This window comes from Henckelia pumila, chromosome 1 (assembly GCF_033568475.1).
Source record: "Henckelia pumila isolate YLH828 chromosome 1, ASM3356847v2, whole genome shotgun sequence".
Taxonomy (NCBI): Eukaryota; Viridiplantae; Streptophyta; class Magnoliopsida; order Lamiales; family Gesneriaceae; genus Henckelia; species Henckelia pumila.
The window spans coordinates 140560689-140632777 of NC_133120.1; the positions used below are offsets into that span (position 1 = coordinate 140560689).

Sequence of the window (72089 nt, forward strand, 5' to 3'; positions counted from 1 at the left end):
GACTTCATGGGACCTTTTCCAAGTTCATATGGGTTTATCTATATATTACTTGTTGTGGACTATGTCTCGAAATGGGTGGAAGCAAAGGCCACCCGTATTGACGATTCTCAAGTTGTTGCAGAGTTTATCAAGCATAACCTTTTCTCTTGGTTTGGAATTCCGAGAGCCCTCATCAGTGATAGAGGTACACACTTCTGCAACCGAACTGTGGCGAGTTTTCTTAAAAAGTACCATGTGACGCACAGGATCTCCACTGCATATCATCCACAATCAAACGGTCAAGCTGAGGTATCGAACAGAGAGATCAAATCTATCCTAGAAAAGACCATGAATCCTACTAGAAAGGATTGGATCTTGCGTTTGGATGATGCCTTGTGGGCGTATAGGACCGCATTCAAGACACTGATTGGAATGTCTCCATATCGGCTAATTTTTGGAAAATCTTGTCATATACAGGTGGAATTGGAGCATAGAGCCTATTGGGCTATAAAAAACTTTAACATGCAGATGGATGAGAGTGGCGAGCATCGAAAGCTGTAGTTGCAAGAATTGGAAGAGATCCGCAATGATGCCTATGCCAGCTCCAAGATATACAAGGACAAAACAAAGGCCTTCCATGACAAGATGATCTATAGACGGCACTTCGAAGTCGGTCAGAAAGTTTTTCTCTATCATTCCCGACTTCGATTGTTTCCAGGTAAGTTACGTTCGCGTTGGAATGGACCGTTTGTTGTAACTAATGTCTTTTCTCATGGTGCAATCGAAATTCAAAGCTTGGACACATCCAAAACATTCAAGGTGAATGGCCACCGGCTTAAACACTATTATGAAGGAGTCCAAGAACATGTCGGAGAAAGCGAGCATGATATCACTCTTGATGCTCCACCACATGTCGACTAAATCGCGGAGTGCAATCGAGCTATAGACTGACTGAAAATTTAGCGCTGACTGGGAGGCAACCCAGTGGTTTTTCATTTCTTTTCCCTTAATTTTACTTTTATTTCCCAGTTTTTTCTTGTTTTTCCGAATTTTTGAAAAATCCAAAAATATTTTTTTTTGGCTCGCTCGTTCGGCAACATCTTACCGATCGAGCGAGAGCGCTTTTGTTCGGGCAGTGAGTTGGGCTTTTTGTTGTCGCTCAATCTGCAACATCTTGCCAATCGAGCGAAAGGCTTTTTACACTAATTTAAACGCAGATTTCCCTTCTCCCCCCTTCCATTCTATCCCATCTCACCCCTCTTTCGTACCAAATCACTAAATCCCCAAAACCCTTTCTACCAATTTCTCTCGTCTGATTCATTGTTCTTTCTCTTAATCCGCAGGGAATTTCTCGGAGGCAACACCACGGCTCTTCGGGCACGATCATCTCAGATCATCTTTTCCAGCCTCCTCTCTCTTCAAGAAATTGCTCACGCCGCCTGTCAGTCTCTCACGAAATTTCTCCTCGTCGCAGATTACATTTCTCAGGCCATCCATACTCTCAGGCACCTCTACCGGACTTCGTTCTTCGCCTGTTTATCTCACGTTTCTTCAAGGATCTACTGGGATTTTGTCGCATGTTAGGTGTTCAACGTATTGCATCTTTACTATCTGTATCATCTTCTTACTTTTCCATGGGACCTAAACGAACCCGCGTTCAAGGCGAGTCATCTTCTCGAGCCGCCGATCGCTCTTATGCCGAATTCACCGGGCTCTTTGTCAATGACGCCGCTCGTGATCGTTACATCACCGCCAAGGTAAATCGTTCCCCCATTCCTGAACGCGGTTTTGAGTTAGAATTGGGCGATAGTGAAATTTTTGGGATGATTCAAGAGAGGGGTTGGACAAAATTCTGCGAGCAACCTCCCCCCGCCGTAGTACCGATTGTTCGCAAATTTTATGCTAATGCGGCGGAGAGGACGGATAGCAAGGCAGTTGTTAGGGTGAAACTGATTTCTTTTTTACCCCATGAGTTGAATGCTTTATTTGAAATTTCGGAGGTGGATGATTCTTTCTATCAAAGCCTGAAAATCGACCCGGATTTGGATGATTTTCTTGACCAACTGGCTTACCCTGGAGCTGTGTGGATTGACCCCGTTTCCGTAGTGAATTTCAAGGAGCATTTTTTACGTGCGCTTCTGGCTTCTTGGTATGCTTTTTTGACTCGGCGTCTGATGCCAATTTTACATTCTAGCGAGGTCAATCTTGAGCGCGCTCTCCTCCTTTACGCGCTTGATATGGGATGGCCAATTAATGTGGGGTGCATCCTTCATAGAGAGATCCACCGGTCGATCAATAATGTCGCAGTGGGCCTCTACTTTCCCATGATCATCTCTTTTCTATGCATACGCGCCGGAGTTGTCATTCGTAATGATGAAGAGTGGTTGCAGCCTAAGCGACCACTCGACGCCGCTTTTATCGAAGCCAAGAGGGCGTATCATGTTAAGCATTTTATGAGGGACGACCACTTTCAACAACCGCCACCCCCTCCAAGGCTGCCTCCACCTCCTCGTCGCTCTCAAGCCGATGCCATCCGTGAGCTCACTGCCTACGCCCATCATCAGGATGCATATAATACGGTGGTGGCTCATAATTCGCAAGCTGTGGATGGTTTATTGCAAAATCTCACATTGCACTTTGGTCTTGATCCAAATATCGTTCCGGCTGCTCTGCCATATCCGCCGCCTTTCCCGTTCCAGTATGCCGCTCCTGTCCATCCTCCGGAGGCTGAAGAGGAAAACGCCGTCGACCGTTAAACCAGGGGAGTTCCGTTTTCAATTTTTGCATCTCATTCTGTTTATTTGTTTGTTTATGTTTTTTCTTGTAATGCATTGAGGATAATGCTTAGGTTAACTGTGGGGGGGTTGCATTGTATGCATTTTTTTGCATTTTGTTTCCTTTGTTTGTATTGTTTTTTTCTTGTGTTGTTATGCATCATATTGTTGTTGTTGTCGTTTATGTTGTCAAAATGCATAAGTTGAGGATGAGTTATCTGCCTATGATGAGATAGTTGAAAAATTATGAATTTTTGAAAAAATTTACTCTTGATGGGATATGAGAAACCGTAGGTTGATTGTTGAATATTCTTAAGCATACATGTTTAACCAGTAAAGTGTAGTGATGTATTAGATTTTGTGGATGGCTGTTGGACCATTGCACGATAATAGGTTTTTGTGGAATTTGATAGTGCTTGAATCTTGATTTTTTTGATATGGCATACAGTTTCTTGGGCGCACCTTAAAATTTTTCGTTTTTTGAAAAAGAAAAACAGTTTTTTTTGGAAACCAAGTAACTCCATCCGGGTTACGAGCAAGATGTTTGAAATCCTATTCATCTTGTTTGTGGCTAAGTATGCGGATTACATGGGGTTATTCTATTGACAAAATAATATAACAATTTCATCCGGGCGTGAGATGTGAATGAAATTCTATTCACTATTTCATAGCTAAGTTTGCGGACCTAATGGGATTGTAGTTCCATCCGGGCTATAGACGAGAGGATTGAAATATGAATCCTATCTAGTTATAGCTAAGTCTGCGGGTAATTATTGGGACTTTTTTAAAATGCCGGGTGCAAAATCCGACGGTGCGTAATTATTCTCAAGGTAGTTGTGTTGTGTTGAAGGATTGTTGGGAGGAGAGTTCTTGATGGTGAGGCTTACACTGAATTGTTATAGGTCGGCGAACAGTCTTGAAACTTTATCTTTTGAAGTTGCATGTAGCTGGGGAAACATGACACACACACGTTCGCATTCGACTGAAGGTGTATCATTGATGATTGAGAGTAGCTATGAACTTGTTTTAAATATAAGTGGTTTTCTCTGAGGCTATATTATTGCATAATTCTCCTTACTTATGTGTTTGTTTTCTTTCATTTTGTTTTGCATGACTTACTCGAGGGCGAGTAAGGATTAAGTGTGGGGGAGTTTAATAGTTATGTTTTTATTGCATTTGTTAGTGTCATTTTGTTATCGTTTTGCATTTGTTTACGTGTTTTATTTTTGCATTTTGTTCATATTGAATTTTTTGTGTTTGCATGATTGGTTTCTCGATTTTGTGGTTAGGTTGTGCATTTTTGCCGAGATTTGGAAGGAACTTTGGAGTCATAGAAATGCTGGAATTTTTGAAGAATGTTTGGCCGCTCGATCTGCAGGAATTTACCGATCAAGAGGGTGCTTTATGATGAAGACAGTAGGCTCGGATATTTTGGCCGCTCGATCTGCAGAAGTTTACCGATCGAGCGGAGCGCATGTTTTGAAGTCAGTAGCCTTGGGATTTTTGGCTCGCTCGATTGGCCAATGTTTACTGATCAAGCGGGCGGCGTGATCCGGGAAGAATTTTATATTATTGGAAACTTTGTTATTTTAGACTCTAGGCTTTATTAGACTCTTAATTCCGTTTTTGAGGATTTTATCATCAGATTTTGAGACTCTCTCTTGGAGGCTAGGTTTTGTTCTTCAATTTTCTCTTAAGTTTTCTTCTTTTCTTTGAATTATTCTTGAATTTTCATGAATCGTTGTGGCTAAGTTTTAATACTTGGTTGAGAGAGATGAAACCTTGATATATTTTATTCATGAGATTCGATTCGTAATGTTTAATCCTTGTTAAGTATCAATATTTGATCTGGTTTATTTCAGGTTTGTATGCGAGAATTTAGGATTGGCCATCTTAGGATTTTGTTTTGCAAGCTATAGCTAAATTAAAATTCAAATACGTAATTGTTTGAATAATCTAATTTGCGAAGAAACTATGTTTGATATTTTTTGCTGTTGAATTTATTAAATTGTAGGATCAATTATTGACTAGGCTAAATACAACCGCTGGTGTTTGTGTTGTCTAGGTTCGTCAGTTTTACTAGTTTGAATGCTACCGTGGATTTAAATCTAGATTGCTGTTATCTGGGATAATTTATTGGTAAGGGTTAATCTAGAATGCTGTTTTCTAATTAACTAAAATTAAGGTGAAACAGGAATTTGATTTTCAATGACGAATATTTAATATGATTAATTATTTTTAGGAAATCGATGATTGAATGAATGAATATCAATGGTGTAGTCGACTGATATCAAGTTTCGTCTCTTATTGATTTCTCCAGTTTAATTTTCAAGCTTGCATGATAGTGATAATTTGAATATTTAATTGCTTAAATTTCTTAGTAGTTAGTCCAAACTTCAAAACCTCTTTTTATTTATTTAGAAAGCATTAAATTTACCTTTCCTCGTGGGAACGATCCATACTCACACTACTACATTTTTAGTGATTATCTGATTTAGTCGGGTAATTTGGGCGTGACACGATCAAGCGCTTCCATGCAGATGCGCTTGTTCTATCCACCAAAAACTGATTTTTGGCGCAACTGCCTCTTCCTTGCGCAGGTGCGCTACTGCTCCTTTCCAGCTGAGCGACAGTATTAAAAAATTCATATCTCACATTCTAACCGCCGGATTGAGCTGAAATTTCTACAACAACTTCAAAGCATCTTAAATTTTTTATGAACGATGGAGATTGGATTTGGATGCTTGTAGAAAGCCCAGTAATTTTCTAAAGTTTGCTGTCCGAAATTCATCTTTTCGCTTCTTCTCGCTAATTTTCTTTCAATCCTTGCAACTCACAAAAAACAACAACACATATGCATAATCTCCACTAGATACATCACAAAACTCAAGTTAAATCATATATAAATTAAGTGCATAAAATTCACTTATCAGCATGATATTGTTGTTCATGATTTGTATGTGGCATTGACATACCATGTTGAGTTTGTTATCCTTTCAAGATAACTAGGTGTTTTAGGGTCACTCAGCCTTAGGGTTTTTTATTGTACGATCGGGTATTGTGTGACACCCACAAGATCGACAGGGCAGCGTGTGGGTTTACCTAGGACTGGTCCAAGATCGGGTTCAATATGTGTTGTACTCACTAGATCTTCGGAGCAGCATACGCAAACTCAAGGTGCCTATGTTTTGAGCATGATATTTTAGGTCTTCATCCCAGTGTACCAAAGCATTAATATTTCTTGTTTCATGCACCATATAGATTTGTATACTCATATTTATGTATTGGGTGTCAGCGCTCACGTCCATGCTTTTATCTAGAACACCCCTTTTGACGGGACAAGTTTGAAGGTGGACTTGGAGCAAGATCAGTGGTTGGTCGTTGACCAGAGATAGGTAGTAGGAATTGCCGATGGACTTTAGATTAAGCTTTTATTTGGTATTCGATCATTTTTATTGGGTTGTCTATTTTATTTGGGTTTTAGTTACTTGTTCTTGTTTTATTCCGCCTGCTTAGCATTTGGTTCAAGTTTTCCGCATTTTCTCTTATGAATTTATGTTTATGTTAATTGAATACTTAAGCCTCTGTTTAATATGTGAGGGTGAACTATGTGTCTAGATGAGTTACTCTTATCTTACCTGAAAATATTAGTTTCCTTTGCAATCTCAAACAAGTTATGCATTCACATTATGGAGCGGGTCACTACATTTAATGTATCAGAGCATGCAATAGGTTCTTTGGGATATAGATGTTGCTATTTGGGTTACTTGGTTTATCTTTGTAGAGATGGCTGGATACGACGACGACAACAGTCATGGAAACTATAGGCGTTGGGGAGATAAGGATGCCCAAAGTCACCCCTGATATCGCCGTCATCTACAGGAGGATGATCATTGTGGGTTTGATCTGCATAGGTTCATCCGCATTGAATGTAGTAACCCGTACCCAGAATTAAGGATTAATTGTAATTAATCCAATGATCATGTTTAGGTTAATTGAAACATGATTAAGGAAATTCCAAACGGATTAACGTAGTCCGAAAATGGATCCGAAATAATCAAAAATAGTCGGGAGGGTCCGGGAAGTTTGGACGATCCGAACTAGGTTCGAAGGATCCGAACTAAGAACGGAGCCAAGGATCGGAGGCTCTGAAGAGTTTGAACGATCCGATCATGCATGGCCAGCTGTCCTGGAATAATATGTCATGAGTGATGTCACAAGGGTGACTTCGGATGATCCAAAGACGGATCGGAGGCTCCGAACTCGTGTCGGAAGGTTTCCTCTGGAAGTTAGACACGTGGTTGGCTGAGTAAGTTTGGACGGAGGGATCGGACGCTCCAAAGTGGATCAGACGGTCCGAACATGAGTTCGGACAATCCGAACGTTGTCTATAAAAAGGGGCAGCCGAGCTCATTCTCACGTGCACCATTTCCTTCTCTCCTCTTTTCCTTTAGCTAGTATTAGGCCTTTTAGATGTCTTATTGGGAATCCGGAAGTAGCGGAGCAATCCTGGCTCATAGCGGAGCTGTGCCTAAGTTTTGGTGCAGTTGCCATCAGCAGGCTGACAACGGACGCAGGTATAGCTATGGTCTTCGTAAAATATTTAGAAATATGCAATAGCTTAGTTAAGGCTTTTAGGATGTTAAAAGTGATATAGTGATTATTTCTTATAGGCATGGATTGAGATTACCTGGACTGCTAGAGTTGCTAGGGTGCTTGGTTTTTCTCTATAGAGGTACGAACGTATTATCCGAGATACGAGGTTGAATATACATGTATTATGTTTGCATGGTTTGTGTGCCATAGTATTGTTCATTGTTATTATGCAACATGCATGTACACGTTGAGCTTTTTGCCTTGTTTTGCATAGCCTATAGTAGGGGTCGCTTAGCCCTGTATTTCAGTGGATGGATTCCATGGATTTAGATCCGGATATATCCACGAGTATATGGGAGCCATCTCATGATGCGACGACCTAGCGTGCTACATACCATGATGCCTTGACTGATCAGTATTTCTGGATAGGTTTTCCAGTACCCTTTATATTGCATGTGAATGCATGATATATGTATATTCGTACTTATTTAATGAGCATTTATGCTCACGTCCAAGTGTTTTGTGTTGGACACCATATTCGATGGGGTAGGGCTTAGGTTGGACGGACCCGGTGGTAGTGGTCATTGAGCTTCAGAGGTTGCGTGGATACCCTTTTTCTATTCAGGTTGTTAGGTTGAACCTTAAGTACCTTCCATTCGATAGGGTTGTATAATATTTTAATTAGCCCGGTTGTTCTACCGATGTATGTTGTATTGATTTGGTTCAAGTTTCCGCTGGATTTATTTAACGTTGTTTTTAAGATTTAATTGCATTCTTAATCTCTGATTAGTTTGTGATTCCGGGTTTGGTCACTACATTTACTGGTATCAGAGCATGCATTAATTTCAGGATCTATTAAGACCGTTTTGGGATAACCTCTTTTACCTTTTCCAGATGGCTGAATTTGATGAAAGCCACGACAGCGGTGGCTGACGTTGGGGAGACAGGGACCGTCGGCAAAATCGTCGGGATCATCAACGTCGAGATGATCCCAGGCGTTTTAGTATGCATCGTTTTACTCAGATGGGTCCTAAGCCTCTGATGGGAGGAGAGTCACCCGAGTATGCAGATAATTGGTTGCAACGCATGGAGGTTTGTTTCGCGAGTTCCGGTTCACTGAGGAGCAAAATATGGAGACTTTTGACTTTCTTGTAGAGGGGTGCGCATGGAAGTGGTGGAATTCCACATCTGCATCTTTTGTTGCTGCGCGAGGCATTGCTACTTGGACAGAATTCCGTACAGCTTTCCAGAAGTTGTATTTTTCTCCGGCTCTTCTTCAGTCAAAAGCCAGTGAGTTGATGAGTTTGCGTCAGGGCACGATGACCATAGACGAGTATCAGCAGAAGTTTTTCGATCTCTTGCCGTATTGACCAGAGATTTCTTCCAGTACTGAGATGAAGTATAATATGTTCCTTCAGGGTCTCAATCCGGAGATTCATGATCGTGTTGCGGTTGGTGAAGACATGATTTATGAGGGTTTGGTGAGCCGATGTCATCAGGCAGAGGACAGCCTCCGGCGTAACCGATCTTTTCTCTATTTGTCCATACCAGCTAGTTCATTGGGCCCGAGAGCTCAATATTTCAAGAAAAAGGGCGTGTCTTCTTCTTATTCTGGTTCCGGTTCAGGTGGAGTTTATCACTTTGGAAAGAAAAAGGGCCAGGGACAGTGTGCTACTTGTGGAGGCTGTCACCCGACTGAGAAATGACGTAGGTCAGCAGCTTGTTTTCGATGTGGCGAGATTGGCCACATGAAGAGGGATTGTGCACAGGGTACCAGAGGATCGGCATCTGGATCTGGTTCTCATCCTTCCGTTCCACAGCGGTCGCAGGGAAAGTCTATTTGGAGCACCAATCAGAGACCTCGTGTTTTTGGACAGATGTTTACGCTGAATCAGGATCAGATTCAGCAGGAGAATGAGGACGTTATAGCAGGTATATTTCTTTTATGTGGCATTCCTGTATTTGTTCACATCAACTCTGGTGCATCGTATTATTTTATTTCAGCGAGATTCGTTAAGCGCTATAGATTGTCATACATGTCTCTAGACGTAGTGTTATCCGTAAACTCAGACTGGTCATTCGGCTACAGCTAATCGTTTAGTCTTGGGATGTACATTAGATTTTGAGGGCTCGGAATTTTAGCGAACCTTATAGTTCTAGAAATGGAAGACTTTGACTTCATTTTGTGTATTGATATTTTGACCTTTTATAGAGCTACAGTGGATTGGTATCAAAAGATTGTCCAGTTTCTTCCGGTTGAGGGCGATGGTTTTCCTATGGTGAGGGAGCGCGACCCCTTATGCCTCTGGTCTCAGCTTCGAGGGCCGAGCAGGCTTTACAAGCGGGTGGGGAAGTCTATCTTATCCATGTGATTGATACATCTGTGGGTAGCAGGTCTATAGAGGAGTTACCCATAGTTTTTGCGTATCCATATGTATTTCAAGACGAGATTCCAGGATTTCCTCCTATCCGAGAGGTCAAGTTCGGTATTGAACTTGTACCAAGGAAGACACCGATTTCTCGAGCCTTATCGTCTAGCAGCAGCAGAGATGAGAGATTTGCAACAGCAGTTGCAAGGCTTATTGGATAAGGGATATATCCAACCGAGCGTTTAACCTTGGGGAGCGCCAGTTCTTTTCTTCAAGAAGAAGGATGGTTCTATGCGTCTCTGTATTGACTATACATAGTTGAATCGAGCAAAAGTCAAGAACAAATATATTTTGCTGCGGATTGATGATTTGTTCGATCAGCTTCAGGGTACCTCTATGTACTCCAAGATTGATTTGAGGTCAGTGTATCATCAGTTGCGTGTTTGAGATACGGATATCTCAAAGACATGTTTTCAAGTCTGATAGTTCCCAACCGCTGATGGCTCGATTTTTGTGCGGTTTGAATAGAGAAATCCAAGACCAAGTGGAGCTTCATCACTGTTTAGATTTGGATGAAATGGTGCAGACGGCCATGAAGGTGGAGCAGCAGCACAAGAGAAGAGGAGCTGGACGATCTCCTTTAGGTAGAGGATTGTCGACTTATTGGCGTCCGAACGTTGCAAAATGGGATGACAATAAGCCGGTGTCCAAAAAAAAATATGACACCAAATCAGAAGCACCAAATCAAGTGGTTAAAGGTAAATCTTAAACTTCTAATACTCGATCTAGAGATATTAAATGTTTTAGGTGTCAAGGTATTGATCATATTTCTAGTCAATGCCCTAATAAGAAATTGATGATTATTAATGCTTGTGTTGATGTGGAGTCTGAGAGTGATGACTGAAATTGTGATGGTATGCCTGCGTTGGTAGATCATGATGTGAGGATGGGTTTGGGGCTGTTGTTGGTGAGTTATTGGTGAGTAGGAGAGTGTTACATGCACAAGCTACAGAGGAAGAAGAGAGTCAGAGGGAAAATATTTTTCATACTCGTTGTTTGGTGAATGGGAAGTGTGCAGTATTATTATTGATGGGGGTAGTTGCACGAACGTAGCAAGTTGCGAACTTGTGGAGAAATTGGGGTTGCCTCTCTTGAAGCATCCTCAACCATATAGGTTGCAATGGTTCAATGACTGTACGGAGGTGAGAGTTAGTTGGCGAGTAGTGGTGCCATTTTCTATTGGCAAATTTGTTGATGAGGTGTTGTTTGACGTAGTCCCTATGCAAGCATGTCATATTTTATTAGGTATACCATGGCAGTTTGATAGGAGGGTGGTTCATGATGGCTTTAAAAATAAATATTCTTTTGTAATGAACAAAGAATTTATTGTATTGTTGCCTATGACTCCAAAGCAAGTGTTGGAGGATCAAATGAAAAAGAAAAAGAGAGATGAGGCCGAAAAAAAGAGTGATAAAAAAAGTGAGATGAACATAGAAAAAAAAAGAATGAAAAAAAAAAAGATGAAAAAAAATTGAGCAAAAAAAAGCTGAAAAAAAGATTTATATAGCCCAAAAGAGTGAGTTGAGAGATGTTATGAATTTTCAAATTCCACTTGTTTTGATGATTTATAAGGAGGTTCTCCTTAACACAAGTGATATAGCCGAAGATCTTCCGAGCTTTGTTGTTCCTCTATTGCAGGAATTCGATGATTTATTTCCGAAAGAGCTACTTCAAGGATTACCACCTTTGAGGGGGATTGAGCACCAAATCGACTTGGTACCCAGGAGTGCATTGCCGAATCGTCCAGCTTATAGGAGAAATCTGGAGGAAACTAAGGAGTTGCAACGACAGGTAAGTCAACTTCTAGATAAAGGTTTTGTGCGTGAGTCTATGTCACCATATGTTGTACCTGTGTTGTTAGTACCTAAGAAAGATGGTTTTTGGCATATGTGTGTTGATTGTAGAGCTATAAATAACATTACCATCAAGTATAGACATCCTATTCCTAGACTAGATGATATGTTAGACGAACTGCATGGTGCTAGTGTGCTTAGTAAAATTGATCTTAAGAATGGTTATTATTAAATTAGGATGAGAGAGGGAGACTATTGGAAACCTCATTTAAAACAAAGTATGGGTTGTATGAATGGATGGTCATGCCTTTTGGTTTGACTAACGCGCCTAGTAATTTTATGCGTCTCATGAATCATGTTTTGCGTGCATTTATTGGAAAGTTTGTGGTGGTGTATTTTGATGATATCTTGGTATATAGTAAAAATTTGGATGATCATGTGGGGCATTTGAGGGTTGTACTAATCACATTGCGTACTGAAAATTTATATGCTAACCTGAAAAAATGTGTGTTTTGTACAAAAGAACTCGTGTTTCTAGGTTTTGTTGTGAGTGCACAAGGTGTGAAAGTTGATGAAGAAAAGGTAAGTGCCATTTGAGATTGGCCGACGCCTACTTCTATGGGTCAAGTTCAAAGTTTTCATGGGCTTGCAAGTTTTTACAAGAGGTTCGTTAATGATTTTAGCACATTGGCGGCGCCCATGATTGCAGTTATCAAGAAAAACGTTCCATTCCATTGGGGCAAGGAGCAAGAGCAGTCTTTTAATACTATTAAGCAGAAGTTAATTAATGCTCCTTTACTTGTGTTGCCTGACTTTACTAATATCTTTGAGATTGAATTTGATGCACCAGGTGTAGGAATTGGAGGTGTCTTGACAAAAAAAGAGGAAAGCCAGTGGCGTACTTCAGAAAGAAATTTAGTGGAGCGTGTAACACCCCAAAAATTTATTACCAAATTAATTGGTAATTAGAATAATTATGGAGTGGATAAAATAATTATTGCGGCCAACTGAATTACAAAGTGTATTTATAAAATACACGTGCCAATTAGTCAATGGGTTTGACTATTTCTGGATATCTGGTAATATTGGTATTTTTTAGATAATTATTGAGATATCGGAATTAAAATAATAATTTATGCCAGATAATTTAATTAAAAGAATATTTGATCGAGTTGACTGGTAAAAGTCTTTGTTGACTGATCATGGTCTAAGTGAGACTCAATAATTAATTTAAGAAATTATAAGTCTAATTGACTGGTCAAAGTCAACAATTTCGATAAATGGTTCTTATAAGCTTGGGTGTGTATACCAGAAAAATATCGGAATAGAAACTAATTTTACCAGTTGGATATCAAATAAATTAATCCGGATCAAAAAATTATTGATTTGCTATAATCTCAAAACACAAACTGAAACACACTCAAGAAAATGCAGATCAAAGATTTTCTCTCGAATTTTCCCGGAATTCTCAACTTTACTGTAGCAGTCAACATTTTTGCCTTTGTCGGCCGTTCGGCGGAGCTTTGATGGAAAATCCGAACGGTCACTTTGTAGCTAAGTGTTGGAAAACTGGCGAGTTCCCAGACCAATTACGATTGATACCCGGTGCAGCGGAAGTTTAAAATTTTTTTCATGGAACGTTTCCATGGTGTGGGTATCAACCGTTCATCGATTGAATTACGTGTGTGTAAAATTTAAATAACAATTAAATAAATTTTACCTCAAATCTCGCAACGAGATTAATGGACACCAACAGAACAATTCTGCTCTTGTTGTCTCTCCCTGGAACCGATGAACGCCTTCAATCAGGTCCACGAACAGAGGTTTAATCCCTCTGATAGATTGCACTAGAAAATCTATCAGAAGTTTTCTGCGAAGAGATTACACGAATCTGATTCGTTATTCCTGACCGCGATTCAAAATCACAGACCGGAATTTTCTCGGGCAGAGGGGAGGGGTCGGCCGAAAACGTTTTTGAGAGGGGCTAGGGTTTCGAAAATCCTGTCTCAAAAATTATGACCTGTTGTATATGATTTCTGTACTGAAATAACTTATTTATAATGCAGGCCACTAACACCTTAGGGCCCATTAGTCATAAGCTGGGGCCCGACAAGCAAAGCCCGCTCGTTCAGAAATTAATATAAAATTCATCGTGACTCCGATTGATGAAACGATTTCACCAATGTGCACAGAAACCATTTCTGCATGTTTTAAAGTCAAAATAAATTTTTCTTGAATCCGAATTCAGTGGTTTCCAAAAATGTCCATCCCTATGTCATTTTAGGAAACCCTACTCCCTTACTCTTAATTAAGAAGTCCAACTCCTTAGTTCATTAAATTTAACTCTTTAAATTTAACTATCTCAACGGGGATTAAAACTTCATTACACTGTGTGACCCTCAATGGTTCAGGGATACAGCTAGCCGTGGGCTCACAACTCCTTGTGACTCGGAACAACACTTTCCGACTTGCCCAACGAATCATGGTAAAGCGCCTAGCAACATCGCCCCATGATTCCCTAGGTATCACTGATAGTGCCTACAAGAACCAGTAGATTTTGGTTAGCGTACAGTACGGTCCCTTCATCCATATATCCCGATCGAATCAACAACCATTGGTATATCGAGAGTCGCTCAAGATTCGATAACTATGCAATACATCTTGAAGATCAAATTAGTGACATCGCATGTGCTACTAAGAAACCATTTCTTAAATCACATCAAGTACTCTGGCCAGAGATTTGTCACACTAATATCTCCTCAGATCGCATAGGATATCCACACTCGCAAGTATGTGGTGAATCCTTGACAACAATGCATTGACTCCTATATGTGTCGTAACTGTACCCAATCTCGACACCTGATGACCCCCTCAGAGTCGGTAAACGAGTCAAAGCACAGTACTAGCATATAGAGTCTCCATGATGTTTCAAGTCGTAAGGACTAATGGTGTACAACCAAAACCGCGGACTTTATCCACTCGATAAGTGATAACCACTTGGAAAGTCCGGATAGGGTAGTTCGACTATTCATCATATGAATATCCATTTGCATGCTTCGAACATCTCCATGTTCCCTACCAATGAAACGTGGTACTCCGCATCGCAAATGCTAGTCTCAAACTCGAGCGATCCTTATCCTTATTATCGGACGGCTCAATCGACTAGGAACGGTTTTAGAATATACAGTGACTATAAGATGTATTTCATGATAGACATCTCCATGTTCTACCACATCTTACATACACTATAGTATATTCAAGGTCTTTATCAAAACAACAATAGTATATCACAATATAACAATATGAAGTAATATAAAGTCATTGCCATAAAAGTGTAAATAATATTAAACAAAAGATTGTTTATACAAAGAGTCAACAAAGCCCATAGCCACACAGTTGGCTCACTGGGCACCCACTCTTACAATCTCTCACTTGCCCTATAGCCAACTAGTCATACTACGTAGACCCATTGCTTCGCGATGTTTGTCAAACAATGGTCCTGGCAAAGGCTTAGTAAGTGGATCAGCGATATTGTCTGCAGAGGCCACTCGTTCGACACTGATGTCTCCTCTTTCCACAATCTCCCGGATTATGTGGTATTTCCTCAGTACGTGTTTGGATCTTTGATGAGACCTTGGTTCCTTTGCTTGAGCAACGGCACCCGTGTTGTCGCAGTACACCGGGACTGGACCAACAAATTCAGGAATGACGCCCAACTCTTGGACGAAATTCCTCATCCAAACGGCCTCTTTAGCAGCAGCTGATGCTGCAATGTATTCAGCCTCAGTGGTGGAATCCGCTGTGGTGTCCTGCTTGGAACTCTTCCAAGAGACAGCACCACCATTGAGCATGAACACAAATCCAGAGGTTGACTTCGAGTCATCCACATCACTTTGGAAGCTAGAGTCGGTATAGCCTTCCAGTTTGAGTTCTCGTCCTCCATAAACCATGAACATATTCTTAGTCCTTCGCAAGTACTTAAGAATGTCCTTCACGGCTTTCCAATGCATCTGACCAGGATTAGACTGATATCTGCTCGTGACACTCAGAGCAAATGCTACATCCGGTCTGGTAGATATCATCCCATACATGATACTACCTATAGCTGACGCATATGGTACATGTGTCATATTCTCTATCTCTGCATCAGTCTTGGGACACATAGACTTGGATAGAGAAACTCCATGACACATGGGTAGATGTCCTCTCTTGGACCCATCCATTGAAAACCGTTTCAATATGGTATCGATGTAGGTTGATTGAGTGAGTCCTATCATTCTCTTAGATCTATCCCTATAGATCTGTATCCCAAGAATGTAGGATGCCTCACCCAAATCCTTCATCGAAAATCTACCTGATAACCATATCTTTGTTGACTGCAACATCCCTACATCATTCCCAATGAGTAGGATGTCATCAACATAAAGTACTAAGAATGTCACCGCATCCTTAACTACTTTCTTGTACACGCACGGTTCCTCCGGGTTCTTGATGAAACCAAAATCTTTAATTGTTTCATCAAATTTATGGTTCCAACTTCTTGATGCTTGTTTCAGACCATAAATTGATCTCTGAAGCTTGCATACCTTATGCTCGCTTCCCATGGATGTGAACCCCTCAGGCTGCTTCATATAGATTTCTTCCTTAATGTCTCCATTAAGAAAAGCAGTCTTCACATCCATCTGCCATATCTCATAGTCATACCATGCAGCTATGGCAATTAGGATTCTTATGGACTTGAACATTGCGACTGGTGAAAAGGTTTCATCATAGTCAACTCCTTGCCTTTGAGTATAACCTTTCGCCACCAATCGCGCCTTGTAAGTCAATATCTTACCATCAGGCCCAAGCTTTCTTTTGTAGATCCATTTACACCCTATTGGAACAATTCCATCGGGAGGATCCACTAAAGACCAGACTTGGTTAGTATGCATCGAATCCAATTCTGACTGCATAGCTTCAAGCCATAAATTCGAATCCGCATCAGAAATTGCTTCCTTGAAGCTTCTTGGATCACATCCAATGTCGGGTTCATCTTGACCCTCTTCAAGAAGAAGACCATATCGAACTGGAGGTCTAGAAGTCCTCTCGGATCTTCTAGGTGCAGGCGTGTCCAGCAATGGTTCCTGAGGTGTGGGATCGTTATTTTGTATTTCGGGTTCTTCTCGAACTTCTTCGAGTTCCATCATCTCGCCTTTCTTATCCAATAAGAACTCCTTCTCCAAGAAGGTGGCATTCCGTGAAACAAACACCTTTGTTTCAGCAGGATAATAGAAATAATATCCGATTGAATTCTTCGGATACCCCACAAAATAACACAAGCTGGATCGACTATCCAACTTATCTCCCACTGTCCGCTTCACGTAAGCAGGACATCTCCAAATCCTCAAGTATGAATACTTAGGAGCTTTGCCATTCCATAACTCGTATGGTGTTTTGTCCACTGCTTTAGTGTGGACGTTATTCAACAACAATACCGCCGTTTCAAGCGCATAGCCCCAAAACGAAGGTGGAAGCTCAGTGAAGCTCATCATGGATCGAACCATGTCCAACAAAGTTCGATTACGACGCTCCGATACACCATTAAGCTGTGGTGTCATAGGAGGAGTCCACTGAGAGAGAATCCCATTCTCTTTTAGATAGTCCAAAAACTCGGTACTCAAGTATTCTCCACCTCGATCCGATCGAAGTGCTTTAATACTTTTACCTAGCTTGTTTTCTACTTCAGCCTTGAATTCTTTGAACTTTTCAAATGCTTCAGACTTATATTTCATTAAATATAAATACCCATACCTAGAATAATCATCAGTAAAGGTAATGAAGTAGGTGTGGCCATGTTGAGTCCCTACTCTGAATGGACCACAAACATCTGTATGGATCAAATCCAACAGATTTTGACTACGTTCAGGCTTCCCCTTAAAAGGAGATTTAGTCATTTTCCCTTTTAGGCAGGATTCACAAGTAGGTAGAGAGTTAATATCAGACATATCAAACATGCCCTCTCCCACTAGCTTGTTCATCCTCCTTGAGGAAATATGACCTAGTCTAGCGTGCCAAAGGTTTGCCGGGTTTTGACTATCGATTTTCCTTTTGTTTGTTGTCGCCGGTTTGTCAATACAATTTACTGGAACGTCTTTTAGTTTTAAATTGTATAGATCGTTTTCAAGTTGTCCATTTCCAATTAAACATTCATTCTTGTAAATATTGCAAATCCCATTCACAAAATTACAGGAATAACCATCTCTATCAAGCATAGAAATAGAAATAATGTTTTTAATTAAATCTGGCACAAATAAAACATCTCTCAACAATAATTTAAAACCATTCTGCAAAATCAAACAAACATCTCCAATGGCCGTAGCTTCAACTCTGGAACCATTCCCGAGCCTCAGCTGGGTCTCACCCATTCTAAGCCTGCGACTTCTTGTCATCACCTGCAAATCATTGCAAATGTGAGATCCACATCCGGTATCCAATACCCAAGAAGTTGTATTAAGTGACATGTTTATTTCGATATAGAACATACCCTTTGCAGTTCCCAACTGCTCAAGATACTCCTTGCAGTTGCGCTTCCAATGACCCGGCTTCTTGCAGTAATGGCAAACATCCTTGGATTTTCCATTGTTTGAAGCCTTTGTCTTTTGCTTCTTCTCGGGTTCCACTTTCTTGGGTGGGGCAGAACGTTTCTTGCCCTTCATACTTGGCCCCTTCTTAGCAGAAGATGAGGAGCCCACCAAGAAAGCTGGCTTATCCTTCTTAAGTGTGGATTCATATGTAACGAGCATATTGACCATCTCTTCAAGGGTGGCCTCTATCTTGTTCATATTAAAATTTATCACGAATCCATCAAATGAAGAAGGAAGAGATAGAAGCAGCAAGTCCACATTGAGTTCATGCTCCAACACCAAATCAAGGGTCGCCAACTTCTGTATGAGCCAAATCACTCGTACCCCATGATCACGGACCGAAGTCCCTTCACGCATGCGGCACGTCATCAACTCCTTAACAGTAGCGAACCTTTCAGCCCTCGACTGAGCCCCAAAAAGTTCCTTGAGTTGCGTGTGAATGTCAGCAGCATTCACCGTGTCCTCAAATCGCCTCTGGAGTTCATCAGACATCGAGGCTTGCATATAGCATTTGGTCTTGATGTCATGGTCACACCATGCATCAAGTTTGGCCAATTCCTCCGGACTTATGTCAGCTGGTGCTTCCTTCGGAGGTGCTTTCTCTAACACGTAGAGCATTTTCTCCGAAGTTAAGACAATCTTCAACTTCCGGAACCATTCCGTATAGTTGGCGCCAGTCAGCTTGTTTTGTTCGAGGATCGAGAATAAAGGATTTCGCGAATTCATTGTATGAAATACTGAAAAGGAAAAACAGACATATATCAATGATTGTTTAACAATTTACTAAGACATAAAATAGGCGAATTTAATTTTATGAATCTCACTCCCACTATTTTAACGATTTCACCACCCTCTAGTGAAAACGGGAAACTTTTTCCTTAGTGAGAACATGGAGTCCAATTGACAAACTTATGGTCCCGAATAATATCAGCCAACCATAATTCTCAAAAGGTAGAGCCCAATTGCTTCCAAAGCAACCCCCATGTATTTACCTCATGTCCAATAAGGGCCCAATAATATGACGCCGTTTAAAGTGACATGTCAAGATGACCCATCAATATTAAGTTGTGATGGACGGTCGCCATGTGGATCCCCCAATAATATGAGCCGATCCCATGGGAGTTCCACCCAACTTACAACATTTGTCGATCCAATGTACAGCTTTCCGACGGACGGGCCCCCCCAATAATATGAGCCGGACCGTATCCGCGGGTAGCATCACATACATTGACCGTTGATGGAAGGTAGGAACATTTAAACAATATTTAAATTTCCTTTATTTATCTTGATATAAATTTTAAATCATATTTAAAATGAGGGATTTTATTTATAAAAATATTTGTCTCATCATATTTAATTTATTGCATGCATTGCCGGATTCACGCAATTTATGTCTAAACATGCATACAATCATAATATCACATATTATATAGGATGATCGATTCCATTTCTAATTGACCCGTGGTTGCCAATCACGGGTCTTAGTCCAATCCTAGGTAATATGCAGTATGCAAATGCAATCCTATTACATATGCTTCCAATTTACATTTCTTCAGTCTTCATTGTCTGCTGGGCCCACCATCTTCAAATCTTGATCTCCCACTAAATCTAATGTATTTACAATAAATAACAATGACAAGTAGGGGATACATTTTTAGGGGGTGGGAACGGGCTATAAACCAAGCCCACTTTTATTACATATGACATTCATATCGGGCCATAAACCAGGCCCATTAATAAAACCAACAATAATAAAGACAAAATGTAAATTCCTAACATACACCTACAAAATTGGTCATGGCAATCGATCATCCTTATCCAATAACATTTAATTCAAAATTAATTTATTGGATAACATGCTGTGGCAATTCAAATTTAAACAAGATAAAATCATATTTTATATATAAAATCTCATTTCACATATAAAATCATATTTTATCTCTATATCAAATAAAATCATATTTTATCTATAAAATCCAATTTTACAAATAAAATCATATTTTACTTAATATATCATAAGATCATATCTTATCATCAATTGTACCAAAATAATTGATTTCAAAATTCAATTTACGGATAAAATATTAAAATTTTCCAAAAATTCAAATTTATCCAAAATCAATTTTAAAATTTACGGACTCGAACAATTCGATCCGAAATCTCGTGAACCAATCAAAAACAATTTTTGACCGGACCAAAAATAAAATTTTAAATATTAAAATTAATAAAAATATAATTTTTCCCGCGGGCCACCCGGGACACTCCCGGGTTGGCCCGCACCCGGGGCGCGGGCCGGGGCAGCCCGGCTGCCCCCTTAGGGCAGCGCCTGGCGCCGCCCCTGGGCGGCGCCGAGCGCCGCCCCTGGGCAGCGCCGAGCGCTGCCCTGCGCAGCGCCCAGCGCTGCGCTGGGCAGCGCATAGCGCTGCCCTGGGCGGCGCCGTGCGCCGCCTTGGGCGGCGCCGTGCGCCCCCTTTGGGCGGCGCCGTGCGCCCCCTTTGGGCGGCGCCGTGCGCCGCCCGGGGCAGCAACAATTGCTGCCCCACCGGGCAGCGATCCAATCGCTGCCCGGGTTTTGCCCCGAAAAAAAAAAAATTTTTTTAATTTAAAAATATTTATTTTGTTTCATAAACCGAGACTCAAAAATTTTGTACAATTGATTAATTCAATCGATTGATCTGAGCAACCTGGCTCTGATACCACTGTTGGAAAACTGGCGAGTTCCCAGACCAATTACGATTGATACCCGGTGCAGCGGAAGTTTAAAATTTTTTTCATGGAACGTTTCCATGGTGTGGGTATCAACCGTTCATCGATTGAATTACGTGTGTGTAAAATTTAAATAACAATTAAATAAATTTTACCTCAAATCTCGCAACGAGATTAATGGACACCAACAGAACAATTCTGCTCTTGTTGTCTCTCCCTGGAACCGATGAACGCCTTCAATCAGGTCCACGAACAGAGGTTTAATCCCTCTGATAGATTGCACTAGAAAATCTATCAGAAGTTTTCTGCGAAGAGATTACACGAATCTGATTCGTTATTCCTGACCGCGATTCAAAATCACAGACCGGAATTTTCTCGGGCAGAGGGGAGGGGTCGGCCGAAAACGTTTTTGAGAGGGGCTAGGGTTTCGAAAATCCTGTCTCAAAAATTATGACCTGTTGTGTATGATTTCTGTACTGAAATAACTTATTTATAATGCAGGCCACTAACACCTTAGGGCCCATTAGTCATAAGCTGGGGCCCGACAAGCAAAGCCCGCTCGTTCAGAAATTAATATAAAATTCATCGTGACTCCGATTGATGAAACGATTTCACCAATGTGCACAGAAACCATTTCTGCATGTTTTAAAGTCAAAATAAATTTTTCTTGAATCCGAATTCAGTGGTTTCCAAAAATGTCCATCCCTATGTCATTTTAGGAAACCCTACTCCCTTACTCTTAATTAAGAAGTCCAACTCCTTAGTTCATTAAATTTAACTCTTTAAATTTAACTATCTCAACGGGGATTAAAACTCCATTACACTGTGTGACCCTCAATGGTTCAGGGATACAGCTAGCCGTGGGCTCACAACTCCTTGTGACTCGGAACAACACTTTCCGACTTGCCCAACGAATCATGGTAAAGCGCCTAGCAACATCGCCCCATGATTCCCTAGGTATCACTGATAGTGCCTACAAGAACCAGTAGATTTTGGTTAGCGTACAGTACGGTCCCTTCATCCATATATCCCGATCGAATCAACAACCATTGGTATATCGAGAGTCGCTCAAGATTCGATAACTATGCAATACATCTTGAAGATCAAATTAGTGACATCGCATGTGCTACTAAGAAACCATTTCTTAAATCACATCAAGTACTCTGGCCAGAGATTTGTCACACTAATATCTCCTCAGATCGCATAGGATATCCACACTCGCAAGTATGTGGTGAATCCTTGACAACAATGCATTGACTCCTATATGTGTCGTAACTGTACCCAATCTCGACACCTGATGACCCCCTCAGAGTCGGTAAACGAGTCAAAGCACAGTACTAGCATATAGAGTCTCCATGATGTTTCAAGTCGTAAGGACTAATGGTGTACAACCAAAACCGCGGACTTTATCCACTCGATAAGTGATAACCACTTGGAAAGTCCGGATAGGGTAGTTCGACTATTCATCATATGAATATCCATTTGCATGCTTCGAACATCTCCATGTTCCCTACCAATGAAACGTGGTACTCCGCATCGCAAATGCTAGTCTCAAACTCGAGCGATCCTTATCCTTATTATCGGACGGCTCAATCGACTAGGAACGGTTTTAGAATATACAGTGACTATAAGATGTATTTCATGATAGACATCTCCATGTTCTACCACATCTTACATACACTATAGTATATTCAAGGTCTTTATCAAAACAACAATAGTATATCACAATATAACAATATGAAGTAATATAAAGTCATTGCCATAAAAGTGTAAATAATATTAAACAAAAGATTGTTTATACAAAGAGTCAACAAAGCCCATAGCCACACATTTGGCTCACTGGGCACCCACTCTTACACTAAGATCATGGCGCTTTTATTGGTACCAAGAAATCAAAGTTCGAACGGTTGGATCGTCATGAAAATGACGAAGAACAGACGGGTTTGCGCAGGTCACTATTCATCGTCTTCCTCGCGCGTAATTGACGGATTTTTGCTCAATTGAGTTGGTTTTTGAGCTGCTATTCGGTAGTAGGATGTGTGAAGATCATTTCCCATGCTTTTTTCAGCATTTTTCGTGAGAAAATCAGACGGATCTGAGCTCGGAAGCTCACGCCACCGTCAGATGTTTTTCTCCAATCTACGCCGCCTCGGTGGTCCGATCCGGTCGTGGCCTAGTGCGTTGGAATCGTCTCAACAAGATCTACAAGCCTGTAAAATTTCATGAATTTTTGAGATGATTTGCAGATTGCCACCGTGCCGTCGCCGCCGCCTTCTATAATTTTCCGGCGACCTCCGACATGTTAACCATTTTTGACCGGTTCGACGTGGTAGATTCAAATATCCAAGTGTATTAGGGTCATATGTTATGGTTTGGGTTCAGATTATTTTATTTTAGGCCGGGTAAATTATTTAGGAGTCCAAGATTTTGGTTTATTCATTGGGCCAAGTTTGTTATTGGGCCTAAGATGTTTATTGGACTTAATTTATTTATTGGGTCTAAGATATTTATTGGGCTTAATCTATTTATTGGGCTTGAGTTGTTTATTTGGGCTAAAGTGTTATTTGGGTTTGAATGAATTGATCTAGTTATTGGACAAAGCTTATTGGGCTTAAGATAGTTATTGGAGGCTTAATTTAATAATAGAGCTAAATTTGTTATTGATCCTTAGTTGTTTAATTTATTTGGTTGGGCTAAGTTCTATGTTGGACTAAGTACTATTGTGCCAATCTAAGTCTAATTGGGCAATTTGAAGTGTGATTGAGTTAGTCTAAGTATTTTTGGCCAGGTTAAATGTTAATGGGCTAGTTTAAGTTTAAGGTATTTAGTTAAGGAACAGGAACTCGAACTAGCCAGTGTCAAACAAAATAGTCCGTAAATAAATATTTAATAGATGTATATGTATATTTTGATATAAGTATGATTTTTAATATGAAAAATGAATTAAATATATATTTACGGGCAGAATTTTAAGGAAAATTATATTTTTAAGTTTATGATTCATGCATGTATTTTATGATGAGATAACGAGCATGTAAAGAAAATATTTTTTGGAAGTTGATGTGATTTGTGGCACTTATGTTAATTAGCCTATGGATCCCCCAGAGGTTTGGGTGAAGGGGCATAGGAGGCGTAGGGAAACCCCATAGGTTTGGTGGACCTCGCTGCCACGTACGTTGGTTTATAGATTGATCAGTCGCTTATGTTTATGGTCACACTTCACTGATATGATCCACAGGAAATGATTTTTATGTTTATGACATGCCAATGCTTATGTTATGTATTATGTTATGATTTAGATTACGACTTAGTTTATGCATATGATTTTACGATCATGCATGCGTTAGAATCTTCAGGTTATTTTTATATACGTTATGTGCTTGCATGTGGTTTTATTTAGTAGTACTCGTTATTAAAGGTAGAGCATGCTGAACCTTTAGTCTCACTAGATCTAAATGGTGTGCATGTGAGTTTTATGTTATTTAGGAGGTTGTGGTCCCGACTGGTGGTGAAGACCTCTGTGCATCCGTGGCGAGCTAGCACACCTATGACCTTCGTTAGCTCATGTTTCAGTTCATTTAGTTTATGATGAGATATTTTATGTATTGAGCTATTTTCCGCACATTTTTACTATTTCTCATTAGTTTGCCTACTTTTGAGATTATAGTCATTTGCATGGATTTTAACCTGTTCAATTTTTTAAACTTTTAAGATGCAATCGATTTTTATTATGAATTAAATTTTATGAAAATCTATTTTAATTATAAATGCATATATGTATGGGCATATATGTAATATTCTAAAAAAAAAATTCGATTAAGGGTCGTTTAAGAGCGTCTTTGAATTATCCTACCTACGACAAGGAGTTCTATGCATTGTTGAGGGTACTCGAGACATGGTAGCATTACTTGAGGCCAAAAGAGTTCGTGATTCATACGGATCATGAGTTCTTGAAGCATCTCAAAGAACAACATAAGTTGAATAAAATACATGCCAAATGGGTAGCGTTTGTAGAAACTTTTTCTTATGTAATCAAGTACAATCAAGGTAAGGCGAATGTAGTAGCGGATGCGTTGTCACGAAGGTAAGTACTTTTAACTACTTTAGATGCTAAGTTTTTGGGATTTGAGCATGTGAAAGAGTTGTATGCGAGTGATGTTGATTTTGGTGAGATTTATGCGTCATGTATGCGTGGTCCAAAAGATAAGTTTTACATGAATGTTGGTTACTTGTTTAAAGAAGATAAGTTGTGTATTCCTAATTCTTCAATTTGAGAATTACTTGTTAGGGAATCGCATAGTGGTTGTTTAATGGGGCATTTTGGTGTGGCAAAGACATATAAAACTTTGCATGAGAATTTTTATTGGCCACATATGGAACATGATGTTGAGAAGATGTGTGAGCGGTGTGAGACTTGTAGGAAGGAAAATTCTAGGTCACAACCACATGGGTTATATACTCCACTTCCAGTACCTACTGAACCGTGGGTAGATATTTCCATGGATTTTGTTCTTGGGTTACCTAGGTCTAAGAAGGGGAGGGATTCTATTTATGTTGTGGGTGATAGGATTTAAAAAATGGCACATTTTATTGCATGTCACAAATCAGATGATGCTTCTCATGTTGCAGATTTGTTCTTTAATGAGATTGTGAGATTGCATGGCATGCCTAGAAGTATTGTTTCTGATAGGGATACTAGGTTTTTGAGTTACTTTTGGAAAACATTGTGGTGTAAACTTGAAACTTAGTTTTTGTTTTCCTAGTTTTCATCCACAAACTGATGGAAAAACTGAGGTGGTTAATAGAACTTTAGGGACATTGTTGCGCTCTATTATTAAAAAGAACTTGAAAAATTGGGAAGATTGTTTGCCATTTATTGAATTTTCTTATAATCGTAGTATGCATCTACTACGAGTTATTCACCTTTTGAAGTTGTTTATGGCTTTAACCCATTGAATTCGTTGGGTTTGATGTCGTTACCTATGAGTGAAAGGGTTAATATGGATGAGAGGAAGAAAGCTGAATTCGTAAGGAGCTTGCATGAAAAAGTATGTGAGAATATCGAAAAACAATTTTGCAGTATACCAAGCAAACGAACAAGGGAAGGAAGAAGATTGTCTTTGAACCCAGTGATTGGGTTTGGTTGCATCTGAGAAAAGAGCGTTTTCCAGAGAAGAGGCGTTCAAATTTGTTACCTCGAGGAGATGGTCCTTTCCAAGTTGTGGAGTGAATCAACGACAATGCCTACAAACTAGATTTGTCAGGTGAGTATAATGTGAGTACTACATTTAATGTTTCTGACTTATCTTTGTTTTATGTAGGTGACGAATGAGATTTGAGGGCAAATCCTATTCAAGAAGGGGAGGATGATGCAATCATGGATAGTTCGCATGTGGATCAAGTGGGAAGGGGAGTTCGAGATCCATTAGAGTTGCCACGTGGGCCAATAACGAGGAGCCGAGCTAACAAATTCAAGAAGACACTTCAAATGTTGATGTTCAATTATCAAGATGGATTTGGATCACTTGAAGATCAATTTGGGAGTTGCCTATGCTTCTTGAAGTATTGGGAGTCAAAAAGAGTGACGAAAATAAAATTGAGGCAGAAGAGGTATCGCTCGAGCGCAACCAAGTTCCGCTCGAGCGAGCGCATTGAATGTTTTGGACAGGGCGTTTCTTGCTCGAGCGCGGGTTGTGTTCGCTCGAGCGAGCTCAATTGATTTCGTGGGACAGAGTACCTCTCGCTCGAGCGCGGGTTGTGTCCGCACGAGCGAGCAAGAGTTTTTTGGAAATTTACACACACTTTGGCGTGTTGTGTGTGTGTGCGGGATTTTGATTTTTTGATGTTATTTTCCAATTTTTGAGCTTTCTAATTATACTAGAAAACTTTCTAGATGATATATTTGATATATTTAGGCTATATTTTGCATTATCTTTTATTTTTGATTGTAAACTATAAATACTTTTGTTATTTTCATTAATAAAATTCAGATTCAATTTATACACAAATTATTGAAATTCTCTCTAGAATTTTATTCAAAGCTTTGCTTTGACTCTTCAAATCAAACTTTTTCCAGTTTAATTAATTGGAAGCGTTTTTCGATTGATTTCTCACTGAAGATTGTCAGATACAAGTTATCTGAAGGTTTTCATTGGTTTCGATTGTCGTGATTTCTGTTGTTAATCATTCCGTCGATTACATGTGGAAATCCAAAATCTTATAAATTTTACTTGTTTCAAAGATTGGGCAAAACTTTGGATCTTTTGTTTATTGATTAGAGGGTGCGATTCAATTTGTAATCGTGTTTGCTAATCTTGCACATCAATATTCATATCAACATCTCCTTTTACAATGAAATCTCTGACAAAATGCATCTTCACATCTATGTGTTTCAAACGTTCATGATAAACTTGGTGTTTCATAAAGTGTATTGCACTTTGGTTATCACAGTGTACTACAACTTGATCTTACTTCACACCAAGCTCTGCTATCATCCCTTTTAGCCACAACCCTTCTTTTATGGCCTCGATATCAACTATGAATTATGCTTCAGTGGTAGAAAGGTCAACCACTGATTGTATATTAGAATTCCAAGTAATCGATGTGCCATAAAAATTAACACGTATCCAGTTAATGACTTTCTCATGTCTAAATTCCCAGCAAACTCCGAATCCACATATCTAATCATCGGATCAATTCCATCTTGTTGTTTCTCAAACTTCAACCCAAGCCCAGTCGTGTTTATGAGATATCTGAGAATCCATTTAAGAGCTTCCCAACGATATGTACCAGGATTATCCATAAACCTTGACACAACACTGATTTAATGTGCCAAATCAGGCCTACTACATACCATTCCATATATGAGACTCCCTACTCCACTAGCATATGGTATACAAGGCATCTTCATCTTTTCCTCCTCACTTTCATGTGACTGACTAGCTGATAGCTTCAAATGTTGTCCAAGAGGGGTTAGAACAGGCTTCGCTTGATTCATGTTAAACTTCAGAACTACCATCCTCAAATAATTCTTCTGACTCAGATGAATCTTTTGCCTTTTCCTGTTTTTCATTATGTCCATGCCCAAAATTCTCCTTGCTTCTTCTAGAAATTTCATCTCAAACTCTGAGTAGAGCTATTGTTACATGGATAATATCTCTGCCCTACTTTTACTTGCTATCACAATATCATCAACGTAAATCAGTAGGTACAGATAACCTGCTCTTTATCCTTATTTAGATAGACACATCTGTCATATTGTCTTCTCACAAAACCAATACCAATCATGATCTCATAAAACCTCCTATTCCATTGCCTCAGACTCTGCTTAAGCCCATACTAGGATTTTTTCAGTAAGCATAACTTATTCTATGTTTTCTGATGTATGAAGCCCTTAGGTTGTTCCATGTAGATGGTTTCTTCAAGGTCAGTGTGTCGGGAAGGAGTTTTCACATCCAAATGCTAAAGCTCCAAATCGATCTGATTCACCAGTGCCTAACATAAACCAGATGGAACAATGTTTGACCATTGGAGAATAGGATTCATTAAAATCTATCCCTTCTACCTGACCAAAACCTTTTGCAACCAGTCTAACTTTATACTTTATCTGTTTTGTACTTGGAATTACTTCCTTCTGTTTATAGATTTACTTTCATCCCAAAGTCTTCTTATGCTTCGGTGTGTCCAATAATGTCTACGTTTGATTCTTTTCAAGTGAGTTCATCTCTTCATTCATATCTTCTATTCACTTCTTTGTATTTACTTGCCATAGCTTCAACATATGAATTAGGTGAAAGAGTGGGTGCCCGGTTAGCCAACCTATGGCTAAGGGCTTTTATGACTCTATGTATAAACAATCTTTTGTTTAATATAATTTACATTTTTTATAATGGCATTCACTTTATCTTTTATCATGTTATTATGTTGTGACGTATTATACGATATTTAGATAAAGACCTTGAATATACTAGAGTGCATGTAAGATATGATAGTACATATGGATGACTATCATGAGACACATCTTATAAGCACTGTATATTCTAAACAGCTCCTAGTCAATTGATCCGTCCGCAAATAAGGATAAGGATCGCTCGAGATCGAGACTAGCATTTGCGATGCCAAGTTCCACGTTTCATTGGTATGAAACATAGAGATGTTCAAAGCATGCAAATGGATATTCATATGATGAATGATCGAACTATCCTATTCGGACTTTCCAAGTGGTTATTATTAATTGAGTGGATAAGTCCGAGGTTTTGGTTGTACACCATTAGTCCTTACTACTTGAAACATCATGGAGACTCTATATGCTAATACTATATTTTGACTCGTTTACCAACTCTATGAGGGTCATCAGGTGTCGGGATTGGGTACAATTACGACACATATAGGAGTCGATGCTTTGTTGTGAAGGATTCACCACACGCTTGCGAGTGTGGATATCCTATGCGATCTGAGGAGATATTAGTACGACAAATCTCTGGCCAGAGTACTCGATGTGATTTAGGTTACTTGGTTTCCTAGTAGCACATGCGATGTCACTATTTGATCTTCAAGATGCATTGTATAGTTATCGAATCTCGAACGACTCTCGATGTACCAATGGTTTTTGATTCGATCGGGATATATGAATGAAGGGACCGTACTGTACGCTAACCAAAACCTACTGGTTCTTGCAGGCACTATCAGTGATACCTAGGGAATCATGGGGCGATGTTGCTAGGCGTTCTTACCATGATTCGATGGGTAAGTCGGAAATTGTTGTTCCGAGTCACAAGGAGTTGTAAGCCCACGGCTAGCTGTATCCCTTAACCATTGAGGATTACACAAGTAATGGATTACTAATCCGCATTGAGATAGTTAAATTTAATGAAAGAGAAGTTGGACTTCTAAACTAAAGGGAGTCGAATTTCCTAAAATGACATAGGGATGAGCATTTTTGGAAATCACTGAATTCGGATTCAGAAAAATTATTTTGACTTTAAAAGGTGCAGAAATGGTTTCTGTGCACATTGGTGAAATCATTTTATCAATCGGAGTCATGATGAATTTTATATTAATTTCTATAATAACAGACTTGACTTGTTGGGCTTAAGTTATGGATTATGGGCCTTAAGGAGTTAGTGTCCTAATAGAAATATAACTTAATCCAGTCTAGAAATTATATATATATATATGTGTGTAATTTTCGAAAACAACACAATTTCAAGTCTTGCAATTTTCGAAAATCATATAAGATATTCTAAAGGGTTTTCCGAAAATCCTGTCCCTTTTTGAGAGAATTCAGTCCGTGATTTTTATGAAAAATTACATTCTGAATTGACAGATCAAATCTGTTTAATCTCTTCGATAAACATCTGATTGATTTCAAGTGCAATCAATCAGAGGGTTTTAGTTTTCTGTTCGTGGACCTAATTCCGGAGATTGATCGAGCAAGTCATCAGTTCCTGGGATTTACAACAAGAGCAGATTTAATCTGTTGGAGTCCATAATCAAGCCATAGCTTGAAGAGGTAAAATATTAATTGTTATTATTTTTTTACTTGCATAATTTAATCGTTAAGATTTGATACCCATGATATGGAATCGTTCCATATAAAAATTTTTTAAACTTTGGTATCAGATCTATGATCTGAAAACGAGTTCCTACAGTGGCGTCAGAGACAGGTTGCTCTCAGATCAAATGATTAAATTAATCGATTGTACAAAATTTTTAAGCCTCGGGTTTTAGAAACGAAAACACAAATTTTTAAAATTAAATTTGATGGGCAAACCGGGGCAGCGACCATCGCTGCCCAGGGCAGCGATCGGTGCTGCCCAAGGGCAGCGACGGGCTGCCCAAGCCCATGCCCCACGTGGGGGCGGGGCTACCCGGGAACGTCCCGGGCAGCCCGGAAAAATTAAAATTTGATTTTTAATTAGAATTTTAATTTTTTTGAAATTTTACTTTTTTGTCCGATCGAAAATTGTTTTTGATTGGTCCACGAGGCATCGGGTCAAATTGTTTGAGTCCGAACAAATTGATTTTTGGATAAATTTGAATTTTTGGAAAATTTATAAATTTTATCAGTTAAATTAGATTTTATAAAATTAATTTTTTTTGTACAATTGATTATAAGATATGATCTTAAGTATATATTAGATAAAATTTGATTTTATCTTTTAATTATGTTGTCATTACATGTTATCCAATGATTTAATTATTGAATTAAATATTGGATAAAGGATGATCGATTGCCATGAACAATTTTGTAGGTGTGTGTTAGAAAATTTACATTTGGTTTTTATTTTTGTTGGGTTTTATTAATGGGCTTGGTTTATGGCCCAATTTGATTTGTCATTTATAATAAAAAGTGGGTCTGGTTTATGGCCCGTTCCCACCCTTAAATATGCATCCCCTACTTTTCATCAAAATTTATTGTAAATTTATTAGACTTGGTGGAAGATAAATATTTGAAGACAAAGGATGGCCCAGCAGACAATAAAGACCGAAGAAATGTAAATTGGAAGCTCAATGTAATAGGATTGCATTGCATACTTGCATATCACCTAGGATTGGACTTAGACTCGTGATTGGCAACCACGGGCTGATTAGTTTTTGGGTCGATCATCCTAAATATAATATATGATATTATTGATGTATGCATGTTTAGACTAAATTGCATGAATCCCGTAAGCATACAAATATGATATGATGATACAATTTTTCAAAATTAAAAATCCCTCATTTTAAATATGATTTAAAATTAATATCAAGATAAACAAAAGAGAATTTAAATATTGTTTAAATGTTCCTATCTTCCATCAACGATCAATGTATGAGTTGCTACCCACGGGCATGGTCCGGCTCATATTATTGGGTGGGCCCGTTCGTCGAAAAGCTGTACATTGGATCGACACATGTTGTAAGTTGGATGGAACTCCCATGGGATTGGCTCATATTATTGGGGATCCAAATGGCGACCATCCATCACAACTTAATATTGATGGTTCATCTTGACATGTCACAATAAACGACGTCATATTATTGGGCCCTTATTGGACATGAGGTAAAAACATGGGGGTTGCTTTGGAAGCAATTGAGTTCTACCTTTTGAAAATTATGGTTGGCTGATATTATTCGAAACTATGATTTGTAAATTGGATTCCATGTTCCCACTAAGGAAATCTGTTTCTCGTTTTCACTAGAGGGTAGTGAAATCGTTAAAATAGTGGGAGTGAAATTCATAAAATTAAATCTCGCCATATTTTATGTCTTAGTAAATTAATTAAGCAATCACTGATTATTGTCTGTGTAGTGACCCTGCATGGTATCACCTACTAACTGGAAACTAATAGCATGCATTAAACTTAATACAGCAAAATAACTTAACAGAGTAAAACATGCGGAAACAAAACCATAATTTACATATCAGCTTAGTAACATAATCCAGGCTTAAATCTATAGTGATACAACCAAATCGAAACCTTAAACAGTAAACATTATACAGCTATATCGAATCCTGCTGTATAATAAAATCCTCAAGGCTCCTGCTCCCTAGTCCTACCTTGAACTACCAGCTCCGTCCATCCTGCGACCTGCCCCATGGAATAGGGTGTCCAAGATAACAACTAGGACGTGAGCACTAACGCCCAGTACATAGACATGAGTAAACATATGTATATAATGCATGCAACATGATGACTGGTACAGGGTCATCTGAAAAATCATGCTCAGAACCGGCGCCACATGAGTGCTGCCACCGCACGGATCAACCTCTGGGTGCAACCACACTCATCTAGTACACCAGAGTAGACAGACATAAATGCCCCCTCCGTTGTGGTACTCTCAGTGACAGACTATCGAGTATAGAGCTGAGCGGCTCTATAGTCAGGTATAACAAGGTATAGGATCAACGTGTATATGAACATGACATATGAATATAGAAAGCGGTAAATCATATATCATGCCATATAATAATGCCAAATAAATGCAACATATAAACATGTATACTCGCTGGCAATCTCAGTCAATGTGTACGTACCTCTAGGCTAGTTCAAGTATAGTAAGATCCTAGGTTCCAAGCCTATATTCAAAAGTTCACCATATCACTACATAAATTCTATAAGCCTTAACTAAGCTAATAAGTACTCCCAAAACTTAAATAGATTCTCGGACCATACCTTCGTCCGTAATTAACCCTTTGGAGTCGCTAGTCCCGGATGACTATAACCACACCTTGGTTATTCTAGAACCTCTATAATAACCGATAGGGCCCTCAAGTGTATATCTCACACTATATAACTGAAGAAAGAAACTCGTGAATTCGTATTTCAAAATGAAATCGAACGAGCCCTATTTATAAGAAAATTTCCGGACGAGTTCGAATCCTCCGAAGCTGAGTTCGGATCGTCCGTTCCAACTCACTGTCTGCATGCGAGACACGTCGAGTTCGGACCGTCCGAACGTCTCTTCGAGTCGTCCAAAGTGACCTAAATCCGACACTTGTCAAAACACAATGTTGAGTAATCCTGCTTGCTTGGAACAAGGGAGTTTGGGTCGTCCGAAGTCCTCTTCGGATCGTCCGAACGTGCCTTAACTCCGAAGTCAACAATCTTACCTTCGGAGCCCCCGGTGATCAAGTTCGGGCCGTCCGAAGTCCACTTCGGATAGTCCGAACTGGCTCAGACAATGAAATTTTGTTTCTTGCTTCTGAAGTCCGATTAAATCCCGAAATTGGTTAATTACCAACCCTTAAACATGTTTAACATAATATTATCTTAAAATGAGTTCTGGGTTACTACATTCCCCCCACCTTTAGATATTTCATCCGCGAAATAACATCTAAAGACAAATCAAGATAACAATATGAAACATCAAACCATGTTTTATTACAACAACTGTAATTACATCTTACATGGTAAATCAAAAGTACAAATCAAACAACTCAGGATATTCCGCTTGCATACGACTCTCAGTTTCCCAAGTTGCTTCTTCAACGCCTCGGCACTGCCACTATACCATCACAAGTGGTATAGTCTTGTTTCGAAGAACTTTCTCCTTCCTTTCTAGGATACGGATTGGTCGTTCAACAAAAGACAAATCTGGCTCTAACTGAATATCAGTAGACTGAATCACATGAGATTTATCAGCTATGTACTGTCGAAGCAACGACACATGAAAAACATTATGTATACTGGAAAGATTTGGCGGTAAAGCCAAACGATATGCAACATCTCCGATCTTTTCCAGTATCTAGAAAGGTCCAATAAAACAAGGAGACAACTTGCCTTTCACGCCAAATCTCATCACCTTTCTGAAAGGTGATACTCGGAGGAACACATATTCACCAGGCTCAAACTGAAGTGGCCTGCGGCGAATATTAGCATAACTGGCTTGTCTATCTTGAGCAACTTTGATCCTATGCTTGATCAAATCTACCTTGTCTACAATCTGCTACACCAATTCAGGACCCTCGACTTTTTCGTTCCCCGACTTCATCCCAGAATAACGGAGTACGACACCGTCGACCGTACAATGCCTCGAAAGGTGCCATATCAATACTACGATGATAACTGTTATTGTAGGCAAATTCGATCAAAGGTAACTGATCCTGCCAAGATAAGCCAAAATTCATGACAGAAGAACGTAGCATATCCTCCAGCGTATGAATCGTCCGTTCTGACTGCCCGTCAGTCCCCGAATGATATGCAGTGCTCAAACTCAGAGTGGTACCCAACGCCTCCTGAAAACTACCCCAAAAACGTGAGGTAAATCGCGGGTCTCTATCACTGACTATTCTTACTGGAATCCCATGTAATCGCACTATCTCCTGGATATATAAGCGTGTCATGCGATCATAAGAATACTCCCGGTTGTAAGGAATAAAGTGTGCTGATTTCGTCAAATGGTCAACAACAACCCAGATAGCATCACACTGACGTGTAGTCATAGGTAAGGGGGTAATAAAGTCCATAGTCACATGCTCCCACTTCCATTCGGGAATCTCAAGATTCTGTAGTAATCCACCTGGTCGTCGGTGTTCAGCCTTGACCTGTTGACAAACCAAACATCTTGAAACAAATTGATATACATTTCGCTTCATCCCTTTCCACCAGAATCTAGTTCGCAAGTCCTTATACATTTTCATGCTACCAGGATGAACTGATAATCGACTCCTGTGAGCTTGAGAAAGAATATCATTCCTGAGCTCCGCAACATTAGGTACAACCACTCGATTAGATAGGCACAATAAACCATCTGCATTAAAATGGAATCCAGATATATTAACTCCATTGGCTAAACGTGCCAAACGCTGAGTCTTAACATCAGATATCTGAGCATCTCTAATCCGAGAATACAATGCTGGCTCAGACAAAATAGTATACAACCGAATCCCATTTCTCCCTTTCTTGTGCTTGAGCGTAAAACTCAATGAACAACACTCTTGAATCATATGAGATATTTCATTAGTCTGAAGTGCAAAAAGTCTCACCTGCCGACTCAAGGCATCAGCAGTAAGATTGGCAGAACCTGGATAATATTTGATTTCATAATCATAATCTTTCAGAAGATCCATCCAGCGTCTCTGTCGCATATTCAACTCCGCCTGAGTGAATATATACTTCAAACTCTTGTGATCCGTGAATATCTCAAATTTCTTGCCATAAAGATAATGCCTCCAGATCTTGAGCGCAAATACAATGGCGGCCAACTCGAGATCATGCACTGGATAGTTAGTCTCATGCGTCTTCAACTGTCAAGAAGCATAGGCAATAACATGTCCATGCTATGTCAGAACACATCCTAACCCCTGACCAGAGGCATCAGTATAGACAACATAACCTCCTGATCCAGAAGGTAGAGCTAGCACAGGTGCAATAGTAAGACGTCCACGCAGCTCGTGAAATGACTCCTCACAATCCGAGGACCATATGAAGGAAACATCTTTCCGAGTAAGCTGAGTCAAAGGCCTGGCCAACTGTGAAAAATTCTTGATGAACCGACGGTAATATCCAGCTAGACCCAAGAAACTACGAATCTCAGCAACCGTCGTCGGACAAGACCAGTTCAGCACTGCCTCTATCTTACTAGGATCAACAGATATCCCTTCATTATAAATCACATGACCGAGAAACACTACCCGATCAAGCAAGAATTCACACTTGCTTAATTTCGCATACAACTGCTTATCTCGTAACATCTGTAAAACAATCCTCAAATGCTGTGCATGCTCATCCTTGTCATGAGAATAGACAAGAATATCATCAATGAAGACGATGACAAATCTATCCAGATATTCTCAAAATACCTGATTCATCAGATTCATAAAGACTGCCGGTGCATTCGTCAAACCGAATGGCATTACCAGAAATTCATAATGCCTATATCTGGTCCTGAAAGCAGTCGTAGATATATCTGTGTCTTGTACCCGCATCTGGTGGTATCCAGATCTCAGATCTATCTTGGAGTAAACAGAAGTACCCTGTAGTTGATCGAACAGATCATCAATCCGCGGCAAAGGATACTTATTCTTGATGGTGACACGATTCAACTGCCTATAATCAATACATAATCGCATCGATCCATCTTTCTTTTTGACAAATAAAACAGGTGCTCCCCACGGAGAAACACTCGGACGAATATATCCTTTATCAAGCAGATCCTGTAACTGTTGTTTCAATTCCCTCATCTCTGAAGGTGCCAGACAATAAGGTGCTTGGGATATGGGCGTAGTTCCTAGTACTAAATCAATACCAAATTCAACCTTTCGCACCGGAGGAAAACCAGGAATCTCATCAGGGAATACATCAGGAAACTCGCTGACAACCGGTAACTGATCAATACCCGTACTACTCGTGGACATATCAACTGCATAGATGAGGTAGCCCTCCCCACCTGACTCCAAGATATGACATGCCTTCAGAGCCGAAACAAGTGGCATCGGAGGTCGCGCACCCTCACCATAAAAATACCAGCTATCACCCTCAACCGGATGAAACTGTACCAGACGCTGATAACAATCCACAGTAGCATGATACAAAGTCAGCATATCTATTCCCAAGATACAGTCAAAATCTGCCATCGCTAAAATCATCAAATTAGCTGCTAAAACATTACCCTCAAACTCCAGAAGACAACCCATCACTAGACGCTTAGTTACTATCTCTTGCTCCAACGGAGTAGATACAACTAAATCCATATCTAATAATACATAAGGTAATCTATGTCTCTTAACAAAGCGACTAGAAATAAAGGAATGCGATGCTCCAGTATCAATTAATACAAGTGTAGGAATACCACATAACAGAAAGGTACCTGCCAACATGCGATTGCTTCCCTCTGTAGCCTGCTCCTGAGATAGAGCAAACACCTGCCCTTGAGTTTGGGGACGATATCCAGAAGAACTCTGTGGTGCTGGCTGCTGACGTGGAACAATAGAAGCCTGAGATCCAACCTGTGATCCTGATCCACTAGCAGAACCCATGCGCTGAGGACAATCTCTCCGCAGATGTCCCTGATGATCGCAAATATAACAAGCACCAGTAGCTCTCCGACATGAAGCTGCAGGATGCTTCCCTCCACAATGACTACAAAACTCCTCCTTCTTCTTTTTCTTCCCAAAACGAAACATACCTCGTGAACCATGAGATCCAGATGAAGTAGTAGGAGTAGAAGAAGACGTAGGTCCAGATTGCACAACAGATTGAGCTCGAGGCTCAAAAGATCCACTAGGCTGTCCTGGTATCATCAACTGTGCCCGCCTGTTGCTAGTCTCCACAAGATGGCAACGGTTCACCAAAGTCTCAAAAGATACCGGGTCATCACAGACGACAACCTGTGAGTAGATATCTTGGTTCAAACCTTGTAGAAAGATATCATACTTCGACGCATCACTCTCATTGATATGAGGACTGAAAGGTAGCAAATCAAGAAATCGTTGCTGATATTGATCAATAGTCATTGATCCTTGCCTCAGAGTAAGGAACTCCATCGATCGTGCTTGGCGAACAGCCGGAGGAAAATACAGTTTCTGGAACTCCCGACAGAAATCCCCCCAAGTCACCTGTCCTTTCTCAGTACGTGCCTGAGCAGCCTTGGCATCCCACCAAAAATGTGCTCGATCCTCTAGAACAAATTCTAGAACTTCCAATTTCTGATCCTCAGTACAATCGAAAGCACGAAAAGTACTCTCGAGTTTAGACATCCAACTCCTCGCCTGTTCAGGATTCTCGCCTCCCACCAAAGGTTTCGGTCCTACTTGCATGAACTTATTGATAGAGTAGCGACGTCTACCGTCATGATGACGATGATGATGATCATGATGATAATGCCGACGATGATGATGACCACCTCCCTGTCCAACACAACCGTGACTCTCGTCAGCCATATCCTGAAAAGAATTGCACATTAAAATCCCAAATGCGCAAGAATTACGCAAAACTAATTCTAAATCCCAAGTACTAATCCCAAAATCTAAGCATGCTCTGATACCAAAAATGTAGTGACCCTGCATGGTATCACCTACTAACTGGCAACTAATATCATGAATTAAACTTAATACAGCAAAATAACTTAACAGAGTAAAAAATGCGGAAACAAAACCATAATTTACATATCAGCTTAGTAACATAATCCAGGCTTAAATCTGTAGTGATACAACCAAATCGAAACCTTAAAGAGTAAACATTATACAGCTATATCGAATCCTGCTGTATAATAAAATCCACAAGGCTCCTGCTCCCTAGTCCTACCTTGAACTACCAGCTCCGTCCATCCTGCGACCTGCCCCATGGAATAGGGTGTCCAAGATAACAACTAGGATGTGAGCACTAACGCCCAGTACATAGACATGAGTAAACATATGTATATAATGCATGCAACATGATGACTGGTACAGGGTTATCTGAAAAATCATGCTTAGAACCGGTGCCACATGAGTGATGCCACCGCACGGATCAACCTCTGGGTGCAACCACACTCGTCTAGTACACCAGAGTAGACAGACATAAATGCCCCCGCCGTCGCGGTACTCTCAGTGACAGACTATCGAGTATAGAGCTGAGCGGCTCTATAGTCAGGTATAACAAGGTATAGGCTCAACGTGTATATGCACATGACATATGAATATAAAAAGCGGTAAATCATATATCATGCCATATAATAATGCCAAATAAATGCAACATATAAACATGTATACTCGCTGGAAATCTCAGTCAATGTGTACGTACCTCTAGGCTAGTTCAAGTATAGTAAGATCCTAGGTTCCAAGCCTATATTCAAAAGTTCACCGTATCACTATATAAATTCTATAAGCCTTAACTAAGCTAATAAGTACTCCCAAAACTTAAATAGATTCCCGGACCATACCTTCGTCCGTAATTAACCCTTTGGAGTCGCTAGTCCCGGATGACTATAACCACACCTTGGTTATTCCAGAACCTCTATTATAACCGATAGGTCCCTCAAGTGTATATCTCACACTATATAACTGAAGAAAGAAACTCGGGAATTCGTATTTCAAAATGAAATCAAACGAGCCCTATTTATAAGAAAATTTCCGGACGAGTTCGGATCCTCCGAAGCTGAGTTCGGATCGTCCGTTCCAACTCACTGTCTGCATGCAAGAAACGTCGAGTTCGGACCGTCCGAACGTCTCTTCGGGTCGTTCAAAGTGACCTAAATCCGACACTTATCAAAACACCATGCTGAGTAATCCTGCTTGCTTGGCACAAGGGAGTTCGGGCCGTCCGAAGTCCTATTCGGATCGTCCGAACGTGCCTTAACTCCGATGTCAACAAGCTTACCTTCGGATCCCCCGGTGATCAAGTTCGGGCCGTCCGAAGTCCACTTCGGATCGTTCGAACTTGCTCAGACAATGAAATTTTGTTTCTTGCTTCTGAAGTCCGATTAAATCCCGAAATTGGTTAATTACCAACCCTTAAACATGTTTAACATATTATTATCTTAAAATGAGTTCTGGGTTACTACAGTCTGTTTCTTTTCAGTATTTCATTACAATGAATTCACGCAATCCACTATTCTCAATTCTCGAACAAAACAAACTGACTGACGCTAACTATACGGAATGGTTTCGTAAGTTAAGGATTGTTCTTAGTTCGGAAAAGGTTTTCAACGTGTTAGAAAATCCTCCTCCGAAAAAGCCCCGGCTGATGTGAGTCCGGAAGAATTGGCCAAACTTGACAAATGGTGGGACCATGATATCAAGGCCAAATGTTACATGCAGGCTTCGATGTCTGATGAACTTCAGAGGCGATTTGAGAATGCAGTGAATGCTGCTGACATTCACGATACTCTCAAGGAACTTTTTGGAGCTCAGTAAAGATCGGAGAGGTATGCCACCATCAAAGAGCTCATGACATGCCGCATGCGAGATGGGACTTCGGTCCGTGAGCATGGGGTACACATGATTGGGCTCATTGAAAAGTTGATAACACTCGATTTGACATTGGAGCATGAACTGAACGTGGACTTGTTACTTCTTTCTCTTCCTTCGTCGTTTGACGGCTTTATGATGAACTTCAATATGAACAAGATAGAGGCCACCCTTGAAGAGATGGTCAATATGATTGTGACTTATGAGGCCACATTAAAGAAGGATAAATCGGTACTCTTGGTTGGTTCCTCTTCTAACTCTAAGAAAGGGCCAAGTGGAAAGGGTAAGAAACATTCTGCTCCACCCAAGAAAATTGTACCAAAGAAGAAGATCAAAACAAAGGCTTCAAACGTGAACGGATCTGAAGACGTTTGCCATCACTGCAAGAAACCCGGTCATTGGAAACGTAACTGCAAAGTATATCTCGAGCAGTTGCGAACTGCAAAGGGTATGTTTTACATTGAAATAAATGTTTTACTTAATACAACTTCTTGGGTATTGGATACCGGATGTGGATCTCACATTTGCAATGATCTGCAGGTGATGACAAGAATTCGTAAGCTTAGGATGGGTGAGACCCAGCTAAGGCTCGAAAATGGTTCTAGAGTTGAAGCCAAATATGTGGGAAACGTTTATTTAGTTTTGCAAAACAATTTTAAGTTACTTTTGAGAGATGTTTTATTTGTGCCAGATTTGGTTAAAAACATTATTTCTGTTTCTATGCTTGATAGAGATGGTTTTTCTTGCAATTTTGTGAATGAGATTTGCAATATTTACAAGAATGAATGTTTGATTGGATGTGGATAACTTGAAAACAATCTATATAACTTAAAATTAAAAGACGTACCAATTAATTATGTTGATAAACCGGCAACAACAAATAAAAGGAAAAATGATAGTCAAAACCCGACAAACCTTTGGCATGCTAGGCTAGGTCATATTTTCTCAAGGAGGATAAAAAAGCTAGTGGGAGAGGGCTTGTTTGATATGTCTGATATTAACTCTCTACCTACTTGTGAGTCCTGCCTAAAAGAAAAAATGACTAAATCTCCTTTCAAAGGAAAACATGAGCATAGTCAAAATCTGTTGGATTTGATTCATATAGATATTTGTGGTCCATTTAGTATTGGTACTAAATTTGGTCACACCTACTTCGTTACCTTTACTGATGATTATTCTAGGTATGGGTATTTATATTTGATGAAATATAAGTCTGAAGCATTTGAAAAGTTCAAAGAATTCAAGGCTGAAGTAGAAAATAAACTAGGTAAAAGTATTAAAGCACTTCGATCGGATCGAGGTGGAGAATATTTAAGTATCGAGTTTTTGGACTATCTAAAAGAGAATGGGATTCTCTCTCAGTGGACTCCTCCTATGACACCTCAGCTTAATGGTGTTTCGGAGCGTCACAATCGAACTTTGTTGAACATGGTTCGATCCATGATGAGCTTCACTGAGCTCCTACCTTCGTTTTGGGCCTATGCGCTTGAAAAGGCGGTATTGTTGTTGAACAATGTCCACACTAAAGCAGTGGATAAAACTCCATACGAGTTATGGAATGGCAAAGCTCCTAAGTATTCGTACTTAAGGATTTGGGGATGTCCTGCTTACGTGAAGCGGACAGTGGGAGATAAGTTGGATAGTCGATCCACCTTATGTTATTTTGTAGGGTATCCGAAGAATTCAATCGGATATTATTTCTATCATCCTACTGAAACAAAAGTGTTTGTTTCGAGGAATGCCACCTTCATGGAGAAGGATTTCTTACTTGATAAGAAAGGCAAGATGATGGAACTCGAAGAAATTCGAGAAGAACCCGAGATACAAAATAACGATCCCACACCTCAGGAACCATTAAACGACACGCCTCTTTATAGAAGATCCGAGAGGACTTCTAGACCTCCTATTCGATATGGTTTTCTTCTTGAAGGGGATCAAAATGAACCCGACATTGGATGTGATCCAAGAAACTTCAAGAAAGCAATTTCTGATGCGGATTCGAATTTAATGGCTTGAAGCTATGCAGTCAAAAATAGACTCGATGCATACAAAACAAGTTTGGTCTTTAGTAGATCCTCCCGATGGAATTGTTCCAATAGGGTGTAAATGGATCTACAAGAGAAAACTTGGGCCTGATGGTAAGGTACTGACCTACAAGGCACGATTGGTCGAAAAAGGTTATACTCAAAGACAAGGATTTGACTATGATGAAACCTTTTCACCAGTCGCAATGTTCAAGTCCATAATAATCCTTATTGCCATAGCAGCTTGGTATGACTATGAGATATGGAAAATGGATGTGAAGACTGCATTTCTTAATGGAAACATTAAGAAAGAAATCTATATGATGCAGCCCGAGGGATTCACATCCATGGGAAGCGAGCATAAGGTATGAAAGCTTCAAAGATCAATTTATGGTCTCAAACAGGCATCAAGAAGTTGGAACCAGAAATTTGATGAAACAATAAAGTATTTTGGTTTCATCAAGAACCCGGAGGAACCATGCGTGTGCAATAAAGTAGTTAAGGATGCTGTGACATTCTTAGTACTTTATGTTGATGACATCCTAATCATTGGGAATGATGTAGGGATGTTGCAGTCAACAAAGATATGGTTATCAGGTAAATTTTCGATGAAGGATTTGGGTGAGGCGTCCTATATTCTAGGAATACAGATCTATAGAGATAGATCTAAGAGAGTAATAGGACTCACTCAAGAAACCTACATCGACACCATATTGAAAAGGTTTTCTATGGATGAGTCCAAGAGAGGACATCTACCTATGTGTCATGGAGTTTCTCTATCCAAGTCTATGTCTCCCAAGACTGACGAAGAGATAGAAAAAATGACACACATACTATATGCATCAGCCATAGGTAGTATCATGTATGGGATGATATGTACCAGACCGGATGTAGCCTTTGCTCTGAGTGTCACGAGCAGATATCAGGCCAATCCCGGTCAAATGCATTGGAAAGTTGTGAAGGATATTCTAAAGTACTTGAGAAGGACTAAGAATATATTCATGGTTTATGGAGGAAGAGAATTGAAATTGGAAGGCTATACCGACTCTAGCTTCCAAAGTGACGTGGATGACTCGAAGTCAACCTTTGGATTTGTATTCATGCTCAATGGCGGTGCTGTCTCTTGGAAGAGTTCCAAGCAGGACACCACAGTGGATTCCACCACTGAGGCATAATACATTGCAGCATCAGCTGCTGCTAAAGAGGCCGTTTGGATGAGGAATTTCGTCCAAGAGTTGGGCGTAATTCCTAAAGTTGTTGGTCCAGTCCCGTGTACTGTGACAACACTGGTGCCGTTGCTCAGGCAAAGGAACCAAGGTCTCATCAAAGATCCAAACACATACTGAGGAAATACCACATCATCCGAGAGATCGTGGAAAGAGGAGACATCACTGTCGAGAGAGTGGCCTCTACAGACAATATCGCTGATCCACTTACTAAGCCCTTGCCAGGACCATTGTTTGACAAACATCGCGAAGCAATGGGATTACGTAGTATGACTAGTTGGCTTTAGGGCAAGTGGGAGATTGAAAGAGTGGGTGCACAATTAGCCAACCTATGGCTAAGGGCTTTTATGACTCTATGTATAAACAATATTTTGTTTAATATATTTTACACTTTTTATAATGGCATTTACTTTATCTTTTATCATGTTATTATGTTGTGACGTATTATACGATGTTTAGATAAAGACCTTGAATATACTAAAGTGCATGTAAGATGTGATAGTACATATGGATGACTATCATGAGACACATCTTATAAGCACTGTATATTCTAAACAGTTCCTAGTTAATTGAGTCGTCCGCAAATAAGGATAAGGATCGCTCGAGATCGAGACTAGCATTTGCGATGCCAAGTACCACGTTTCATTGGTATGGAACATAGAGATGTTCAAAGCATGCAAATGGATATTCATATGATGAATGATCGAACTACCCTATTTGCACTTTCCAAGTGGTTATTATTAATTGAGTGGATAAGTCCGCGGTTTTGGTTGTACACCATTAGTCCTTACTACTTGAAACATCATGGAGACTCTATATGCTAGTACTATACTTTGACTCATTTACCGACTCTATGAGGGTCATCAGGTGTCGGGATTGGGTATAGTTACGACACATATAGGAGTAGATGCTATGTTGTCAAGGATTCACCACACGCTTGCGAGTGTGGATATCCTATGCGATCTGAGGAGATATTAGTATGACAAATCTCTGGCCAGAATACTCGATGTGATTTAGGTTACTTGGCTTCCTAGTAGCACATGTGATGTCACTATTTGATCTTCAAGATGCATTGCATAGTTATCGAATCTCGAACGACTCTCGATGTACCAATGGTTTTTTATTCGATCGGGATATATGGATGAAGGGACTGTACTGTACGCTAACCAAAACCTACTGGTTCTTGCAGGCACTATCAGTGATACCTAGGGAATCATAGGGCGATGCTGCTAGGCGCTCTTACCATGATTAGATGGGTAAGTCGAAAATTATTGTTCTGAGTCACAAGAAGTTGTGAACCCACGGCTAGCTGTATCCCTGAACCATTGAGGGTTATACAAGTAATGGATTACTAATCCCCGTTGAGATAGTTAAATTTAAAGAGTTAAATTTAATGAAAGAGAAGTTGGACTTCTAAACTAAAGGGAGTAAAATTTCCTAAAATGACATAGGGAGGGGCATTTTTGGAAATCACTGAATTCGGATTCAAAAAAATTATCTTGACTTTAAAAGGTGTAGAAATGGTTTCTGTGCACATTGGGGAAATCAGTTTATTAATCGGAGTCATAATGAATTTTATATTAATTTCTATAATTACAGGCTTGGCTTGTTGGGCTTAAGTTATGGATTATGGGACCTAAGGAGTTAGTGTCCTAATAGACATATAACTTAATCCACTCTAGAAATTATATATATATATATGTGTGTAATTTTCAAAAACAACAAAATTTCAAGTCTTGCAATTTTCGAAAATCATATAAGATATTCTAAAGGGTTTTTCGAAAATCCTGTCCCTTTATGAGAGAATTCAGTTCGTGATTTTTATGAAAAATTACATTCTGAATTGACAGATCAAATATGTTTAATCTCTTCGATAAACATCTGATTGATTTCTAGTGCAATCAATCAGAGTGTTATAGTTTTCTTTTCGTGGACCTAATTCCGGAGATTGATCGAGCAAGTCATCAGTTCCTGGGATTTACAACAATAGCAGATTTAATCTGTTGGAGTCCATAATCAAGCCATAGCTTGAAGAGGTAAAATATTAATTGTTATTATTATTTTACTTGCATAATTTAATCGTTATGATTTGATACCCATGATATGTAATTGTTCCATATAAAATTTTTTTAAACTTCCGCTGCACCGGGTATCAGATCTATGATCTGAAAATGAGTTTCTACATTAGGCATTGAGTACTCCACCTCCTCAGCTACTGTAAGTACATACAAAGCCAGATCAGCTTCTCAAAACCTCTTTAGGGCTTTGATCTTCCTTATGGTTCTGTCTCTAGCAAGATTATAATTACTCAAATCCTCTTGTGGAACACTTGTTGTCACATTCTCATCTTGCACCTCTTTTGAACCATTATATGTCAAGAAATACTCCACCTCAAACAGTAATTCGAGGTTCTCATTGATCTGATTGTGCTTCCCATCCATATTAATTTTATATCCTAGTTTGGTCTCATCAAAATTTACATCTCTGGTGTTGAAACATTTTGGACCTCTTGACTCTAGGTTCCAAACTTTATACCCTTTCACACCTTCAGGATACCCAATGAATATGCATCTTATTGTCCTTGCTTCCAACTTGTCCTGTTTCAGATGAGCATATGCAAGACATCCAAATACCCTGAAATTTTTGAGTAGTGTGTAGGTGTCCCACTCCACTTTTCCATTGGAGTCTTGAAACCAATTGCACTGGATGGGCACCTATTGACCAAATAGTAAGCAGTAGACAGTGCTTCTTCCCATAAGGACTTAGGAAGATAAGCATTGATCAACATACATTTGACCATTTCCAGAAGATTTCTATTAATCCTCTCTGCTAGGCCATTCTGTTGTGGTGTTCTTGCCGCTGTTTTGTGTCTAGTAATGCCTTTCTCCTTACATATCTTAAGGAACTTATCTGATAAGTATTTCAGCCCATTATCTATTCTCAGGTGTTTAACTCTTTGATCACTCTGGTTCTCAATTGCCAGCAGCCATTCTATGAATTTGTCATAAGCTTCATCCTTAGTCTTTAAGATGAATATCCGTATTTTTCTTGAGTAATTATCTATCAAAGACATGAAGTACCTACCTACACCATGAGTTTCTGTCCGAGAAAATCCCCATAGATCTGAATGAATTAGGCCAATGGTTGCTCAGTTGTGTGACTTCCTTGACCAAATGATACTCTTTTAGATTTTCCAAGAGCACAACTATCACACAACTACAGTGATTCGATCTTGTCTCCACCCAACAGTCCTTGTTTAGACAGCTCATGTAATCCCTTCTCACTTACATGTCCAAGCCTTAGATGCCATAGCTTGGTTCTATCCTGCTGTTCCTGAATACTTGATGTACTTCCTGAAATTATTTCACCTTCTAATACATATAAGAGGTTCCTCTTGATAGATTTCATTATAACCAGAGATCCTTTAGACACTGAGAGACTTCTTGCTCCGAATTTAAATGAGTAACCCTGAGCATCAAATGTTCCCAATGATATCAAGTTTCTCTTAAACTTGGGCACATACCTCACATTAGTGAGTACTCTTCCAATCCCATCATGAATTCTTACTCCCACATTTTCAGATCCCTTTATTCTGCATGATTGATTGTTTCCCAACAGAACCATGCCCTGATCAGATTCTTCCAACTTTTCAAACCAGGACCTTATAGGACACATGTGTAAAGAGCACCCTGAATCCAGTATCCATTCGTGGTTTACATCAATTTTACAAACCACCAATACTTCTACTAAGTCATATTCATTTGAAGCCTTTGGGTTCGTCCTCTTGTTTCCCTTTTCTTTCTGGACAATCTCTCCTAAGATGTCCAACCTTATGACATGCAAATCACTTCAGATTCCCCAAATTTTTGTTCTGGTATCTTCCTTGACTCTTCGATATGGATTATGGCCTATATTTCTCATTGGATGTCTTCTTATCACTTTTGCCCCTTACCATAAGACTCTCTCCATGTGATTCAATATTTGTATTAGACGTTCTTTGAAGTTCCTTGGATTGAATAGCTGACATAACCCCTTCCAATGTTATCGTCTGATCTCTTCCATAGAGCAATGCATATCTAAAGTTTTCATAGGTTTTAGGAAGTGCATTCAGAAATATCAAAGTCCGATCTTCATCCTCAAGCTTTACTTCAATATTCTCTAAATCATCCAATATCTTGGTGAACTCCTCGATCTGGTCTTCAAGATTCTTATCATCCTTTATCACAAAGGAATACAACCTATGTTTCATGTACGACCGATTAGCTAGGGATTTAGTCATGTACAAATTCTCAAGTTTAATCCACACACAGCTCAAGATTCCTTTTTGCCATATCTCGAAGAGGTCTATCACCCAAAAAGAGAATTATCGCAATGTATGCTTTGTCCAGCAGTTCATCCTTGTTCTTGATATCGTCAGAGATCTCCTCCTTCTTCTTGAGGGCTTAGACCAACCCTTGATGTATCAAGATCGCTCGCATATTGATTCTTCAGAGCAAGAAATTGTTCTTATCGGTAAATTTCTCAATATCAAATTTGTTGATCTCACCATCTTCGTAGTTTCCCACGGACGGCGCCATTTGTTAGGATCAAAAGCACAAATTCTATATTTTCCAGAAATTCACCAAATAAACACACACAAAAATAATAAGAACACAATCCCAGAAAATCGGATAAAACTCAAACACACAGATTAATCAACAACTCTTGCGAAAGCGATTTAAGTGTACTAGGTCAAGTAATATGTCTACGTCCACGAGACAGCAACACAATACTTTATTAATCACGAATGAGAAAGAAAATCCAAGCTCAAACCAAAGCTTATTACAGAACCAGTTCAGAAAACTTCAACGCTAGATACAAACATAATTCAAACTTCAATGCTTTGAATTTTCTCGTCACAATCAGCGAAACAGTTTCCTCTCTCCGAATTCTCTCTGCCTCTCTCTCTCTCTTTGAATATTTTCTGGAGGTTGAAGAATATGTTATGTTCATTATTCTGTTACTCGCAACTTTGTTATGTATATATAGAGAAGACGCCGACTTTCCATCTTGGGCTTTTTGGTCAACAAGTTTCTTTGACCCAATCTTTAAAGTCAAGATGGTCCAACTCCGATAAGCTATCAATCTGATCTGCTCTCATACTTTGATCTGTCTTCAAGCTTCACTTTAGCTTTACGGACAATCCATCTAATTTTTTACCAAGTCCCAGTATTCTAGCAATTGATCTGCCTGAACTCATCTAAAGAAATCATTTGTACATATTAATTTGATCCGATCTCAGTATTTGATCTGACTATGAACTTATCTGACACTAAGCTCATCTAACCACTATTATTCAATTTGATAAGATAGAAGCACACTTCAACATAAGCTGCCCACCAAAAGCCAGAATCCAAAGCAATATCAACGAGATATTCATTACAAGTTTGAATTCTATATCACCTTGTAGCTCTTCCAATGAGTTCACCGTTGGAATAGTTCTTGAGAATCCAATCATGCCTAGTGACAATACGTCCTTCACTTTGACACCAAGTCTCTATCTCGAGAACATCGCTCCTGTTGGCAGATGCTCTTTCAAATGTTAATTCAAGAAATGAAATGGTTTCAAAATTTTTTGAAAGTACAGTACAAACCTTTATCGATAGAGAATGACTGCTTTGTGGCAAATGAGAGCTCATTGTGTATTGCTCCAGCTCAGTTGGTTCCTGTCGAACAGAAGCAATCTAACTTGTAAATTCTGTATTATGATCGATTTCGAATTTCAAATACATCTGCAGGTGACATAATTTAGAATTGAAAATAAAAAACTTTCTATTCAAATAAAATAATTTGACATATATATATCAAATATGTTTTACGATCGAGGTATTCATTATACCAAATGACATTTATAATCGAGGTTCTGAGATAAGATATTCATTATATCACTACAAAATATTTTTTTACGAAATCGAGATAGGAAACAAAAAGTATGTTCTGAAGCAATATTCCACAAAACTTCTGATTACTTGATACAATTTTTTCAATATTACCTGATACAACTTAGAATAAATATGAATATTATATGAGCATTCAAATTCATGGGCCATTGCATTTAACTCCAAAAAATTAGAACGAAGACAAAAAACAAATGCCAGTTACATGAGGAGTCGACAGCGAGAGAGAGAGAGAGAGGAGTATTGGAGTGCTTTACTGCCGCAAATTAGAATACTACCTTCTATACAACGAACAAAATGCATTTGTAAGCTTTATAGTTCAAACCAAAATTAGTCTTGATTTGTTTGGAGAAAAAGGACGTATAATTGCGTGAATCTGTTGGCAGTGGCTAAAAGATTTCTTGTGACAATACATTCAAAATCTATCAATGATTTGCCTATAAATGAACAAGTGTTGTTATTTATTACAGAATTTTCCTTTTTTTGCACTTGTTTTCTTCCAATTAACTAAAAATTAAAGTAATAGATATCTAATTAGTAACCCAACTACTAATTAAGTTAATCAATTGTCTAAACATGATTAAGAATTCCTAAGTGGGTTTGAGGATTTGAAATACAGGTTCGGAATGATCAGAAATGGTTGCAAGGATTTTTTGTGTTGGGACAGTTCGGAAGCCAATTCTAAAGATAGGATGTACCAAATAGTTCGGAGCTTCCGAACTACAGATCGGAAGCTCCGGTCTGAATGGGTATTGGTTTTTATTGGTGATTGGACTTAAGAGAGTTCAAAAGCTCCAAATGAGAGATCAGACAATCCGATCTTGGTCTATAAATAGGGACCGAGAACTTCACATTCCGTACTCATTTCTCAGCTTCCTATCCCGTTTCTAGTTGTCTTTTGGTCAATTTTAGGCGTCGGTTCAATGGCCGGACGATTGCAAAGCACTATCAGGATATTAGCAAAGTTGTGACTAGGTTTTGAGGTCATTGCATCAAAGGACTAACGAAAGACGCAGGTATAAGATTAGTTTCTGTTTAGCTTCTCTGAGTAGCTAGTAGTTAAGTTAAAGCTTATAGTAGGCATTATGTGATATGATGATTATCTACTTATAGGCTTGGACTAGAGAGCCATTGTTGCTCGATTTCTCGAATAGCTTGATAGAGGTACAGACGTACTATCCGATATATCCTTGCTGATTATGCATATTCTATGTTTGCATGGTTTATATGGCATGTTTTATGTGCATTTATTATTCCACGATTATTAATGCTACATGCATTATCATGTTGAGCCTATACCTTGATATTAGCAGTATATGGGTTGCTCAGCCCCGAGTTATTGTTGTTGGATTCCGTGGATTCAGGTCTGGTTAGTTTTTTCCACTTATTTTTATGGTATGGGAGTACCTTCTGATGCGATAGCCCAGTATGCTACATACCATGACACATATTGTTTGAGCAAGAGTTTCCACTATGATAGGTTTTTGGCAGCCTTTCATTTTCATTAGCATTCATGTCATGTATATACTCATAAATTGTACTGATAGTTTTTAGATCACGTCCTTGGTTTTTGATTCTAGACACACCATTCTACGGGGCTAGGCTTAGGTTGGATGGACCTAGAGGTAGCAGTCATTGAGTTGCAGCAAGGTTGGATTTGTACCGTACAAGGTTTCTATTAGAGGATTTTTGTATTATTATTCGAAGGGTTTGTATAAAATTTGGCTACGCTTGATTATTGCTTTTAGATAGTTATTGTATTCTTAATCTTTGATTAGTTAGTGATTCAGAAACGGGTCACTATATTTATGGTATCAAAGAATGCATTAAGATTTGTGATCTAAGAAAACAATCTTGAGGTTAATTTATGTTTCCTTTATAGATGGCAGGACGTGGAGACGGGAGCCATGAGAATGTCGGTAGAGAGATGATAAGGAAAGGGATCATCATCGTTGACACTGTCACCACAATAAAACAGAAACTGTTTTGACATGCATAAATTAGTGCACATGGCTCCTAAGCCATTCGATGGTGGTGAAACTCCGGAGGTCACGGAGAACTGGCTGGAACGAATGGAGAGTTGCTTCCAGATTCATCACAGCAACGATGAGCAGAAGATGGAGGCAGTTAAATTCTTTATTGAATTGAGTCAAGCAAAGACGAACGAGCTGATTAACTTGAGACAGGGAAATATGTCTAAAGACGAGTACCAACAGAAGTTCTTTGAGCTGATGTCATTTTGCCCATATGTTTCTAATAGCTCTAATGCCAAGTTTGATCACTTTTTGCAGGGCCTCAACTTGGAGATTAATGACCGAGTGGTTATCTATGACGATCCAACATCGTATGAGGTATTGGTGAACCATTGTCGACAGACAGAGAATAATATTCGACGTAACAGGGATTTCTCCTCCTTCCAGCCACGTAGCTCTTTGGGGCCTAAACCCTAGGCTTTCAAGAAGCCTGCTGCGTCTTCTTCTTTAGGTTAAGGTTTTGGTAGCGGTGTGTTCCAATTCGAGAAGAAGAAGGGACAATGTGGGCACCGTGGTGGTTGTCATCCATCCAAGAAGTGTCGTGGAGTGGGAGGTGCTTGTTTTCGTTGTGGCAAGGTGGGCCAAGTATCGATCTCACAGAGATTGTAGTTAATGCTCAAGATTTAATTATTTAACTTAATCTAGACAAAATAATATAAAGTGTGTGATGAGTTGAATAAAAATTTAATTTTTATAAAAAACAATAAGAATTAAAATAGCTAAAGAATAAATTCAATTAAAATGAGAAATTCAAGACACACGAAGGTATCGAACTAATTTATGCATCAATGTGACACGGACTGAAAATCATGTTTATCCCAATTACGGTGAATTTTCCTATCTTATTCAACAATATATTTCTAAACTTGGAAAACCTATTCAAGTTTGACGGATCAATTATTTCTAATAAATTCTAATCAAACTCAAACACATTCAATATTTATGAAAATTTAGTTTTCACCTAAAACCGCAAACTGAAACTGATTACTATTTCTAGCCAGTTCAACCATACGTTGATTGATATTTTTGAAGCTATCTTCAATCAATTATCTTTCGATTCATGATTAATAAATAAACATGTTACTAGGTGCACAAACTATTCACAAGAAAAAATAAACCAACAACAATAAATAATTGAAAAAATATCCAAAATATAATCAAACATGCAACCACATCACAAATGGTAGCTCTAAGTCACGCCACGCCCAAATTACCCATGCAGGGACCTCGGGTTGTTAATCTCGTCTTAGGGTAACTAATGATTAATTAAACAATTAATCAAACAATTAAGAGTAATAAACCAAGAGCAGAAATTTTTTTTTTTATATTCCCGGAGTCTCGCTCGATCGGGCAAAATCAGCCCATCAAGCGAGCCATAAAATCAAGCTCTCGGGTTCCAGTTTTTCAAGGCCGCGCTCGATCGGTAAATTTCATCCGATCAAGCGCGCTCAAAAACTCAATTCTCTGTTTTGCATATTTACAAGCCGCGCTCGATCGGTCGTACTCGTGCACTCGAGCGGGCTTCAATTTCAGAAAATTCTGCAGACTTTTATTTGCTGTCAAAGCATGCATATTCAATCCAAATCGTCTCAAATCAATATAAAACATGATTGAATAATTCCCAAACATGCATATATAAATACATCCAAGTTTCAAGCATAATATACTAGCGTCTATAACTTCTACTAGATCACAAACTAAACAAAAGCATGAGATTACACAACTTGTTCAAATGTTCTTCCAACATATCATGCTATATTATTCTATCATGCTTGCCATACTTCTGAGCGTATCTACAACCCGAGTCCTCACGTACTAGACTCTCTCTCCCAGCTGTCAATGGCATCGATGACTAGATTCTGCCCCATCTGTTGTCATGCACACATACAAAACAAGACAACAGCCGGATAACCTCCGGTGAGAATACAATCTCAGTATAACCAACATATAGAAAGCGTTAAATAAATCATATCAACTCTATTTAAACTCGACTCATCAAATAGAGTAAATTAATGCTTCGAATAAGAACTGATTCATATAACTTCGATGCCATCAAGATTCATAAATGATCTTAACATGGATATTCATCTATCGTAGCCATCCCGGCTAGAAAATAAGGTTAACCGCAACCTTGGCATAGAATCAATTCAATATATTATCATATCTACTCAAATTCAAAGATCCACTACCTGAGATGGATTGACAACATCAAACATAAATCAAAACATAATAAGTATGTGATTTTTGCTGGCCAACTCAAGAATAGTTTTTCTTGAGTTTCAAAGTCCCTAACTCGCAATGTCGTCATTATACCTTCGTATATATCGGTTCTGAACTTCAATCTGCAATATAACAATCAGAACATATATATCAAACTTCATTCAACTCAATCGAAACGAATCTACACCATCAACAAGTCGTCAATCAATCGCATTTCAAACCTCAATCAAACTTCTTCGGTTCAAATTTGATGTCTTGAGTCGTTGGCCTTCCAAACTCAACTGAAACTGAAGAATAAAATTTCTATAAGATAAATAACATCCAGATAAAAACTTCACTATCAAAATAGTCTAAAAACTTGATTCAACTATCGGTAACCGGCAAAATATCGAAATCAATTCTATTTTCAAAACCCTTCATATGTGCATCTATCTCAATAAATCATCATCCAAATCATCCTAACATCAACTATAAACTTCGAATCATAACTGAATTCAAGATTAAGAACAAATAGGATAAACTCTTCGATTCGGTTTCGAATATAGAACTGCATATACATCGATAAACATGATCAAGAACTCAGAATCTGATATCTGTCATCTTCGAGCTTCAAACCATGCTGAAAGATATAAAAACTTACACTATATTATCGTCATAAGGATTCCAGAACACTTTACGAAATCGAAATCAGATAACCGGTTCAAAAGTTATAAAGATTTGAAGATCATGAATTCAAAGAAATGACAAGAATTTCGGATGCTCTGTTCAAAGTTCTGAATTGAACTATGAATTACACGTATCACATATAATTAATATCATAAAATCGGATAACTTCAATACAAATTGCAATTTAGTCCCTCGTGTTTCAGAAATTGCAATTCAGTCCTCAGCCCTCTTTTTAATTCAATTTTAATCCTAAATAATTTAAGAATATTAGAATTTAAATCGAAACTCTAAATATTTCCAAATTAAATATACTCAGATTAAAATTAAATAAATTTGGATTAATATTAATTAATCCCGGGCCTTACATTTCTCACCCACTAAGACATGAGTTCGTCCTCGAATTCATAAACAGTATAGATATTGTGAGGACCTCGGGTATCTAATCTCATCTTAGGGCAATTAATGAACAATTAACATTCATTAATCATCAATTACATAAACCAAGAGCAAAGTAAAAAAATATTTTTTTAAAAAAATTAGAATAAACAGTGCCTCGCTCGATCGGTGAAAAACACCCGATCGAGCGGGCTTCATAACCCTGCTCTCGGGTTCCGAATATTTATGGCCTCGCTCGATCGGGGAACTTCATCCGATCGAGCGAGCCATAAACTCGATTCCCCCGTTTTGCAAAATATAGGGCCGCGCTCGATCGGTGATAATCACCCGATCGAGCGAGCATGTTTTCTAGAAAAACACAGCAAAACTCTTTGCTGTCAAAACCAATTCTATATAAGTATTTTCATGCCAAATCTATACCACGAGCATGATATAACAATTCCATAATAGGTATAGACATACATACTAAGTCTCCAACATAGTAGACTAGTTTTACAATTACTACAAGATCACATACTAGTCCAAAGCATGAAGTTGTACAACATGTTTCCAAGTAAATCAAACTAAAACATGTTCCACAATCTATAATATATGTTCTCTTGCTTAAAAACCCGAGTCACCACGTGCTAAGACTCTATCTCGAGCTATCCATGTCAAGTCTGACCAGCTCCTGCCCCACCTATTGCAATGCACACATACAAAACATAGCAATAGCTGAAAAACTCCGATGAGAATAAATCCCAGTATAAATAACAAAACATGCAATAACTATAAAATAAATGCAATGCATGTTTGAAGAATAGGCTATCAAAGCTGATATCAATAAAGCTTGGTTCTTTGGGATCCCGAGTAATAAAATAACTATCAAACCGCCAACACTCCCAATCGAGGCGTCATCATGTATTTTAATCCTCTGACTTTGGTGCAATTATAGAGAGTCTTCTGGCTCTGAAAGAGAAGGCTGCAATCCATGCCACTCAACTATAATTCTCCAAACGTCATTTCGCACTCTAGGCTAATCTGCCCTTTATGCTTTACAGGCTGGAGTTCAAGATGAATGCAACATAAGCTGTATGCATTAAAGATTGTAAAACATCTTGAACATGTAATCACATAATCAAACAAAGCATCAAAACTCATATAAATCACATAGAAGCACATAACAAAACAATAGCAAGAACGCATGTGATTTACTCGAGAATAATAGCTATCTCGAGGGTTCTATCACATCTGGATAGCTGTCATTTATACCTGTCAATGTTGAGTCTTACAATACTTCAAAGCTGAAACTACAATCCATAGAATCATCTCAAAATGCCGCTCAACTTCTCAATGCAATATCAATTGCAAATTGCTTCAACCTTGCTTCACACTTTTCCTGTTTCGAATCGGAAATCTCGAGTCGGCAAGATTTTGATCAAATCAATTCTAAAATGCATATATAGACAATCAAACAAGATCAATACCAACTCCAATCAAGCTTCATTCAATCTACAATAACAAAGGCTTGACGTTTTGCGAATCGGCGGCATAACGGCTAAAAACCGGCAACCGAAACAAATTCCAAACTAATATAACAATCCCTTCTCATCATCTTCCTCAACATATCCACATTTACATACACGTTCCATCACATATTCAGAATTCAGAATTTTCGAATAAACTTCAATAAATCATATCAAATTTGAACAACAGTCTTTTCCCGTTTCGTCTTCGAATATACAATCGATGCTAACTCATGAACATATATATACAATAATAATCATACCCCATCTTTTATCAAAATTCAAAGTATGATAGAACTCAATAAAACTTACACCAAAACAAAGGTCTCGGAGCGGTGATCGCATATATATATTTATTCGGAATTTCTGACGACCGGAGCCCAAGTTATCGGAGCTTGAACGGGACAAAAATGGCGTCCAAAGGTTTCAGCCGTGTACTGCCTCTCTACCCTTTTCTTCTGATGTGTTCCACGTGAAAAAGAGATAATTCAAGTAGAGAATTAGATATATATATTGCATATTTGCACTTTAGTCCCTGAACTTTTGGCTATTTGCAATTCAGTCCCCGAAAAAGCGATTTAATTAAATTTCAATCCTTATTCATTTAAGAATATTAGAATTTAATTTTAAACTCTAAATATTCCCAAATTAAATATTCTCGGATTAAAATTAAATCATCTCGGCCTTAAAATTTTAATATTTGCACATCAGCTCCGGCGCGAATTTCACCTCTGAATCAAATTCTCTTTAAATTCCCAAAACTTCTTAAATTCCATAAATATTCACATTGAATATTTCATATTTTAATTTAATAATCCCGGAATTTAAATCTCAAAATTCGTACATTATCAAATTAAATATTTTCAACTCGGAAATAAATCTTTAATTTCCATAAATTCTCCAATTAATATTTTCCACATTCGAAATTCAAATCTCTAATCCCGCAATTAATAATTGAAGATTTTCAGGATCTTACAATTCTTCCCCTCTAAGATATGATTTTGTCCCCGAAATCGCATTAACTCGTACTACTGAATATTGTAAACTGTATAGTTGACTGAAGTAATACTTACTTCAATTCTGTGAGATCTAGATATCTTTTCTGATATCTTATCAGTTTCTTCTTCATCTGATTGAGATCCAACGAAAAATCTAGCTAATGTTCTTAGCTTATTCATAAGAATCTCATCTAATCAATTTGATAAATCAATCTAATACACTGACTGAAATATCAAAGAAATACTTACTTTAGTCATGCAGCTTTGATTATTTTCTTTCACTTCTTAATCTGCTTCAGATCTAGTCTTAAATTCTCTCTTCTGTTATATGTCTCTTTTCGTGTACTTTGCTTAGCTGTTGTGATTGCATCTGTTTCTGAATTGCTTCTCTTTCCGATCAAAATTTGATCCGGAATGCTTGAATTAGTTCAGCTCTTATTAACTCTAACTCTGCTGATTAAAGTACATAACAAGTATTTGACTGATACTTCCTCAGCTTAGACACATGGAATATAGTTGATCAATCTGATCGAACGAAAAAGAATAAAGCTGTTAGTGAAAACACTAACTCGGTCTGAAATCTCATACAATGTCATTCAACTTTGATGACGACTTGCTATTCTTTGCTAAATAGTTCTCTACACTGACAAAACAACATGTCTTACATTGATAATGTCATTCTGCTTATCGTTTCGAGATTTGAAACATCAATCTACATTCTGAATCTGTAAATCTTATCTGCTTTTCTTGTCTTCTAACACAATCTGTACTTTTCTTTATCCTTTTTCTGATTAAGTCTGGCCTGATATCTGAGGCCGCTGTAACATATTTTTTTCAAAAGAAAAGAAGTTCAATCTTTTGTATCTTCTGCTGCTTTCTGAAAAAACTATTTCTATATCAATCTGATAGCTGCTGATAATCAATATAATCACGTAGTGCCTAAATCTAGCACCACAATTCTTACCATATGCTACAATCTGGATAATCCAATCTGATTATCTGTGAAATCTGATTATATTCTCAAAATCTGGTTAGTCTAATCTGACTATCCATTAGGCTAAGGATATTATGTTATACTCTCATATCTAAGAGTATTCAGAGTTTCTGACAATCTGTACCAGAACTCCATAGTAAACCTAAAGTCTCAATCTGAAACAATAATTCTCGGCTTACGATGTAATCTCACACAATTCTGACCTACATATCAGCCATCTGGTCACATTTATCTGTCATCGTATAGAGTATATCTACTCAATCTGACAATAACTATCACAGTCTGTATCAATATTCTTACTGATCTTAATAGTGTAGAAACATAATCTGTTGAAATACATTTTTATTTCGATTCTGGAGTTGCTAATATAACATTTAACCTATCTGGTTAATGCTTTGCAACTCGTTCAACTGAAACTCTTTATATGATGTGACTCTGAAACGTATAATTTCTGTCACATATGCTTTCTTTTCTTCTAACATAAAGCCTATTGAATAGATAATGTACTTACTGTTGGGTATTTTCTTCAGAATCTGATATCTCTTTTCTGAAGTATCTAGCACCATCATATAAGTATTTACACAAAATCTATCCATTCTGATCTGAGGTCTTAATTCATGTCTTAAGGTGGTATTTTCTACTGAATTCATAACTACTTTGATCGAATTTCTGTGTTTATTCAATCTGTTTAAGCAAATCTTGCTCAACTGTGATTCATTTATCTGCAAATTCAAATAAAAAAAAACACAGAAATCTGAATTCAATTTATTCATATGCTCATGTGCTTTTCTCTTTCTATTTTCCAAATTGCTGACACTGCATACTATCAACCCAAAAATTATGGATGATATTCTAACTAACTATCAGTTACGAGTCATCTTAGAATATGCTGAAAAATTCATCAAGGATTCATAATTCTCAAATCAAAAGAATAAATCAAGATTGAGAAAATCTCTCAATCAAGGTCATCCAAAATCAAATCTTCTGGATAACAAACTCTGCTAAGTGAAAACAACTCACTTGCATCGCATAACTCAGAATGAGTAAATCAACACAGGCTCTATACAGAAAGAAATGAGCGCTAAGAGCCAATCAATATCCAATAATTCAAGAATTATAGCTCCAATCTGATGTAATAGTTTCAGCATAATCAAAGAAATACTCCACTGTAACTGATGTTCGTATCATGATCTGATCTATATACCCTTTATTATCAAGATTCAATTCATAAGCTGATCAAATCTCTATTGATTCCCATTTTAAGCTGAACATAAAGTTCAAGATCTTATCTGGAATATCTCTGGAATTCGAACTATTGGCATATCTACCAATGCTGGTTCAGTTCATAGCATATCTAGTGCATAAAATATTCTTATGTCGGAACTTTTCTGTAATCAACCTGAATACATACCAACATAAACAGAATATGAGTTCGAGATTCCATAGCATAACATCATATTTATATGCACTTTTTGCTCATACTGCTCTAGCTTACTTATGTCTGGCACTCAATCTTATGATATTTCTGCTATTCTGTACTTGGTTAATGCATATTCATCTATCATGCAACATAAATCAATATTCCAAGTACTAGCAAAAGCATAATCAATCTGATTTCTTTAAATCTATAGCTCAATTTCTCTGTTAAATTCACTGATTCTGTCTTTTGATACCAAGATCATAGCATAGCAAAACTTTTAGCTTTCAATATATATATATCCTGCACCAACAACAAAAACAGGTTATTAATAACAAAACAAAAATAAATGTATTACCTGTAGTTTTCTTTCCAGGTGCAATATACGTCTGAGCCACTGTATATCTCTGAAATTGATCTTTAGTCTGATTTCCCTTTAGTCTTTTCTGGGTAGGATACATTTTCACAAGATATCTCACTTGCTTGTACCTATTACATTTGTCTAAAATTCCTCTAGACTGATTGCCAGGACATCTCCCTCAACAAGGAGTACGAGAACCACAATCATACTCTGCATTCTGACTCAAATTAGTTTGGGTCTCGGTACATTTAAACTCAAGCAAATATCTCTTAAGCTGGTTCTCTTAAGCTTCAGGTAATCTTTACTGTTGCTGCCACTATCTCTTACCTCTGATCTACTTTGTATTGGAAATTTCGGCTGAGATTGTGATTGTCTCACATACTGTGGCGTATCTACAATTTCCTTCTGTCTCAGAGAATCATCTTTAGATTAGCATATTCTGTTTTCTAGACATATTCTGCTTTGTTATCTGTTCTATCTGCTGCGAAAAGGAACTATTAATGACAGTCTGTTAAAAACATATGTCACTAAATGTAACACATTGCTGCTTTCTACAAATTTTTTTTATCCGTAACAATCCACTATCTTTTGCTTAATTTTGAAGTTGATAATCAATCAGCTCAATTCTATGTTCATGCTGAGTATTTAAAACCAAACACTCGAACAATATATCAAGCTTTTTGAATCAACTAGTACATGCAATAGCATTTTCTGTACCATTCAAAATTGTGGATTATACATCTGAAATCTCTGTAGAATTAGCTCCAGCAATGTCAATGTAGTATCCACAATTTTATGGTATATTGTTCTGCTCATTTTGAGGTGTTTACTGTACCTAATATGCACTGTTCTATTTAATCTGGGCGCTTACCTCACCCAAAGAATACCATTCTGTTCAATCTGGATGCTTACTTCACCCGAAACATAATAGTACAAAATTTAAAACAAAATCTTGTAAACATCACAGAGATTATAAAATACAATCAGTATCAAAGCTTATAATCTCAATTCTATTATTGCATACTGAATTTACCAATCACATGGTTTTCAAAAATAAAACATGCTTATAATCATTCACATAATCATCTAAGCATGTAATTCTTAAATTAGTACAACATGCATTTCTGTAACAGTAAATCATACTCGCATGCAATTCATGTAACATCAAGTAATGCATTCATCTATGCAATACAATACATGCATGCGACTCAATCTACCCCGCTCAACTTCTATCTCAGTCCAGCAATCTTATGCTCTGATACCACCTGTTGTGAGGACCTTGGGTTGCTAATCTCATCTTAGGGCAATTAATGAATAATTAACATTCATTAATAATCAATTACATAAACCAAGAGCAAAGTAAAAAAATATTTTTTTTTTTAAAATTAGAATAAACAGTGCCTCGCTCGATTGGTGAAAAACACCCGATCGAGCGGGCTTCATAACTCTGCTCTCGGGTTCCGAATATTTATGGCCTCGCTCGATCGGGTAACTTCATCCGATCGAGCGAGCCATAAACTCGATTCCCCTGTTTTGCAAAATATAGGGCCGCGCTCGATCGGTGATAATCACCCGATCGAGCGAGCATGTTTTCTAGAAAAACACAGCAAAACTCTTTGCTGTCAAAACCAATTCTATATAAGTATTTTCATCCCAAATCTATACCACGAGCATGATATAACAATTCCAAAACAGGTATAGACATACATACTAAGTCTCCAACATAGTAGACTAGTTTTACAATTACTACAAGATCACATACTATTCCAAAGCATGAAGTTGTACAACATGTTTCCAAGTAAATCAAACTAAAACTTGTTCCACAATCTATAATATATGTTCTCTTGCTTAAAAACCCGAGTCACCACGTGCTAAGACTCTATCTCGAGCTATCCATGTCAAGTCTGACCAGCTCCTGCCCCACCTATTGCAATGCACACATACAAAACATAGCAATAGTCGGAAAACTCCGGTGAGAATAAATCCCTGTATGAATAACAAAACATGCAATAACTATAAAATAAATGCAATGCATGTTTGAAGAATAGGCTATCAAAGCTGATATCAATAAAGCTTGGTTCTTTGGGATCCCGAGGAATAAAATAACTATCAAACCGCCGATACTCCCAATCGAGGCGGCATCAAGTATTTTAATCCTCTGACTTTGGTGCAATTATAGAGAGTCTTCTGGCTTTGAAAGCGAAGGCTGTAATCCATGCCACTCAACTATAATTCTCCAAACGTCATTTCGCACTCTAGGCTAATCTACCCTTTATGCTTTACAGGCTGGAGTTCAAGATGAATGCAACATAAGCTGTATGCATTAAAGACTGTAAAACATCTTGAACATGTAATCACATAATCAAACAAAGCATCAAAACTCATATAAATCACATAGAAGCACATTACAAAACTATAGCAAGAACGTATGTGATTTACTCGAGAATAATAGCTATCTCGAGGGTTTTATCCCATCTGGATAGCTGTCATTTATACCTGTCAATGTTGAGTTTGACAATACTTCAAAGCTGAAACTACAATCCATAGAATCATCTCAAAATGCCACTCAACTTCTCAATGCAATATCAATTGCAAATTGCTTCAACCTTGCTTCATACTTTTCTTGTTTCGAATCGAAAATCTCGAGTCGGCAAGCTTTTGATCAAATCAATTATGAAATGCATATATAGACAATCAAACAAGATCAATACCAACTCCAATCAAGCTTCATTCAATCTACAATAACAAAGACTTGACGTTTTGCGAATCAACGGCGTAACGGCTAAGAACCAGCAACCGAAACAAATTCCAAACTAATATAACAATCCCTTCTCATCATCTTCCTCAACATATCCACATTTACATACACGTTCCATCACATATTCAGAATTCAGAATTTTCGAATAAACTTCAATAATTCATATCAAATTTGAACAACAATCTTTTCCCGTTCCGTCTTCGAATATATAATCGATGCTAACTCATGAACATATATATACAATAATAATCATACCCCATCTTTTATCAAAATTCAAAGTATGATAGAACTCAATAAAACTTACACCAAAACGAAGGTTTCGGAGCGGTGATCGTAGATATATATTTATTCGGAATTTCTGACGACCGGAGCCCAAGTTATCGGAGCTTGAACGGGACAAAAATGGCGTCCAAAGGTTTCAGCCGTGTACTGCCTCTCTACCCTTTTCTTCTGATGTGTTCCACGTGAAAAAGAGATAATTCAAGTAGAGAATTAGATATATATTGAATATTTGCACTTTAGTCCCTGAACTTTTGGCTATTTGCAATTCAGTCCCCGTAAAAGCGATTTAATTCAATTTCAATCCTTATTCATTTAAGAATATTAGAATTTAATTCTAAACTCTAAATATTCCCAAATTAAATATTCTCGGATTAAAATTAAATCATCTCGGCCTTAAAATTTCAATATTTGCACATCAGTTCCGGCGCGAATTTCACCTCTGAATTAAATTCTCTTTAAATTCCCAAAACTTCTTAAATTCCATAAATATTCACATTGAATATTTCATCTTTTAATTTAAGAATCCCGGAATTTAAATCTCAAAATCCGTACATTATCAAATTAAATATTTTCAACTCGGAAATAAATCTTTAATTTCCATAAATTCTCCAATTAATATTTTCCACATTCGGAATTTAAATCTCTAATCCCGCAATTAATAATTGAAGATTTTCATGATCTTACAATTCTCCCCCTCTAAGATATGATTTTGTCCCCGAAATCGCATTAACTCGTACTACTGAATATTGTAAACTGTATAGCTGACTGAAGTAATACTTACTTCAATTCTGTGAGATCTAGATATCTTTTCTGATATCTTATCAGTTTCTGCTTCATCTGATTGAGATCCAACGAAAAATCTAGCTAATGTTCTTAGCTTATTCATAAGAATCTTATCTAATCAATATGATAAATCAATCTAATACACTGACTGAAATATCAAAGCAATACTTACTTCAGTCATGCAGTTTTGATTATTTTCTTTCACTTCTTAATCTGCTTCAGATCTAGTCTTAAATTCTCTCTTCTGTTTTATGTCTCTTTTCGTGTACTTTGCTTAGCTGCTGTGATTGCATCTGTTTCTGAATTGCTTCTCTTTCCGATCAAAATTTGATCCGGAATGCTTGAATTAGTTCAGCTCTTATTAACTCTAACTCTGCTGATTAAAGTACATAACAAGTATCTGACTAATACTTCCTCAGCTTAGACACATGGAATATAGTTGATCAATCTGATCGAACGAAAAAGAATAAAGCTGTTAGTGAAAACACTAACTTGGTCTGAAATCTCATACAATGTCATTAAGCTTTGATGACGACTTGCTATTCTTTGCTAAATAGTTCTCTACACTGACAAAACATCATGTATACATTGATAATGTCATTCTGCTTATCGTTTCGAGATCTGAAACATCAATCTACATTTTGAATCTGTAAATCTTATCTGCTTTTCTTGTCTTCTAACTCAATCTGTACTTTTCTTTATCCTTTTTCTGATTAAGTCTGGCCTGATATCTGAGGCCGCTGAAACATATTTTTTTCAAAAGAAAAGAAGTTCGATCTTTTGTATCTTCTGCTGCTTTCTGAAACAACTATTTCTATATCAATCTGATAGCTGCTGATAATCAATATAATCACGTAGTGCCTAAATCTAGCACCACAATTCTTACCATATGCTACAATCTGGATAATCCAATCTGATTATCTGTCAAATCTGATTATATTATCAAAATCTGGTTAGTCTAATCTGATTATCCATTAAGCTAAGGATATTATGTTATACTCTCATATCTAAGAGTATTCAGAGTTTCTGACAATCTGTACCAGAACTCCATAGTAAACCTAAAGTCTCAATCTGAAACAATAATTCTCGGCTTACGATGTAATCTCACACAATTCTGACCTACATATCAGCCATCTGGTCACATTTATCTGTCATCGTATAGAGTATATCTACTCAATCTGACAATAACTATCACAGTATGTATCAATATTCTTACTGATCTTAATAGTGTAGAAACATAATCTGTTGAAATACATTCTTATTTCGATTCTGGAGTTGCTAATATAACATTTAACCTATCTGGTTAATGCTTTGCAACTCGTTCAACTGAAACTCTTTATATGATGTGACTCTGAAACGTATAATTTCTGTCACATATGCTTTCTTTTCTTCTAACATAAAGCCTATTGAATAGATAATGTACTTAATGTTGGGCATTTCCTTCACAATCTGATATCTCTATTCTGAAGTATCTAGCACCAACATATAAGTATTTACACAAAATCTATCCATTCTGATCTGAGGTCTTAATTCATGTCTTAAGCTGGTATTTTCTACTGAATTCATAACTACTTTGATTGAATTTCTGTGTTTATTCAATCTGCTTAAGAAAATCTTGCTCAACTGTGATTCATTTATATGCAATTTCAAATAAAAAAAAACACAGTAATCTGAATTCAATTTATTCATATGCTCATGTGCTTTTCTCTTTCTGTTTTCCAAATTGCTGACACTGCATACTATCAACCCAAAAATTCTGGATGATATTCTAACTAACTATCAGTTACGAGTCATCTTAGAATATGCTGAAAAATTCATCAAGGATTCATAATTCTCAAATTAAAAGAATAAATCAAGATTGAGAAAATCTCTCAATCAAGGTCATCCAAAATCAAATCTTCTGGATAACAAACTCTGCTAAGTGAAAACAACTCACTTGCATCGCATAACTCAGAATGAGTAAATCAACACAGGCTCTATACAGAAAGAAATGCGCGCTAAGAGCCAATAAATATCCAATAATTCAAGAATTATAGCTCCAATCTGATGTAATAGTTTCAGCATAATCAAAGAAATACTCCACTGAAACTGATGTTCGTATCATGATCTGATCTATATACCCTTTATTATCAAGATTCAATTCATAAGCTGATCAAATCTCTATTGATTCCCATTTTCAGCTGAACATAAAGTTCAAGATCTTATCTGGAATATCTCTGGAATTCGAACTATTGGCATATCTACCAATGCTGGTTCAGTTCATAGCATATCTAGTGCATAAAATATACTTATGTCGGAACTTTTCTGTAATCAACCTGAATACATACCAACATAAACAGAATTTGAGTTCGAGATTCCATAGCATAACATCATATTTATATGCACTTTTTGCTCATACTTCTCTAGCTTACTTATGTCTGGCACTCAATCTTATGATATTTCTTCTATTCTGTACTTGGTTAATGCATATTCATCTATCATGCAACATAAATCAATATTCCAAGTACTAGCAAAAGCATAATCAATCTGATTTCTTTAAATCTATAGCTCAATTTCTCTGTTAAATTCACTGATTCTGTCTTTTGATACCAAGATCATAGCATAGCAAAACTTTTAGCTTTCAATATATATATATCCTGCACCAACAACAAAAACAGGTTATTAATAACAAAACAAAAATAAATGTATTACCTGTAGTTTTCTTTCCAGGTGCAATATACGTCTGAGCCACTGTATATCTCTGAAATTGATCTTTAGTCTGATTTCCCTTTAATCTTTTCTGGGTAGGATACATTTTCACAAGATATCTCACTTGCTTGTACCTATTACATTTGTCTAAAATTCCTCTAGACTGATTGCCAGGACATCTCCCTCAACAAGGAGTACGAGAACCACAATCATACTCTGCATTCTGACTCAAATTAGTTTGGGTCTCGGTACATTTAAACTCAAGCAAATATCTCTTAAGTTGTTGCTCTTAAGCTTCAGGTAATCTTTACTGTTGCTGCCACTATCTCTTACCTCTGATCTACTTTGTATTGGAAATTTCGGCTGAGATTGTGATTGTCTCACATACTGTGGCGTATCTACAATTTCCTTCTGTCTCAGAGAATCATCTTCAGATTAGCATATTCTGTTTTCTAGACATATTCTGCTTTGTTATCTGTTCTATCTGCTGCGAAAAGGAACTATTAATGACATTCTGTTCAAAACATATGTCACTAAATGTAACATATTGCTGCTTTCTACAAAAAAATTTTTTCCGTAACAATCCACTATATTTTGCTTAATTTTGAAGTTGATAATCAATCAGCTCAATTCTATGTTCATGCTGAGTATTTAAAACCAAACACTCGAACAATATATCAAGCTTTTTGAATCAACTAGTACATGCAATAGCATTTTCTGTACCATTCAAAATTGTGGATTATACATCTGAAATCTCTGTAGAAATAGCTCCAGCAATGTCAATGTAGTATCCACAGTTTTATGGTATACTGTTCTGCTCATTTTGAGGTGTTTACTGTACCTGAGATGTACTGTTCTATTTAATCTGGGCGCTTACCTCACCCAAAGAATACCATTCTGTTCAATCTGGATGCTTACTTCACCCGAAACATAATAGTACAAAATTTAAAACAAAATCTTGTAAACATCACAGAGATTATAAAATACAATTAGTATCAAAGCTTATAATCTCAATTCTATTATTGCTTACTGAATTTACCAATCACATGGTTTTCAGAAATAAAACATGCTTATAAGCATTCACATAATCATCTAAGCATGTAATTCTTAAATCAGTACAACATGCATTTCTGTAACAGTAAATCATACTCGCATGCAATTCATGTAACATCAAGTAATGCATTCATCTATGCAATACAATACATGCATGCGACTCAATCTACCCCGCTCAACTTCTATCTCAGTCCAGCAATCTTATGCTCTGATACCACATGTTGTGAGGACCTCGGGTTGCTAATCTCATCTTAGGGCAATTAATGAACAATTAACATTCATTAATCATCAATTACATAAACCAAGAGCAAAGTAAAAAAATATTTTTTTTAAATTAGAATAAACAGTGCCTCGCTCGATCGGTGAAAAACACCCGATCGAGCGGGCTTCATAACCCTGATCTCGGGTTCCGAATATTTATGGCCTCGCTCGATCGGGGAACTTCATCCAATCGAGCGAGCCATAAACTTGATTCCCCTGTTTTGCAAAATATAGGGCCACGCTTGATCGGTGATAATCACCCGATCGAGCGAGCATGTTTTCTAGAAAAACACAGCAAAAATCTTTGCTGTCAAAACCAATTCTATATAATTATTTTCATGCCAAATCTATACCACGAGCATGATATAACAATTCCAAAACAGGTATAGACATACATACTAAGTCTCCAACATAGTAGACTAGTTTTACAATTACTACAAGATCACATACTAGTCCAAAGCATGAAGTTGTACAACATGTTTCCAAGTAAATCAAACTAAAACATGTTCCACAATCTATAATATATGTTATCTTGCTTAAAAACCCGAGTCACCACGTGCTAAGACTCTATCTCGAGCTATCCATGTCAAGTCTGACCAGCACCTGCCCCACCTATTGCAATGCACACATAAAAAACATAGCAATAGCCGGAAAAATCCGGTGAGAATAAATCCCAGTATAAATAACAAAACATGCAATAACTATAAAATAAATGCAATGCATGTTTGAAGAATAGGATATAAAAGGTGATATCAATAAAGCTTGGTTCTTTGGGATCCCGAGGAATAAAATAACTATCAAACCGCCAACACTCCCAATCGAGGCGACATCAAGTATTTTAATCCTCTGACTTTGGTGCAATTATATAGAGTCTTCTGGCTCTGAAAGCGAAGGCTGCAATCCATGCCACTCAACTATAATTCTCCAAACGTCATTTCGCACTCTAGGCTAATCTGTCCTTTATGCTTTACAGGCTGGAGTTCAAGATGAATGCAACATAAGCTGTATGCATTAAAGACTGTAAAACATCTTGAACATGTAATCACATAATCAAACAAAGCATCAAAACTCATATAAACCACATAGAAGCACATAACAAAACAATAGCAAGAACGTATGTGATTTACTCGAGAATAATAGCTATCTCGAGGGTTCTATCCAATCTGGATAGCAGTCATTTATATCTGTCAATGTCGAGTCTTACAATACTTCAAAGCTGAAACTACAATCCATAGAATCATCTCAAAATGCCACTCAACTTCTCAATGCAATATCAATTGCAAATTGCTTCAACCTTGCTTCACACTTTTCTTGTTTCGAATCGGAAATCTCGAGTCGGCAAGCTTTTGATCAAATCAATTCTGAAATGCATATATAGACAATCAAACAAGATCAATACCAACTCCAATCAAGCTTCATTCAATCTACAATAACAAAGGCTTGACGTTTTGCGAATCGGCGGCGTAACGGCTAAAAACCGGCAATCGAAACAAATTCCAAACTAATATAACAATCCCTTCTCATCATCTTCCTCAACATATCCACATTTACATACACGTTCCATCACATATTCAGAATTCAGAATTTTTGAATAAACTTCAATAATTCATATCAAATTTGAACAACAGTCTTTTCCCGTTCCGTCTTCGAATATACAATCGATGCTAACTCATGAACATATATATACAATAATAATCATACCCCATCTTTTATCAAAATTCAAAGTATGATAGAACTCAATAAAACTTACACCAAAACAAAGGTCTCGGAGCGGTGATCGCAGATATATATTTATTTGGAATTTCTGACGACCGGAGCCCAAGTTATCGGAGCTTGAACGGGACAAAAATGGCGTCCAAAGGTTTCAGCCGTGTACTGCCTCTCTACCCTTTTCTTCTGATGTGTTCCACGTGAAAAAGAGATAATTCAAGTAGAGAATTAGATATATATTGCATATTTTCACTTTAGTCCCTGAACTTTTGGCTATTTGCAATTCTATCCCCGGAAAAGTGATTTAATTCAATTTCAATCCTTATTCATTTAAGAATATTAGAATTTAATTTTAAACTCTAAATATTCCCAAATTAAATATTCTCGGATTAAAATTAAATCATCTCGGCCTTAAAATTTCAATATTTTCACATCAGCTCCGGCGCGAATTTCACCTCTGAATTAAATTCTCTTTAAATTCCCAAAACTTCTTAAATTCCATAAATATTCACATTGAATATTTCATCTTTTAATTTAAGAATCCCGGAATTTAAATCTCAAAATCCGTACATTATCAAATTAAATATTTTCAACTCGAAAATAAATCTTTAATTTCCATAAATTCTCCATTTTAATATTTTCCACATTCGGAATTTAAATCTCTAATCCCGCAATTAATAATTGAAGATTTTCAGGATCTTACAATTCTCCCCCTCTAAGATATGATTTTGTCCCCGAAATCGCATTAACTCGTACTATTGAATATTGTAAACTGTATAGCTGACTGAAGTAATACTTACTTCAATTCTGTGAGATCTAGATATCTTTTCTGATATCTTATCAGTTTCTGCTTCATCTGATTGAGATCCAACGAAAAATCTAGCTAATGTTCTTAGCTTATTCATAAGAATCTCATCTAATCAATATGATAAATAAATCTAATACACTGACTGAAATATCAAAGCAATACTTACTTCAGTCATGCAGCTTTGATTATTTTCTTTCACTTCTTAATCTGCTTCAGATCTAGTCTTAAATTCTCTCTTTTGTTATATGTCTCTTTTCGTGTACTTTGCTTAGCTGCTGTGATTGCATCTGTTTCTGAATTGCTTCTCTTTCCGATCAAAATTTGATCTGGAATGCTTGAATTAGTTCAGCTCTTATTAATTCTAACTCTGCTGATTAAAGTACATAACAAGTATCTTACTGATACTTCCTCAGCTTAGACACATGGAATATAGTTGATCAATCTGATCGAACGAAAAAGAATAAAGCTGTTAGTGAAAACACTAACTCGGTCTGAAATCTCATACAATGTCATTCAGCTTTGATGACGACTTGCTATTCTTTGCTAAATAGTTCTCTACACTGAAAAAACATCATGTCTTACATTGATAATGTCATTCTGCTTATCGTTTCGAGATCTGAAACATCAATCTACATTCTGAATCTGTAAATCTTATCTGCTTTTCTTGTCTTCTAACTCAATCTGTACTTTTCTTTATCCTTTTTCTGATTAAGTCTGGCCTGATATCTGAGGCCGCTGAAACATATTTTTTTCAAAAGAAAAGAAGTTCGATCTTTTGTATATTCTGCTGCTTTCTGAAACAACTATTTCTATATCAATTTGATAGCTGCTAATAATCAATATAATCACGTAGTGCCTAAATCTAGCACCACAATTCTTACCATATGCTACAATCTGGATAATCCAATCTGATTATCTGTCAAATCTGATTATATTCTCAAAATCTGGTTAGTCTAATCTGACTATCCATTAGGCTAAGGATATTATGTTATACTCTCATATCTAAGAGTATTCAGAGTTTCTGACAATCTGTACCAGAACTCCATAGTAAACCTAAAGTCTCAATTTGAAACAATAATTCTCGGCTTACGATGTAATCTCACACAATTCTGACCTACATATCAGCCATCTGGTTACATTTATCTGTCATCGTATAGAGTATATCTACGCAATCTGACAATAACTATCACAGTCTGTATCAATATTCTTACTGATCTTAATAGTGTAGAAACATAATCTGTTGAAATACATTCTTATTTCGATTCTGGAGTTGCTAATATAACATTTAACCTATCTGGTTAATGCTTTGCAACTCGTTCAACTGAAACTCTTTATATGATGTGACTCTGAAACGTATAATTTCTGTCACATATGCTTTCTTTTCTTCTAACATAAAGCCTATTGAATAGATAATGTACTTACTGTTGGGCATTTCCTTCAGAATCTGATATCTCTTTTCTGAAGTATCTAGCACCATCATATAAGTATTTACACAAAAACTATCCATTCTGATCTGAGGTCTTAATTCATGTCTTAAGCTGGTATTTTCTACTGAATTCATAACTACTTTGATCGAATTTATGTGTTATTAAATCTGCTTAAGCAAATCTTGCTCAACTGTGATTCATTTATCTGCAAATTCAAATAAAAAAAAACACAGAAATCTGAATTCAATTTATTCATATGCTCATG

At 37.8% G+C, this 72089-nt stretch overlaps 1 protein-coding gene across 1 annotated transcript; it reads left to right on the top strand.

Annotated features, from left to right (window-relative positions):
- Positions 1-10217: 10217 nt before the first annotated feature.
- On the top strand, positions 10218-26133 carry LOC140874124 (uncharacterized). Its single transcript, XM_073277402.1, has 8 exons — positions 10218-10476; positions 10651-10696; positions 10797-10920; positions 11417-11569; positions 11809-12153; positions 12235-12498; positions 25802-25930; positions 25984-26133. The coding sequence occupies exons 1-8, from the start codon at positions 10218-10220 to the stop codon at positions 26131-26133; spliced, it is 1470 nt and encodes a 489-aa protein (XP_073133503.1).
- Positions 26134-72089: the final 45956 nt, after the last annotated feature.

Bases quoted from the DNA above. Each gene is read 5' to 3' on its own strand.
- LOC140874124 (XM_073277402.1), top strand. From the start codon at position 10,218: ATGGCTCGATTTTTGTGCGGTTTGAATAGAGAAATCCAAGACCAAGTG. The intron at 10,697-10,796 runs GTGAGTAGGAGA...GGAAGTGTGCAG, and splicing joins CTGTTGTTGGTGAGTTATTG to TATTATTATTGATGGGGGTA. The intron at 25,931-25,983 runs GTAAGGAGCTTG...ACAATTTTGCAG, and splicing joins AGAGGAAGAAAGCTGAATTC to TATACCAAGCAAACGAACAA.